General features: G+C 42.5%; 2 protein-coding genes across 2 annotated transcripts; one reads left to right on the top strand and one right to left on the bottom strand.

The window, feature by feature from the left end:
• Window positions 1–39,145: 39,145 nt before the first annotated feature.
• Window positions 39,146–52,184, top strand: APELA (apelin receptor early endogenous ligand). The gene is made up of 3 exons (XM_053402925.1): window positions 39,146–39,646; window positions 43,131–43,220; window positions 51,183–52,184. The coding sequence occupies exons 1-2, from the start codon at window positions 39,571–39,573 to the stop codon at window positions 43,217–43,219; spliced, it is 165 nt and encodes a 54-aa protein (XP_053258900.1). The 5' UTR covers window positions 39,146–39,570; the 3' UTR covers window position 43,220; window positions 51,183–52,184.
• A 2,381-nt stretch (window positions 52,185–54,565) lies between these two features.
• On the bottom strand, window positions 54,566–71,429 carry TMEM192 (transmembrane protein 192). Its single transcript, XM_053402924.1, has 6 exons — window positions 71,304–71,429; window positions 67,003–67,152; window positions 65,339–65,603; window positions 62,541–62,675; window positions 57,668–57,770; window positions 54,566–56,738 (listed from the first exon to the last, which is right to left on the bottom strand). Exons 1-6 carry the CDS (start codon window positions 71,358–71,360, stop codon window positions 56,615–56,617), a joined length of 834 nt encoding a protein of 277 aa, XP_053258899.1. The 5' UTR covers window positions 71,361–71,429; the 3' UTR covers window positions 54,566–56,614.
• Between the last annotated feature and the right edge of the window lie 660 nt (window positions 71,430–72,089).

Genomic DNA, 72,089 nt, shown 5'->3' with positions numbered 1-72,089 from the left:
TAGTGAAAGCAGTAGCTAAGCATCTTGAACCTGAAAAATATTTCAATATACTTGATGTTAAAATGGGATTGCCTTCTTTTTTTAAACTACAGAAAAATCAAAGTACAATATAGGACAACACAGGAATACCTGCAGTGAAAGACCCTGGAGAACTAGATGCTTAGCCTTCCTGAATATACTTTCAATGCCTTTGTAGGAACCATACGAGTGACCTAGTTTTATGCAAATGTTGCGGATCTGTGCTTCTCCCCCAGGAGGGCTAACTTCAAAATCTACATGAATAATATAGTGTGCTATACAAGACTAAAAAGCTACCGCAACATAATTCTGAAGTTATCACACTGCCTGTGCATCCAGTTTTATTAGGGTTATAATTCCAGTTTTACCTCCTAGGATGCTACAACACCCTGTGATAGATACTGCACAATATTACAAATAAATGTTGATTGATACTGTTGTTAACAATGCCTGGGCCTTTTAAAATGAATCACTGCTTCTAACATATCTAATGTAGACTTCCTAATGCCAACTGCTGCTTCAGCACCCAGGGTGCAATGCATTCTGTTCTCTTCCCTGCAAAACTTTCATTTATTGTATTGGGTCTTTAGTGGATGTGCTAGAATCCTCAGTGGTTCCCAATTAACCAAGTACTGTGGGCAATTTGTTTTTCAAAAGCCAAGCCATGGACCCCCCACTTTTGAAAATACTGGCATCTCTGTGGTAGTTTTTTTTAAAAAAACTGTGAATGGTGCCATGGACACCCTGGGTGGGCTATGCAGACCCCCTGGGATCCATGGACCACCAATTTGGAACTACCATGCTAGATGATACCCCAAGAGCACAGCTCACCAGACACTTTTGTAGCACAAACCTTAAAGAAATGAGGCTGAATGAGCCTCAATAGTTTTGAGATGCAGGCAACATTCACATCATACATTTAAAGCTCCCCACTCAAAGAATTCTGGGAGTTGTAGTTTGTTAAGGGTGATGAGAGTTGTGAGGACCTGTATTCCTCTCCCAGAGCTACAGTTCCCAGAGTGGTTTAACGGTCAGTCCCTCAGGGGGAACTCTGGAAAAAAAAGTCTGTTTAATTGTTTTTTAGAGCAGCAGAGCACTGTAATCCACTTTAAATGTTCAAAACTAAACTTTCAGTATATGAATTTTCCCCACAAAATACTGACATTCTGGATAAGGGACAACAACATAGTTTGACTTCCGGGTTAGCGCCATCGGCAATGGCGGAGTTCCTCTGACTGAGAGGAACCCGCTCCGCGAAAATCGGGTTTTGCCGCCGCGGCGAAGGCGGAGACCCCTCAAAAATCCCAGGCAGAGGAAGCCTGGGAACGTGGGATTCGGCTGACACCAGGAGCGCCTCCCCTACTCATAGGGAACTCCTTTTTTGGGAATCCGAAGCGACGTGGGGTGAGCGGCGCAGTGTTTTGAATCGACCGCTTCTTTTACGGAGTGAAGCCGCACAGCCGTTGCCGGAGAGCGCTGACTTTTTCCTGTGGACAATTGGACTCTAAACAAGTACCCGTGAGTAGAACGGAAAATTGGATTAAGAAACATTTTAATTTGGTATCGAAGCGGGAAGGTCTAAACAGGAAGTCCGCCTTCCGCTTTTGTAAATAGACTAAAGCAAAAATTGTGCAAGCTAAAGCCCGGAAAGTTGTATATAAAGGTCTAAATTTCCTTCAGTTTTAACCGCCAAAACCCCTCTTGGAAGCAGGAGAAAAGAGGAGGAATTTTGATTGTTCAAGCCTGCAGAGAGAGAGTAAAGAAAGATAAATTTCCACCGTCTCAAACCTGGGAACGGGGTGTCAGAGACAGAAATTTTTGGGGAAGTTCATTGACTGTGAACGGAACATCTTTTGACAGATAGCTAAAGAAGAGAAACAAATTGATTCCAATGTTGCCTTTTGCATTTAAAAGAAACAAAAAAGTTGAAAAATGAAAGTAATTTTCTTTTGTTGGACCTGCTTTCAAAAGATGGATACAAATAGAAATTGTCTCCTCTAGAGGGAGCTTGTTAAATTGTTGCTGGAGTCGATCTGGGGATTTCACAGCTGTGGAGATTAGGATCGTGGGACCAGACTCTGACCTTGAATAAAAATGTGTTTAGAAGAAGTTTTGGTGCTTGCTTTCTGCAAGACAAGTGCTTTGTTGGAGCAGATGCATGAGAAGATGGATTTGATGACTGTTGCAGTTAAAAACTTTGGACAAACAGTGAATACTTATATAGAAACCATTCAGGAACCAACCCAGGAACCTGTTTTGACAGGGCAAGTGCAAATGCAGAAGACAATGGAGGAGGTTGCTGCTGAACCTCAAGTAACACAAATGGAGAGACCCAAGGCCCTGCAGGAGCATAAGCCACTGTCCTTGAAGATTGAATCTGGAGCAGGCCAGGGGGGGTCTGGAGTCGTGGGGGCTCTTAATTTTGGAGGGACTTTGAAACATGCTTTTAAATACTTTCTGGACTACACTGCTGACTGTGGGGAATGGGACTGTGGGGAATGGGCTGATCTGCTATGGGGAGATGGAGATATCTTTGGGTTGGAGTTTCCCCAAGACCTACTCCTCAATGAGAAAGGAAAGAAACTAAGAGATCAACAAAAGACAAGGTAAACAAGAAGAAGATCTGCAGAAGGGACATGGAAAAGACTTAAGAGCCTCGGACATAAGATTACCAGGTTGATGGACTAGATGGAATGGACAGTAAGGACTGACACAACCCGAGACCAGGAAGAAGAGACGTTGGAGGAAGATTGGAAGAAAGATTTTTAAAAATTTATTTTGGGAATTAGTGTAAAATTAACGAGTATTAGGAAAAATGTTGGAATGAAACTATTTGGCTTTAGTAGAAATGATATAAGGAGTTATGTATAAATAAGTACTAAATTTTAAGCTTTAAGGTATTTTATGGTAAGATAAGGTTAAAATAAATTAAGGTAAACTGAACGACAGAATATAGTGAAAGATGGAAAGGATTTGCTGAGTTAATTAATAAGTTAGACTGCTAAGATAAATTACCCAATAAAAATTGAGAAAGATGGAAAGAATTTGCTGAAACAAATAACTAAACTAGAATACAAAAAGGGAGGTGTGAGGAGCTCAATGAAACAAGTAAATGAAAGATAAAGATATGGAATATTGGATATGTGTTTTTTATTGTTATTGTTGTATTTTTATTTTTCTTTATGTATTTTTTTATGTATTGTAATGTATGTTTTGTTAATTTTTTTGTTGTTTTCTCCTCTTCTTTTCTCTGTAATCTTTAAACTTCTAATAAATATCATTTTTAAAAAAAGGGACAACAACATAGTTATACTTGTTTAACACAATATATTATTCTTTTGGGAAATATAAGGGGGTTAAGAACTTAATTCATTCTGGAGGTCCGTTCTTAACCTGAAATTGTTCTTAACCTGAGACACCACTTTAGCTAATGGGGCCTCCCACTGCCGCTGTGCCGCCACTGCGCGATTTCTGTTCTCATCCTGAAGCAAAGTTCTTAACCTGAGTTACTACTTCCGGGTTAGCGGAGTCTGTAACCTGAAGCGTCTGTAACCCGAGGTACCACTGTACAGTTCAAACCTAACATTAATGTCCACCACTCATGCCAGTCAAGTACTAAAGTGTTTAGCATCAACAATGTGCCATTGATTGCCCTTCAATCCTCTTGATGTGAAGAGTACCTTTAGGCAGGAACTCTGTACGCATTTCCATAGGAAGGACATTTCTTCAGGCTTATATAAGTTTATGGCAACCTGGATGAAAGGATGGTCCTACATAATCTGAGATGTATAGTTATAATTCATCAGGCCTCCTAACAATGTATATTGAAATGTAATATCAAAGAAAAGTTGATGGCACTCTGGATAGCCATATGCTTTACTGGCGGGCCGCTCTGGACAGTGGAGGATCTGGACTCCAGTCATTGTTGGGGCTCCTCTAGAGTGTTAGAGCAGCAACAGCAGCTACAGCCACTGGGAAACAAAGTGGAAGGCTGTGCTCCAACAATGAAGAAAGGAAGCATGATGTGCTCCTTGGCAGTAGATTCTATGTTCCACTGATCCCACGTGGTGGGGCACAGGATTGGGCCATAGCTCAGTGGCAGAGCACAAGTTTCTAATGCAGAAGGCCCTGGCTTCCATCCTCATCATCTCCTGTTTAAAAGGATCAGGTAGCCATTGAAGGGAGAGGCCTTTGCCTGAGACCCTAGTGAGCTGGCCCCCAATCGGAGTAGCCACTGATCTACATGAACAGACAGTCTGGTGATATAAAGCAGCTCCCAGTGTTTTGCAAAGAAACATCCACTAACTGGTCTTTTTTAAATGTCTGGGTGACCTTGTGTTTTCTCGAGCTTTCATAAGCACTCCTGTGCTGTATCAGCAAGTCTTAGATCATATGTGTCATGTATAATTTAGTCATATCTTAAATTTAAGCTTAGCTATTAACCGGCACCTTAATAGAATATACATTGCGTCCTCCTGGGAGAATTTCTGAGATTTTTCTGTTCTTAAAATGGTTGCTTTGGGGGCAGCCCTGTTGATTGGTACGCCGACGATCTGTTCTTAATTTTCTGGTTTTTATTGTGGGATAATTTAATCACACATATGGGAATTTATGAAAAGGTTTTGAGGAAACGCTACATAAGAGCTGGAGAAGGCAACCATATGGCACATCAAGGCTTGTCCTTATAAACTCAACAAATGCCATTAAACCTATATTTTTCTATCTTCATCCCATAAATGTGTCCAGCTTCTCCTTGATTTGATTTACGCTCCACATTTCTGGAGCTGACTTCAGCACTTCATTCCATCTTCTAACCACCCATCGTGCTAATCTGATTAATGTTTTAGCAGCACAGCATTTTTTAAGTCTTTCTTTTCTTTTGAAGTTAGGGAGGAGGATGTGTTTATCAACAGGAAATATGCTCCATCGTATATTAAGCATGAAAATATGAATCCAATTGAATGCAGAGCAGATTTTTGCAACACAAGCAGTAAGTCATCATATGTCAGGGTTGCTCTTTCAATGACAACCCAACACTGCATTCATATCAGAACATGTCTGCAACATTGGGGGAGAATAAGCACTTTTATGGCAGTTCCACAGTAAAAGTCAAAAAGAAGCTCTGGCTTTGATTCATCAAGGGGAATTATTTCAGGTTATTAAATATGATAACTGGGTCATCCAATGCCCATGTTGTTGATGTTGTTACTTGTTACTTCTACTTTGCTGCCAACAGGAACATCAGCAAAGACTTGTTTAACTCATTTTTGTATAGAACGCCAAAAATTAGCACAAGAGACTGTTGGTCATGAGCAAAATGATTTCAGTGCTAAACTAAGACTGTAATCCCATCCCCACTTACCTGGCAGTAAACCCCGTGAAATTCAATAGGACCTACTTCTGCTTAGGCATTGTTAGATTTGCAGTGCAAAACAGGAAATTAAACACTACATTGAATTAATCACATTGGCTCTGATCCATGCAACAATATATTTGTGGGTCTCATTGAAAGAGACTAGCTGCAACTCCCCTCTAATATTGAACTTAGGTGGTTGAGTGCTTATCAGTGAAATGGTGCCACCCAAAACTAAGGAGGCAATTTTTGTACAGGGCGCCAAATCACCACAAGGGTATGTTGGTCATGGGCTCCCTAGTTGTCTACAAATATTTAAGCTTGTAAATTAAAAGCCATTTTTGGCAGGCGCACACACACACACGACTTGAGAAGACCCTGGTATGTTCTAGGACTTACAGGCAGTTAACATCCTATTGGAAAGGACCTTATTTTTACATTTCTGGAAAGTTTAAATGACAATATGTTTCCCTTGAATTTATGCATGGTATTATATTTTGTTCTCCCCTCTTCTTATATCTTTTCTTTTCCCCCTCTTTCTTACTTCACTTGCTTCTCATGCAAAAAAGAAAGAAACAAGGATGCTCGATGTAGAATGGTTTTTGCTATGTAGAGTCACAACATAAGAAAATATAAGCATACTCAGAAAGAAGGTCTGGCCCTGCTTCATATTGTAAATAAATATCTGCCTTTTCCCCCCAGACAAGAAGTCCTATCCACAGGAAGAGAAGAGAAAGAAGAGAAAGTCCAACAAGACCAAGACAAAGGTTTCTACAGATTCCAGTGTTGTTGAAACGGTTTAACATATGAGGAACCCCTTGGCCTAGTTGTTGAGAATCCCTCTCCAAGGGGGATCCACAAAGGAACTGGTTCCCTGGAGACAGTGCAAGACAAAGGACCTGCATGAGAAAGGAAGAAGCTCTTCAGTGATCAAAAGGAAACCAGACACACGATGCCACCGCTTAATGGACTGTGTTATGCGAAGCCGTTTTAGACCCTTTTTTACAACATCTCCTCTATTATTTTTTAACTGGTAACTTTTATGGGGGTCCCCAGAAAGAGTTGACTGATCCAGTAACCATTCCCGCCCCCCCAGAAGATCATCTGCCTATTGTGTGGTTTTTCTCTGCAATTCTATGATACAAATAAGATTATTACACTGGAACTAAATTCCTGTTGAAAGTGAAGACAGGAGATAAAATCTTATCCAAATACCGGTAAATGCAACTATCTTCCCATACCTGTTGATAGAGGATAGATCTCATGGTGAGGTCTGTTAACTGCTTAACATAAGAAAAGCTGGTACCATGTTAAGATGAATCGTTCTATTACTACTTTAATATTAACAACAAACTATTCTGGCTTGTTAACACCTGCATCTGCTCCAGTTGTTAAAAGGACCAAATATATTAAGTAGAGCAGCTTTATTTCGCTCTTTACCTGTTTAATTTATGCTGCCATTACCCCATGTCTACCTCTGAGTTCATAAGAAAAGCCTGCTGGATCAGGCCAATGCCCCATGTAGTCTAGCATCCTGTTCTCACAGTGGCCAACCAGAGGCCTGTGGGAAACGCACTAGAGACGTGGAGAAGGACTGAAGATGCTCGCTCTGTGATGGCTACATTACAGTAGTAAAGAGCTCTCAGATGTTACAGCCATGGGTGGTGCTGATGTCACTATCCCCATCAAAATGCCACATGTGCTCTAGGATTTGCACAGAGAACTAGTCATGCATTTGCTCTGAAATCATCCCTCCTAGCCATTTTCAGTTGCCCAGGAACTGACAAAAAGCACTGTCTATAAGCTGTGTGCCTGGCATGGCACCGTACACAGAAATTTATTCAGATAATTTTCTTGTTGCTGCTGCTGCCTTCAGGATTAAAGTAATAATTCCTTCTAACAATGAAGTTGGGTAGTACATTTAGGACAGGTATGTCCAAAGTCCACTTTTTTAAAAAAAAGTTCATTAACTTTGGGGTAAACTTCAATCCCAAAAAAAGCTCAACAACTGTGGTCGGCCTTCAAGCATGTTCACTTCATCAAATCTGGCCCTCTTTGAAAAAAGTTTGGGCACCCCTGCTTAGGGGAAGGAACTATAGCTCAGCAGTAGAGCTTCTGCTGTACCTACAGAAGGTCCCAGATTCAGCCCCTGGTACCTCCAGGTAGGGATGGGAGAGAACGTTGCTTGAAACCCTAGTAAGCCATTTGCCGTCAGTGGAGGCTGGCATTATCCAGCCCTGGACCACAGGTTAGACACAAAAAGGTGGTATCAGCATGCTCACGTGAACCCTGAGACATGTAGAAGTACAAAACATTCCCCACCTCCAGCCCAATGAGGAATGAGCATGAGGAGCCACATGAGGTTGAGTCTTGGTTGAAAAGAAAAACAGAAAATTGGCTGGAGGAGAAGGTGAAGAGGAACTGGGCCCAGGGACCCAGAGCTACAGCAATAGCATTACGGCTGCTTAACAGGAGGGGAAGAGGCAACGCAGGGGGCACGGTGATGGGGCTGCACAGGTGCACTAGCAGGAGTCTTTCATTAAACAATTTCTTATTTGAAGCATTGTATCCTACACAATGGGACACGGGTGGCGCTGTGGGTTAACCACCTAGGACTTGCCGATCAGAAGGTCGGTGGTTCGAATCCCCGCGACAGGGTGAGCTCCCGTTGCTCGGTCCGTGCTCCTGCCAACCTAGCAGTTTGAAAGCACGTCAAAGTGCAAGTAGATAAATAGGTACTGCTCCGGCTGGAAGGTAAACGGCGTTTCCGTGCGCTGCTCTGGTTCGCCAGGAGTGGCTTAGTCATGCTGGCCACATGACCCAGAAGCTGTACGCTGGCTCCCTTGGCCAATAAAGCGAGATGAGCGTCGCAACCCCAGAGTCGGTCACAACTGGACCTAATGGTCAGGGGTCCCTTTACCTTATCCTACACAATAATGGAAAATTATTGTACAGTTGTTAAATAAAAGCATAATACATGCAATAAAGCAATTGGTTATTTCTCAGTATTTCCAATCCTATTTTATTAAATGTGGAATTGGTGGATTTGATGGCTTCTGCTGACTTCATGTTCTTTTTTTTTTTAAGTCCCAACATTACTCTTGGAAATCAGGCAGCAATGGTCCTTTTGATGCTTGAATGGTCTGACCTTATGGGCTCTTGTGCTCCTACAGGAGCTTATCTGATGGGGGGGGTGAGATCCAGGTGCCAGAACAGGGGAGGGAGGCACAACCTGCCCTCAAATAGCTGTAAATTTATATAGCTTCCGACCAATAACAACTTGAGTAGGAAGAATAGCTTTTACTTTGATTAGGTGACAACAGTTACTATACTGCACCTGTCTCAGGTAATAGACCATTTCACCACTTGGCAAACTGATAGTGCCAATGTTGCTTTGATCAAAACGTACTACTTAACATGTGTTGCAAGTCATTTAATTATTTGTACTCTTGAATGAAGTTCTTTGATGTCACAAACCTCAGGAGAAGATAAGCACTGGTATACACTACAGAGAATTGGTTCATTCTGCAAGGTGTGCATACAGTAGGAATTCTACAAAATAACACAGAGCTCATACTAAGAATATTCAAAATCATATACCTACATGAAGACACAGTGATTTCATATGGTTGCTTTATTTTTTCTTGAAATCAGTAGAACTGATTATTCAGCACAAAGCTAAAACAGGCTTCTGATACTTGATCACTGTTCAGTTTAATGCAATCCATATGGATGGAGCAAACAGATGTTGGAGATGTTTTTAACATATTGCTGATTTTCCACAAACACCCACCCACATGTTGAGCTAATGCTTCTTAAAAAATTTAAAAATACTATATTGTTTATATACCATAAACAGACTTATTTACAGCGCTGTTCAACCTGCTTAACTAGTGAAACAAGGCAGTGCAAACTGAACATTGTACTGGAATGACTGTTTGGAGGCTGTTGACTGTTGTCGCTGAAATTTTGAAGGCAAGCCAATTGGAGAGATCATATATACCAGTCAGCGAACTGTCCACAAAATAAAGTGAAGAATTGCCAAAATAGCAAAGTGGACTATGTTCAGTTGAGAGATGAGGGAGAAATGGCCTGACCCTTCAGAAAATTAAGCTTCTGTTTATGAATGAATACCAAACAGAAACTGAAATTAAAGCATATTTGTTCAGGTTGTTTGCTATGATATGTTTATGCAGTCTGCTTCTAATTACCGGTATATTTGTCACATTTCCTTAAAGCATTTACAATTATTTATTTTTGAAGTGGCCTTTGCAATGCATGACAGCATGCAAGAGAGTAACAGAGAACTTTGCAAATACGTAACTCTTTTCCAACATTCTTATAGAAGCTCATATTAGAAAAGTGTTCATTTATTATTATTTTATATTGCTTCTTTTTTTAGCCAACTCAAAGAAACAAAGAAAAGTAAGATTATTTCAGGAACGAACAACACAATACATGTTGAGTATAACTTAAAGTGCACATTCAGGTGTGGAACAGTGACAGGGATTACTTAACCCCTTACGCTGCAACCTCTTTCTCCATTCTAAACTTACAGCCAGCTGCTCCCACCACCCTGAAGTGCAAACACACATTTAGAGTCTTGCAGGGGGGAAGTGGCTCAGAGTGATTTGAAACAGAGAAGGAACAAGCACCCTCTTTCTTTGCCTCCTCTCTGTTTCGGTTCAGCCTCTTCTCCTGCCAAAGTGGCTTATCCTGGGATGGGGTGGGGAGTGTCTGGGTTTAATTCCAAAATATTTGAGTGCAATGATTAATTAGGGCTTCAGTCATAAAAGAACACATGTCCCAATTCTAACTCTTGCTCTTTAATTTCCACCAAATTAAAAAGTATACATCACCTTGCCCAAAGCAGTTTATGAAATGAAACAAAATGAAACATTTTGGAGTGCTGAAACAAATGCACTGCCTTCCCTTAAGTCTATCCAACCCTGATGCAAACCTTCCCTTTGCTTCAATGGAATGAAAGGCAGCTGAATTCTCAGCGCTGCTCCCCAGAAGTCTGCACATCAATGTTACACTTCATTTGTAGTGTTACAAACCATGACTTTGTCAACCTATTCCTAAGCACAATGGGGAAGACCCTATTAGATGCTGCCTTTGCACCAGCAGAAGGTGCTTCTGTTTGTGCAGGGCAAGGTGGGGTACCAAAATTTTGCCAGTCCCTTGTAATCCTCTGACAGAACCCATACTGTTCACAAGGTCCCTACTTTTGGGGGTCTGGCTGATGTATAGGAGACTTTCCTATTTAGACAGGCCATAAAGTCAGGCCTGCAAGTACATTTTAACTCACTTTTATTGATGTTTGCCCTGGCTTGTTTATATGATTTTAACTTTTCTTTTTTTAATTGCTGCTTGATTGTATTTTCTTACATTTGCATTTATTGTTGACTTGAGCACTATTTGGAGGAGGAACCTGGAAGACAAATTTGACAAATAAAATGGGCAGAATCAGTGAAAATTGGACACCTTGCCTTTTGCAAGCAGAAGGGCTTTCCATATGCATGAAGCCATCATTGGATACATGGCCTCTGAGTCTGGTCCACAGGATACACAGAAACCACCCAGTACTTGTGAGCATTTGGAGTTAAGATGCTGAGAGAATCCATGCTGGAGGAGCACACCTGATTCCAGACAAAATCACACTGACACTGGAAAATAAGACCTTGATAGGAGTAAGAGCTGGTGAACCACACCAGGTACATTATATATTAGCTGTAAGTCAAGCATACATTTTATCTCCCCAATACAGTAATTAACAGACGAAGCCAGTGGCCTGTGTTATTCAAGAGTCAAAGTAAATCATTGTAATTATCCTGTCTGGCCTTCAAGTCTATGAATGCTTACATACATCAGTGGTTTGGGAGACTTAATTAATTACAGAATATTGGGATATATGAGCCAAATTATATTTATGACTAGCAATTATATGTCTTATTTCCATTGTTATTCCAGGTTCTTGATCATTGGTCTTTAATAGATCTGTTTTCCAGAAAACCCAAAGCACTGAAACTTTCCCAGTTTATATCTTGATAGATTTAGACATCTTTCAGCAAGCAATTTCTAGTTTTTCCCAAAAGGCAATCTGCGTGCCAAGTGCTCTGAAAATTTTATCTGCTCAGCAACACAAAATCTCTCTTCAGCCTTCTGGATTCATTTTAATGAAACAAAAAATAATGAAGCTGGCATAATGGTAGGAAAAAAGCACCCAGTTAGGTTGGTTAAATTGTTTCTTTTTCTGTCAGTTATGGAGTTAGCTTGTGGGTTTTCTAAAAATTCTCTCTTTTCTTTTTTTCCCTTTTTTTGCCAGAATGTTCTGATTTCATGAACTCAGAGGACTGTTCTATGTAAGACTCCAAGCTTGATATCCATGTATATGTTTATCACTTGTTCCATTTTGAAATATACAGGATTCAGCTTCCTTGTATTCCATTTGTATTTAGGCATTATCATAAGATTTATAGACTGCATACTGATATACTGAAATAGTATACACACCAAAAAAAAAAATCAGAAGTCTAAAACTAGAGTTCCTAATGTGGTGTATGTGACCACCCAGGGTCTCTGCCACTCCCATTTAAAAATAAATAAATAAGGGAATGGCTTTAGATGTTGGGTAGCTATGGGGCAGTGGGGGGTCCAGCTTTTTTTTGTCTGCATTTTGTTTGGGGCATAAAAGTGTTTTGCTTGTTGTTTTAACAGGTTCTGAGCATCCTCAGTTTTTCTTCTGTGAAATGGGTGTTTTGTGGTGCCCACAATAGTTTCTTAGATTTTTTTAAACATACCTACGGGGCCAAAAATGTTGGGGATCCCTACTCTAAGACACACGTTAAAACAGAATATATCCACAAATAGTGAAAATGTCAAATTACTGAGCAGTATGTTCAGAAGACTTTTCTGTTTTGTTTTTAACTTTCATATAGAAGTCAATAGGTTTGCATCTGCACTGTAAGATGCTCCCATATAGCGCAGTTTCAACATGCATTATGCCTTCCCATGCTCCATTTTCTACTTCAGAATTCTTCCTTATATTTTTGACAGTTGCAAAATATTGAGATATGCAAGACACAGCTGTGCAACATGGGTGCAGCCAGGGGGGGCAGCTGCACCCCCTAGAGCAAGTAAAACAATAGAAATACTTAAGTAACTGACCAGTCACATGAGTTCTGGCCACCCACAAAGTCCTGCCCCCCCCACAAAAATCCTGGCTACGCTCATGTTCTGGAGTTCAGAATTAATCTGGAAGTGGTTGTGCTAAAACACCCAAAGTTCAGCTTATCATACCATCAGACCATTTCTGCAGACTGAGGACCAGATATTGCCCAGTCTTCTACAAGGAACTTGTTGCATTGCATGAGTTTCACAGCAAAACGTGCCATGATAGACCTGGAATCAAATTTTTTATGTCACATGTATCAAACAGAAAAGTGAAATGCATATTTCACTGCCTGTGGCACAAGTCAAAATGGAAATTGTGCTAGTCTTTGGAATTTGATGCAATCAGAAGCAATTTTTTTGGAGGGGGGGATGACAATCCAGTAGTTTAACCCGGGGGACAATATTATACAGATCAATGTGTTTTCGCATTCACTTTAGCAGCAGAAATAGTGTTGCCCATTATCCTACTTTGAGGAGGACTTTCAGCTGAAGGCCCCTTCATTCCAACTCCAGGTTAAAGACCCACAAGAAGGGAGGGCAGGATCATTTCTTGCAAGGGTATTATAAACTTGGACCTTTATTATAGATAAGGACTGACCCTGGGAACACTCTGATAGTTGCTCTTCCTTGCCCAAGATTACAGAATGTAGCCACAGACAAAACAGTAACAACGTTGTCCAGTGATTTAGAATAGACTTTAAATGCTTATGAAATTGGTCGGAAAACTTTTGACATGATTAAGCCCTTGATCAACTGGCTGGTTTAAGAGAGGCAGACACGAAGAATTCTGCAAATGTTTGATGTTAACATTTGGCTTCTCCAGCCTGGGCTGAAATGGAGGAGTTTCCTGCGCTGTAAGAAGTTATGATGAAGCCTTAGCTATTCTCCTCTTTAAAAAATCTCCAATTATAAAAAGTAGAGCCTAAGTGCCAAAGCAGGCAAGGGGAGCTGGCTCAGAGAGATGAAAGTTCAATATTCCAAAGGCATTACACTAGAGCGATAGGAATTCAAGGAGTGTAGGTGTGGTCATTGAGATAAGTGCTTTTAAGCTGCCGGCCTAAGGTACCTCCACTCTGCAGTACCCTGGAGTACTTTTAAACCTTTATGAGAAATCAGGTTGGTCAGAAGGACATTAAGTTGTTAATGGCCAACTTAATGAGAGTGGCATCCTTGAAACCTGGCATGGAAGGTTTGTAGGACACACCAGTCAGGAAGCAACATGCTAACTTTGTTGTGCTCATGTTAGACAGAGAATACAGCAACAAGAGACACCGGACTCCCCTCAGATACAGCTAAGTCCACTGCCACCTAGGAACTAGTCTATATAATGACACTATCCACACAAAAGCCTTTTCAGGACTCTAGATACAGAAATATTTCAATGGATAACGGTAGGATACAAGTGTACAGAGGCCATCCTTTTGGGGGAAGAAATTCATTGGCTCTAGCCATCGTATGAGACCTTATGGGAGTTCCCTCAGTCTTGCAAGGCCAGACTAAGCCACTTAGAAAGAGGTGACTCAGTTGTGAAACTTGGCCTTCTTCACAGGATCCCTCCTTCCCTTGGTGTAAGACTTGTTGCAGAAGACTTTTTTGTCTGAACTCCCAAGGGTGTCCCTGTCCCATATGTCATACCACATATTTGCTATAATAAGTAGCTTTGTTGCCCAATTTTATCCCACACACTGGCTTAGTCAGGGTCATTCCTCTGCTTCCTGGGTCATGTCCCTTACGCATGCTGCACACTTGAGTTGCTCTGGTGTTACTTGGTCATGCCTATGAAGGAATGGCCTCCTTATACTTCTTCACAGTCCTAAGAATCCAATAATTCTGTTTTTTCAATCTGATACGTATTGACAATCACAAAGAAGAGTTCTGAGTCTCAAGCCAATGCAAATGATTTGACTCACCAGATACAACAGCCTTTGAATTGCATCCACTGGGGATTCCATTGTCATTTGTTGCTGCCCCTGTTTACAACCATTTTGTTATTTGACTCTTACATAAAGCAAAATAAAAAGGCATTATTGTATGAATAGCCTCTTTTTGACCATTTTCTCTTATAAACTTATGCGGGGGAGGAAATATTCTGTCCTCACAGTACAGGAATGCATTTAATGTAAGTACCAGTCAGCTAACTCAGAAACAAGGACTGAGAAGCTACAGTGCAAGAAAAACCCATTCCTGATATTCAGGTTTACTTAGGGCCAGAGAAAGGGCAGCAGAACTGAACAATTAGCCATAGATATTCTAGAATCACCTAGGAAGTAGGAAATGGGGTCTAGGTTCTAGAGCACAAAGGGTGAGGATAAGGAATCCTTCCTGCCAGCACAGATTATCTATTTGCAGCCCTCTCTCACAAGTGCCTTGCTATCTCAGTTGGGCTCACTTCTTATAGTAGAGCCCTGGCTGGGATGAAAGGACAGGCAGGTAAGGTGAGGGGAAAGTTCTGCAGCCCTCACCCAAATGACCTGTTTGTTCCTTAGGTTGGAGCGCTCATCTTCTCCACAATTGTGTTAGATCCAGCTCCAAGCATGTGGATCTGCTGCCATCACATCTAGTTAGGCCCCAAATCTTCACAGAGTGAAGATTCATAGGCTACTTTAGCACACTAATGGATTCCAGGGACCAGGTTTCCAACCCAATTGCAGCATCAGACTCTCCTGCTGATTGAGTAAACTTGAGCAAGTCTCCCTCTTACAGGCTATTGTGATTATAACAATGGTATAGCTCCTCCATGATAATTTACAGTGGCCAGTTCCCCTTAAGTTCTTTGCAGGAGATGAAACAACATTGACTATTTATTGAGCATTCAATATATCATTTATTTGAGGGGGGATCACTCCACACTTGTTACTGAACACTTTAAAGAGATGGAGACTCATAGCGTCTCCTGCTCCCTTACAAAGGGGGTTTCTTCAAAGAACAGGAGAAAGGAGGGAATTCAGCATTGTGGTAAAACAGAGTGGCTGAGGAATCCCAGCCAGATGGGGATGGTATAAATAATAAAATTATTATAATTATTATAACAAGCATTCTGTCAGTGCAAGCATTTCTGCTTGCCTGAAGGAACAACCTCCCCTCTCCTGCCCCACACACTGTTCTGGGGTTTCCCCCAACCCCCTAGAACTGATTTTGGGGTGTGTGGGGAGAGGAGAAAGGGACGCCCCTGTTGCACTAGCAGGAGCCCATGCCCTGGCTCCCACTAGTGGAATTGCTTAGTTGAATCTGACCCACTGAAAGCTATCAGTAAATTAGACCATTGGGTCCAGCTAGCTTAGTATTGTCTCCACTGATTAACAGTAGGTTTTTCAGAGTTTCAGAGTCGGGACATTCCCAGCTCTACCCAGAGACGCCATGGATTGAACCTGGGACTTTGAATGCAAAATGCTCTGCTGCTGAGCTACAGCCCTTCCTCAAGTACAGCCACAGAACTGTTTGGGCTAAAGTGTTCACACACAACAGCAAGACAGACCCATAACATATAACTTTATGTCTCAGCTGAGCAGTAAGCAAGAAAGGAACAAGGACAGCTGACATGTGGGTGGAATCTACACACATTTAAAAAATGCTGTGAAAATGCTTTTTCAAAAAATGTTTTGAAAAACACATTGAATTTGGCATAGCTCACTGTTGCCGTCTAGTGTCACATTTGTATATTGCACTTTGCAACACATTTAAAACGTTTTGTTTGCAGCTGTATAGCTGAGTCCCCGCACAGGATTAATGCTGATGCATTTTTCAAAACAACGTTCTGAACTTACAAATATGACCAGATTGAGTGACAGGGCTTCCCTATGTTGTTCTGAAGCCCCTCACATTTCTCCTTTGACTGTAGCATCCTACCCATGTCATCTGTCTAAAGTACACTTCTGATTTCTTTCAAAGAGGAAACTTTTGTACTACAAATTAGCAAGTCTTCATGGCACTGCCACACGGAAAATTTAGATAGTTAAACGGTCGTTGCTTCCAGGTCTTCCTCTTCATCTTAGACTAGTAAAACTATAAATATTTCAAGTCAACCCCCACATGTTCTCAAAGTATAAGTGCTGCATGCTTCAGAGAAGACCAGTTAATCTCAGAATACACTGTATCAATTATACAGGCAAGTAAATTTGTTCCTGACCCTGAAAGGAATTGACCTATACTTTTAATCCGAAGAGTAATTAGATCACCCTTACAGATTTTCCTTGCATGCCTAAGTATGTCATAAATGGTAATAAAATTTTCCAATTCCATTTTAACTATTGCCATCTGCAGCTCCTTTATCTCTTAACCTGAGGATGCCACATACATTGTGTTTTGCAGGTTTCCATTCCTCCCATATCTTTTACCAATGGAAAGATTCAAAATCTCTTAATGCCTCAGCTATTTTGGAAGCCTGCTAGACCTTTCACAGGACATATCTGGAACTCCTGGTTTTCATTTTTGGATGCTGATAACGCGGAATAGGTGACAGAACAGGCTTATTTACACCAAACGTAAATGTTAATCAATGCGGGTTCAAGTTACAAAAAGAGAAAATTCAAGTTCTATTTTTAGAGTGACTTCGGATGTTGTGGAGAAACAGCTAACTCGGGATGCTTCCAGACAGCTGCTTTATATCACAAAGATCCTATTTATACTACAGATCCAGTTTCCCCCCCCCCCTGTGTATGCAATTGGTGCATTTATTTCCACAAGTTCTACTTTTCCAGACATTTGCTCTTCTGCTTTCAAACAGGGGTGGGGGGGCCTCATGCCCAGGGGCCAAATATGTCCCCAACAGCTTACTCTGCTGAAGCTCAGAACTTCCCCCAAGCAAATCCCTCATTGGTCCTGCATCAAGCTTCAAGTGTTTTGCCTGGCTGAAATGTGTTCTTGAATTCTGGTGATGTCTCCTGCTTGCCTGAGAGGAAGATATTGAGAGATGTGTGTTTGTGAAGAAACGAGGCTGTTTGTATATATATGCATACACACATATATATACATACACACACACACATACACACACACCGTATTTTTTGCTCTATAAGACGCACCAGACCACAAGACGCACCTAGTTTTTGGAGGAGGAAAACAAGAAAAAAAAATATTCTGAATCTCAGAAGCCAGAACAGCAAGAGGGATCGCTGTGCAGTGAAAGCAGCAATCCCTCTTGCTGTTCTGGCTTCTGGGATAGCTGCGCAGCCTGCATTCGCTCCATAAGACGCGCACACATTTCCCCTTACTTTTTAGGAGGGAAAAAGTGAGTCTTATAGAGCAAAAAATACGGTGTGTGTGTGTGTCATCATCTATTATGCATATAGCCCACCTTTTTCTCCATGGAACTCAATGTAGCATACATGGTTCATCCCCTCCTCATTTAACCCCACAACAACCCTGTGAGGTAGAATCATGTAATTGTAGAGTTAGAATGGACCACGAGGGCAGTGCCAGATTTATGTATGAGCTAAACAAACTATAGCTTAGGACCCTACTCTCTTGGGGGGGGGCAAAAACATTTAAAGGAAAAAAACTGGTTGTACATTTCCAAAATATAAGATAAAAAACAAATAAAATAAAACCTACATACAGTTAGAGCTTAATAATTATTTCACTATTAATATACTACTTCTTAATTGTATTTCAGTTCAACAATAACTTTGATAAAATACATATTTTGTTATGTGCAAATGACTTTAGATGCATGTGGAGAGATGATTTCCAGAGCCCATGGGTTAAAAATATACAACTGAAGATTACGGCAATGGGAATCTCCCCATCCAAATTACTAGAGCAGGATATAGTTCCAGCTAAAAGAACAGTAGCCTGTAAACTAGAGGAGATGGACTTGCAGCAGAAAATGGTCTTGGGCAATGGTACCTGCTCACCTCTAAACCTTGGTTTATTACCCCTCTTAAGGCTCCCAAACTATTTGAATTCCTTAACTTCTTCGGCTCATAGATATGCCTTTGTAAAGGCAAGATTCAACACCTTCCCATCGAACGTGCTGAGAAATAGATTCTCCAATGGACAGATATCGCTCTTATGTGATTGTAATTGTGGGGCACCGGAATCGTTGCATCACATAATTTTTGATTGTGCATTTCACTCATTGGCCAGGAGCAAGTTTCTTGCTCAATATCTAAAGGGAATTGCCAATGATACGAATGAAGCCAAACTGAGATACCTATTAAATGATGATGACCCCCTAAGATCACTCATGGTTGCCAGATTCTTGATCAGCGTTCTATCCCTAAAGAAGAGAAACGGACTCCTGTGCGGCTCGGATAATCCCTCTAAACTATGATCTATGTTTTAGGATGTAATTAGGTGATATCACCATTGATGTCTTCTACTAATTTATGAGTAGAGGGCGATGTTTATGTTACAAATTTATTGTAATGTATGATGCTGGTCTTTTGTTTTTTATTTGCTTTGGTTCTTGTCTGTTTTTTGTAAGTTTTGGCGGTTTTAAATTTGGAGGTTTAAGTACATTATGTTGGTACGGGAAACTGTCGTGTGATGGGCCAATGGCCGTAATAAAGTTCAATACAATACTTTAGATACCTATTAGGTCCATAAATTACCATATAGCATATATTCAACACACAAAACAGTGACAATTTGTTGTTGACAAAGGACAGCTGGAAATATAAAGGGCCCCATCACCTTCAGTAGCTTAGGGCCTCATCAAACCTAAATCCTGCCCTGGATGAGGGTCATCTCATCCAAACCCCTGCAACACAGAAATCTTTTGCCCAATGTGGGGCTCAAATCCACAACCCTGAGACTAAGTATCCTATGCTCCATGGACTGAGCTATCCATCAGCCCCATTAGGTTAGCCTGAGAATGAGTGACTATCCCAAGGTCACCCAGGGTTTTAACCCTGGTCCCCCAGATCCTAATCTAGCACTCGAACCACTACATCACACTGGTCCTGCACACACAGAAGCAGCCCATGTCTTCATAAGTGTACCTGGGTGAATTCTGAAACCTGAAGTTTCAGGTGCATGTCAAATGGCAGTTGTTACTGACTTCCACTTCAGTAGGCTGTTCTAGCCATCCCCGTCCATGAATATGCTGATAGACTCTGTGGGGTCAGCTGAAAGGAATTGCACTAGCAGGTGTCCACCTTTTCATTTGTCCAGGGTTTCATTGGTACTCCGTTTTTGCATTGACCTCACCTGTTCTGTTGCATTTAATCTATTTTTAATTGACTTGTTTGCGGGGGGAGGTTAATCGCATGAGCTGCTTTGGGAGCCTTTGGCATGAAAAGTGCATAATTAAATTTTCATAATAAAAGAAATAAACAGACCAACAGCGAAGCCATTGTTATTTTTTTAAAAAAACCCAGTATTAAGAAAGGGTGGCAGAACTTTTTTTTTAATTTCAAGTCTTTTTAATTTCCAAGCCCTTATGTCAAGTTGAGAGGGAGAGTAATTTTGCCTCTTGCTACAGAACATGAGCTTGACATCTCTAACTTGTGCTTTATCTCTCAATTTGACCTGCAAATAACTCATGTTTGCTGCATCCTTGGGTAAGGCCTCCCGACACACTCACTTGGCACATTCACAGAGATCTGGAACAACATTACCTTGAACTGAATTCTGGCTTGGCTTGGCCTGGCCTTGGCCTGAAATTTATTTATTTTTTAGTCAGTAAACCTACCTCGCAACAACCATACAGTTCAAAGCTGCTTCAGATCTGAGAATACTGACGCTTGAAAGCGTTGCTCTCAGAATACAGAGGATAGTCACATTTAAAGTACATGATATCATCAAAGAATCCTCACAGAACTATAATTCCTGGAACCCTTAAACTACAGCTCCCAGGATTCTTTGGGGGGAGCTATGTGCATTGAATGTGCTTTAGATGTACAGTATGAATGTGTGTTACACAGCTGATGCTGGCCCACTGTTAACTACCAGCTTGTAGACCTGTCAGATGACTTAAAGGTTGTAGCTCAGAGGGCAGAACATATACTCTGAATGCAGAAGTTTGAGAGTTCAGCCCAGAGCACCATCAGCTAAAATGATCAGGAAGTGCATGATTAGAAAGAGCTGTGCAAAACCTTGGGGAGCTGCTGCCGGCCAGAGTGGGCAGAACTGGTTTAGGTGGACCAGCAGCCCGTCCTTGTAAAAAGGCAGCTTCCTGTGTCAAACCAAGAATTGCTTCGTACGTCTTCCAGATCATTGTGCAGTCTTCCTTTTTTTTTTTTTGCCTACAAATCCCATAAAACATACCCAATTTAAAAAAAATATCAAGCATAAAAGCCTATTTAAAAACAAATTCAATTCCAATACAGACTGGGATTTTAAAAAGTAAATAAATCTCCACTTAAAAGCTTGTTAGAAAAGGTAAGTCATCAACAATGATGTAACTGGAGGGAGTTCTGAAGGTGACATGACACTACAGGTTTGATCGTACATCATATGGAATGGACTTCCTGATGAGACAATATCTGCCAAAGGAGGCAGAGATCATTTGGCTAAATAAGGGGTGTGGTCATTCTTGATGTGTCTTTGTCAGAAGCAGTATAGGGATTGGTACCCCAATACCAGCAACTTGAACCTAGCCCAGTAGCCAACTGGCAGTCAGTTCAATTTCTTTCTGCAGCAGCCTAACATGATGCCAATATCCTGCCCCTGTTAATAAAATGCGGTGCCATGGAAGAAAAGCCAATTAAGTACACCAAAGTTATTTTTTTAAAAAAAATGATTTATGCTTTATGGCACAGTGTGAAAACTTTGGCTGTGGCTCAGGAGACCTCACAAGTTTGGGGTTTCCATTGTTGGCTAAGGAATGGCACAAGTCTCATGAGCTCACAGGAAGCTTCTGTTTCCTATGAAGAACTTTGGAAAGCCATGCATGTGTGTGCATCTAAGATTTCTGGGAACTAGTCCAGCATCATTGCAAGCAGGGCCAGCTCGTGGTATGTTGCTGCCTGAAGCAAAGCACAAGACACTGACCACCTCCCATTTCATATTCAGCAACAGACTGGGCTGGCGGCTTAATCATTCTTTGACAATGTGACAACCATTGCTCCTGAGAGCAGCAGGCGAGCTTAGGAGAGTGCTCACAGCTCGCTCCTTCCTTCCTGTAGCTCCCCAAATTCCCCCTCCAGCATCCACAGCATCCAGCCTAAAGCAACATCCTCACTGAGGTGAGCAAGGAATAATGGCAGCTATAGCACTGGGAACCTTGAACCCAGGCAGTTCTCCTTATGACCAGGACTTTGCAGCTTGCAAATTAATCTCTGGGCAACAGCACTTAGGTAGCTGTGTACTTTTGCATGGATGTAAGGCCCGCTGAACACAATAGGATTTACTCCTGAGTAAATATCAGTCGCTCAGCCCGTTATGCAAGAATCTGGCCATCTATGGCATTCACATTGCAGTCACGTGAGAGTGGGGCCCCTCTCTCTCCATTATGGTTCTGTAGCCCCACTCCTGCTGTCTGTTATGCAAGGTTCCAAATCACACAGGGATCCTATGAAAAGACCGGTCCCCCAGTTGAGTTCTTCCCCATCATCACCATTATGGGTGGATGGCAGGGGCAGGGGCTATGGAGATGCGACAAGACACAAGAGGGGCAAGGCCAGCGAGCACATGTCACTCTTCCTCTCATAGTCATAATCATGGGTGAACTTGCAAATAGGGTACATATTTATAGCAAGTCTAGGTAAAGGCAAAGGTAAAGGGACCCCTGACAGTTAGGTCCAGTTGCGGACGACTCTGGGGTTGCGGCACTCATCTCGCTTTATTGGCCGAGGAAGCCGGCGTACAGCTTCCGGGTCATGTGGCCAGCATGACTAAGCCGTTCCTGGTGAATCAGAGCAGCGCACGGAAATGCCGTTTACCTTCCTGCCGGAGCGGTACCTATTTATCTACTTGCACTTTGATGTGCTTTCGAACTGCTAGGTTGGCAGGAGCAGGGACCATGCAACGGGAGCTCACCCCATCGCGGGGATTCGAACCGCCGACCTTCTGATCTGCAAGCCCTAGGCTCTGTCTACCCGTTATCAAATAGGTGGAATGGAACTACAGGAAATGGAGGTGATTTTCTATTTCCCCAAGGCATAAGCGGTTGTGTTTTCAGGCAGCCTGAGAAAAACTATATGGGAACTTGAAAGAGTTTTGAGTGTGAGGGATTAAGTAGGAAGGGTATTTCATTTCCCCTCAGAACAGCTACCTTTCCGGCTTTCTGGAAAACCAAGGCAATTCTGAATGGTTTTCTTTTACATGTTATAACAAAACTAACCATAAAATAAAGCTTTTTTAAAAAATCCAAATTATATAAAATTCAGCTAAAAGAGAATACACTGCTATAAATAAAAAATATATATAACAGCAAAGAGGGAAGGAAGGAAGCATCTCCCAGCTGGAACACACTTGGGGAGGGGAATATGGGCAAGACTGTTCCAGATGACAGGCAGCTCGGGAGAGAAAGTTTACCCTCCATTATTTATTAACTCTGTAAATCATTTTGTAGTACAGTAGGCAGATTATATGGAGACTAAAGAGAGCAAAGCGACTGAAGGAGACAGGGGGGAGGATCTGCATTTGCAACAGAGAAAAGCACCAGAAAACAGAAAGGAATCCTCCTCAACAGATCCATAGGCAATTTAGAACCAACTACAGTGGTACCTCGGATTACATACGCTTCAGGTTACAGACTCCGCTAACCCAGAAATGGAGTTTCAGGTTAAGAACTTTGCTTCAGGATGAGAACAGAAATCATGCTCCGACGGCGTGGAAGCAGCGGGAGGCCCCATTAGCTAAAGTGGTGCTTCAGGTTAAGAACAGTTTCAGGTTAAGAACGGACCTCCAGAACGAATTAAGTACTTAACCCGAGGTACCACTGTATAGTGGTACCTTGGTTTGCATACATTTTGGATTACAAACACGTCAAACCTGGAAGTGTCCCGATTTGCAACCTATTTTTGGATTACAACCCTTTTTTCTTTTTTTTGGATTATGAACAAAAAAAAATTGGAAGCCCCATTGACGAAAGCATGCCTTGGGTTACAACCTGTTTTGGTTTACAAACAGACCTCCAGAACGGATTATGGTTGTAAACCAAGGTACCACTGTAGTTCACCCCCCAACAGAGGCATGTAAGCTAGGACTTGAGCCAAGAGCCATTCTGCTGCAGATTTGGAACTGGAAATATTAACTGCATTTGTATTCACTGTTCACTCCAGGAACAGTTCTAACGTGTGTCTAACAAATCTGAACTTTGCCATGCTAGAAATCAGTTGCCTTGATTGCTAAGTTGTATCTGCCTAAAAACCAGAGGCAAAGTTTCTCCCTGGCTTTTCAAGCCAGGAGACATAATTGCAATTCTCGACATAAGGTTCTTCATTTCTTTTGACTTGCGCAGCATGATAGCAGCTTTCCCAGACATTCTGCAGGAACAGACTTGAATCGACACAGAATGTAACATTTGAACTAGGCTGAATCACACACAGGGAAGGAAGAATAGCACTATCAGGGTTCCTGAGAAATCACCTGCTTCTACAAAAGCCTGCCGCTGATATTGTTCCCTGCCAGACCTGTGTGCGATTATCAGGACTGCAGGATGCAAAATGATCCTTCCAACCCCTTTCTTATTTAACAAATGTACACCCTGTCTCGCTGCATGCTTTGAAACAGCTTACAATAAACATTCACGGTTATTTGAATATTCCAATCTCTAGAAGAGCCAGTTGGCCATCAACAAATATTAAGGCTGGAGGACTTGACCTTGAGTTTCTCACAATAAAATGGATAACGCTGCTGCACATCTACAGCACAAGCACAGCCGTATCTCAACCTAGCAATCACGAGTGGTTTCACACGGTACTGAATTCTAAAAGTAGGGTGGGAATGAGCTGGAATGCATTTTTACGTGACAAATGGAGAGAAAGTAAGCTTCAGATGTGGCAATAGCTTATGCATCACCCCTCCAAACAAGTTACTTTTTTGAATGCTAGAATGCACACACAAGATATTTCGTGTTTCCACTCCTACACGCAGCTAACTTGTGAGGCTCGCTGCTCTCTGTTTTGGGATGGGAACATGTGTTAGAAAAAACAACACAGTCTTGAATTCCCTAGTGAATCTGGGGGTGGAGTGTGTGGTCTACAGTCTAATAAGTCATACTTTTCACATAGCTGTTGGATTCCTCTTTATGAAAGTCTCTGCATATCAAAAGATTTGGAGGTGGGAAGCAAGATCTGTTAGGAGGAGGAGGAGTGGGTGTTTGCCGCAGGACCTCAGAAGGAAGACTGGCCTTTTCATTCACCCCCTTGGCCTGAAATAAAACATTCAAGAACTGAAGGACGAGTGATAAATGCTCTGCTTCTCAAGATAGAGAGTCAAGATCAGATTCTACTTGGTAGAGGAGAGGCAGTCCCAAAGATGAAATTCAAGCTCTTTCAAGATCAAAGTACCTCCTCCTCCTTAAGGAATAGTTTATGGATACCTAGTTGTGGTACAGTGCAGATAGGCCTTAGGCCTTCCAGCTGTCATTCAGCCATTTTCTACAGGATTAAAAAGAAGAAGCCCCTTTCCTTTCACAAAGCAGATTCTTCACAGGCCATTGTCCTCAGGAAGTGCCCTCACCAAGAGTAATAAGCCAAAGAAGTACATCTAGGGAAGTGGAAAGCCTCAATAATACACAGAGATTAAAATCACATTTGTCATCTCTTTAGCTGAAGGACTGACTTTCCCTGTTAGAATATTCAGCAAAACATGCCAGATAAATATTTAAATGAGTTGCATGTTGAATATCTTTTCCTATCTGAAGTACAATCTTTGGCAGCAAATTCAGAGTTCACAACATCAATGTCTATCACTCAGGCAAATTTTCACATCTTTAAGACACATGGCATATCCACCCACATCAATCTCTAAAAATCTCTACTATCACAGCAAAATTAGTCTTAAGTCTCCCACTATGAAGAAAGATGCAGGTTTTAAAAAAGCTCCTAAGGCATGTGTATTTAATTGTTTGTGGAAAAAATTAAATAATTGATTTTTTATGGTTTTTAGTGATTCTTGTTTTTATCTGTAAGCCACCTTGAGTTCTGCCAGTGAAAATTGCAGGGTTTGGATAATATTTCATGATTCTGTGCAAGCTTGAGTAATGAAGTAGAAATGGCAGGACCGCATATATTTGTTTTTAATCATACAATACATACAGATATATTTCCATATTCATTATATATGAGAGAGAAATAAATGAATTAGGAATTGATCTTTCAGGACATTTACACCACCTTTGGTTGCAGCAGAAACAGAGACTACTTGACTCCGTTATTGCTCCTGCAGGAATCACCTATGCATGAGGACAGTATAAGTTGTGAGCCAATCATTTGTGACATTCATCCACACCCACCACACAGACTTCAGTTTACATCTGAAAGCACCAGACACGAATTAAAGTGCTGGAGACAGAGATTAGTGAGAAACTATTTCACACACTCCCTTGCTCATACAGAGTGCCATAAGCGAAAGAAAAAATCTGCCCTTTTGTTTGAAAAGTCCTTTTCAGCTACTGACAGTTAATAATTAATAATAATAATAATAATAATAATAATAATAATAATAATAATAATAATATATACCTGGATGTCTCAGGACGGTTCACAGAACAAAACCACAATATATATATATATATAACCCTAATCAAAATAAAAGCAGCAACCCAATAATACCACCCCACCCCCCCAGTAACAGAGGGACCACATGTATTCAAGTCCAGGTGCAGAAAAAAACTCCACTGAATTTGGTACGGGATACTTGACAATGTATAGCTTTGTTTTGCAAAAGATCAAGTTTCTAGTCCTTATTACTATGACTATAACATTTCACAATGTAAAAGCCATAGAGTGGCTCAGGAGGATGTTCCGGTGGTTGCGAGGGGCTTCAGTGAACAACCTAGCAAACCAATACAGAATATATTCAAATTTACTTAACTTGCATAATTCATAGAGGATTCAGAATTTGATTTTGATGTGAAGGAAAGCTATCTTGACTACAAACTGAAAAGTTAATGAAGCAATGAAAGGTAAATAATGCAATTGCACTGCATGTGAAGTAATAGAAGGAAAAGAAACACATTTCCCCCCAGCAATGGGATTATTTATTTCATCTATTTAATTCAGATGCTAAATTGTATTAGACGCCATGAACAAACCTCACCTGTTTAGTGAGATATAACAAATTGCAGAATACTGCGTTTTATTTTGATGCTCAACCTAGGCCGTATGAGGTCTTATACTTTTGCTGCATTGACTTTAAAGCACGTAGAGGAGCAAGGTCACTCTGAAACTAACATAAAAACCTATGAGAGCGTGCATGGGAATGTCCTACTACATAGTAAAATCATGGATCCTACATCAGACAAAAACAGCAACACTCAACCAGCTATTGTCCATTGCCTTGGCAGCCTTCACATCAGCCTGGATCTAAAGTTTACCTGCCACCAGTGGAAGGAATTTCCTCCAATGGAAAGTGTCTTCCAAAAATCCTTCCATTGGAGGAAAAGGACTTTTGGATTCAACCCATGAAAAGTGGGCCATACGTTCTCTAAAAGACTAGGAGAAAGTGCCAGCAAAGGTGACTGACTTCCCTTGGTCAACTACTAATCAGTAATTTTAAATGTTTCAAAGATGGGTCCCTCCCTATAGATGCATACACCTGTGAAATTTCAGCACCTCCTCTTAACAACACTGTACTTCTGAACATTGAACTCAAAGAAGTATAGAATTGGGCTGCCATTCAAATCCCTCCAAAACTTCTTTTTTTATTATTTTGGAGATTTAGCAAACCCTAATAGAAAGTAATGCCATGAAAATAAAAGACACTCAAATTGGGAAGCCCAGTATTCCAAGACTTGTTTGTTGTTTATCAGACACACAAGTATTATTATTATTCTTACATTTATATTTTACCTTTACTCCAAGGAGCTCATGGGGCTGACATGGCTCCCTCCCTCCCCATTTTATCCTCATAACAACCCTGTGAGGTGAGTAGATTGTAAAACAGCAACTGTTCTAGGGTTACTCAGTGAGCTTCATGGCTGAATAGAGATTTGAACCCAGGTCTCCCTCGCTCTAACCACCTCACCACACCAGCTCTTGGGTCTTGGAGAAATATGTTTATTCCCAGTGTTATTGATTCAACTTTCTAGTCGCCAACAGCAGTCAGCAATGAGGTCTGTACACTGTCTCAGAATGTCCCATCACCATACCGCCATTTTCTTTCTTTTTTCACTTGCATAGTGCCTGGGTGGCCATATTCCGAGAAGTGAGTGTCAAGGTTTGATATCCCCCCCGCTTTCAATAGCCCCACTGCCCTCTGAAAACATTCCTGCGGGAGCAGCTGAAGACAGCTTTCCTGCTTCCCAGCCCACAAAATTAGACACTCCAAGGAGGCCATTTGAGTCAGAAGTTCTAATACCACATTGTTATTCCTTTCCTTCTTTATACAGACTACAATTCAACACACAAATTTACGAGCTACTGCAATGCGGTCGCATCTGCCAATCTAAATTACGTGAAAACAACCAGAGAAACTGTGATGAGAATGTAAAAAACCACGCATTTATAATTACTGAAAGCTCCAAGGACTTTCACCAAGCAAATGGTGTAACAAAAACGACTGTATGTGTGCTATAATCCCAGTTCCGTTATCATTATGCATCTTATGAGGTCCACAGATGACATTCAGACTGTAATTCTGCACACACTTATCTAGGAGTCAGCCACATGGAACACAATGGGATGAATTCTGGGCAAACATGCATAAGGTTGTAAGAAGAGCTCCTGGATCAAACCAACAGCCAATCTAGTCCAACATCCTGTTCTCATAGTGGCCACCCAGATACTTGTGGGAAATTCTCCAGCAGGATCTAAACACAAGAGTACTCTCCCCTCCATGAGGATTACTCTTCCCCGGAAGATGCTCTGGCGATCTCTGCCAGGGACATGCAGGGTGAAGCATCACTCTACCTCATGGAAGGTCCAGCCCTGCGCCCATATTGAAGAAGGGCCTTAACCAGGAGTCCCAGTTTCTCTGACATTCTAGATCAGGGGTAGGCAACCTAAGGCCCGGGGGCTGGATGCGGCCCAATCGTCTTCTCAATCCGGCCCACGGACAGTCCGGGAATCAGCGTGTTTTTACATTAGTAGAATGTGTCCTTTATTTAAAATGCATATCTGGGTTATTTGTAGGGCATAGGACTTCGTTCATTCCCCCCCCCCAATATATATATATATATATATATATATATATATATATATATATAGTCCGGCCCCAGTAAATCATAATTTGACCTACTGTGTTGTGAAAACCAGGCCAATGTGTCACATCAGAAGCTGCACTTCAAGTAGTTAATGGTTGTAAGTGAGTAGAGACTTAAAGTGAAGCACAGTTATTGTTTGCTTCTAGTAAGCCAGCACAGTGTCCTCAAAGAGGGTTTAACCACCTCTTAATGCTGAATAGGGAATTTTGCACAACTCTTATGTGCTGACGGCAAATTATGATGTCAGCACAATTTGGACTGGTTGCTGAATGCTTACATAGCCGTTATCACACTATTGATTAACGTGTAGCCAGATTCTTGTAGTCAGCTGTCAACAGCCTGGACAACTTTAGCCACAAAAATCAGCAAAATTTACAGTGCTTGGAATTTTTAAAAAGTAAGGTTTCCCTAATCTTTAATGATTTTTAAAGCAAAGTACTTGATAAAATAAAATGTAATTCATAATGCAAGCAGACGTTTTATCACAACGGGCCTTTAAACATTCTGGAGAAGGAACATTAACTGCATATATTTGCATGCATTAACACATGCTGTTATTTAGCAATAAAGCCAAGGACCATTTCAGTCAGTGGAGGTCATGTTGGCAATCCAAGGACATCCATTTTTTAATTGGAAGAAAAAGGCACCCACCTTGGCTGGCTGGCTCCATGATCAACACAGCATCGATTGAGGGGTAGAGCAGGAGCAGGGGTACCAACCTGAATATAATATTGGGGGGCAGGTAAGCTCTGCCCTGTATAATCAATCACATGATGTGGTGCACGCACACCATTTGAATGGCATTGCCCATCAACTGGGGGGGAGCTCCACCACAATTTTATTGGGGGAAGCTGAAGGGACCTTGACCCCTAGGAGTTGGCTTTTATGAGCAGGAGAGGGGCGATTGCACACATCATGCCATTGGACCCCATCCTCTTTTATAATGGCTCTAATTCCCACAAATAATAAATAAGAGAAATTTTACTTATATGCCAAAGTTGTGCCCAAAGCAGCTTACAGCCAACATTCAAAACATCCAAAAAGAGAGCATTGGATATACAAATATGCAACATACAGAACATGCCAGAACCAACTGCAAACAAAAAACCAGCTGCACTGTTACCCAGGCAGACAAAAGGTTGTCCCCCAACTTTATCATAACAAACCTGCCAAGATCAATGAAAATATTTGAGGCACTTCTGGTAGCTCCAATCAGTTTTTACAGCCTCCCCCAACCTGGTGCCCTCCAGATGTTTTGAACTACATCTGACCAGCATGACCAATGGATAGGGATGGTGGGGTTTGTGCTACGAAACATCTGGATGGCACCAGGTTGGGCAAGGCTGTACTAGAGAAATTAGATATAGGTGTGATTAATAAGGGAGTGAGGGGGCCAAACATAGTTTCTACAATTATCAATCACAGCACTGGGTAGGCAAGAAATATAGACAACACCTACCTGGGTAACTGTTTTTGTAGGGAGGGGCATGTTAACACTCTGTCTCCTGACCCATTCAAAATATGTGTTCATAGACTCAGTGGTGTGAGAAGTTTCTTGGCCTGAACCCTTGGCCTACCTGGCAGCAACCCAGTATGCGAAGTCCAACGTTCAATGTCTGTGGGTCAATCCACACAAGCAAAGTCCAGGAAACACAGTCCAGGGCCACTCCAAGTAAGCCAAGTTAGAAGTCAAGATTTAGTCCAGAGTCAAACCTGAAGCACAGTCCCATAGGGGTTCAGGCACATTGAAGCCAAAGTCCATCAACATGGGCAGATGAGCAGACACAGCAGCTCAGCTCTGCTGCCCTTTTCTGCCTTGCCTGCTGATTGTAGCAGCTGGGCTTGTTGAGGCAGGTGACCCAGCCATCACCTGTTCCAAGCCTACTCCAGCTGGAGGAATCATACAGCTCCTCCCAGAGCTAGCGAGCCACACCTGGCCAACTAGAGAGCTGGACAGTAGGCCCTTGCCTGTCCCCAGCCTCCTAGAGCACAACTCCCGCTGCTCTCTACATCTCAGAGCCTGCAGTGCTCATGAGGACAGGGCCCACTCTGAATCTGGTCATGAGTCCTACGGCTCTGGCTCTTGTGCACTGACCCCCACCCCCTCGCCATCCTGTGAGTACTTCCTACACCAACCATTCCTTCCCTAGCCCCTGCTTGCCCCAGTGTGTCCCAGTCCCAGCTAGATCTCCTGCCGGGATCCTCTTCCTCCTCCCCGTTGTCCTGCCAGTTCATGACAACCCCACAGGAACTGTTCCTCATGGAACAGACGCCAAAAGGAATCAAAGGTAGTGTGTCTCTTTTGTAGAAAATGTATACTTTTTGTATACATTGAGCTAGTCAGGAATCCTAATTTAGTCCCCAAACCAAGCTCACCTGCCTTACACCTTGCAGTGCAGGGCATTAACTGATCCATACCACTGGAAGCCTACTCTTCCCCTCCCCCAAGTTTGCATATGTATTGTAAAAAACCAGTTTCCCTCCTGGGATTGTTTGGGTTTCTACTCCCACAAAAGTCTTGCCATGGGAAACAACCTCTCCGCTCTGTGTGGTTTGTTTCCAAGTGGTTGTTTGCATGTAGAAGCTGGTCAATGAGAACAGAGGAAGGGCGAAGGCAGTTGTGCCTCTCCAAGTGAGGATCTGCCATCATCCCACTTGAAAACCACAAATTCCTTTGGTCATGTTGTGGTGGGGGAGAAACCTAATCAGATCTGGCGAGGTTTTGAAGCAAGACAGGAGCCTTTATAGTATTTTCTCAGCTCATATTTCACCAAGGTAATTGTCTTAGGTTGTACTACGGTGCCAGCTGGAAAGGCTCAAGGGCATAAGAGCTACTTCAGCTTTAAAAAAAACTGCCAAAATACATATTTCCATAATAGGCGATCACACAAAGGGCTTTTTGCAATTGGTTTTTAATTCCAGAAATCCCCTGTTGTTTCCACTTCACTCTTGACTCACCCCCAGCATAGTATGGTTTAAAAAGTGGATTGTACCCACTCTGGCAGACCAGCCCATCTTAGAAATCCTTTTGGTGTGAATTGTAAAAAAATAAAAATAATGGAACAAAATCACAAAGTCTTATACTGTACACTGATTTTCCCCCTCTCTCTTTTTCTTACTTTGCCATTTGTTTATCGCCTCTTTCCACAACTATTTAGCTACTTCTGCAATATGCTTTTTATTAAGGCTGGATTTCTCCCTCTTTTACAAACAGAGTGAGTATTGGAATCAGTACATAGTTAGCAGTCAAGTCCAAGAAGAGTGTGAAACCATATTGCAAACCCCATTGCTGACTGGAGTGCAATGTTGTTGGTCTTGGGTTCAACTCAACTTTTTAGCATTTTGTTTATTTCCTTGTTTGCAATGCAATGAACCTATTCAATATGGAGTGATGGGTTTTAATCTGAGAACACGCATTCAGAAAACAAATCTGCCATGAGCCAGTGGTGTAGAGTAGTTAGGGTGCTGGATGGAGACAGGGAAGCTCGTCTCTGCTCAACCAATACAAGGTTAATAATGCCAAGCCTGCTTGGGTTGTCTTCAGGATCAAAAGGAAAGTATTCATGTGCAATGCTTTGTATACAGTGCTATACTGTATTAATACTATCTAGTAATGTTAAACGGTATTTCCCTGAATATGTATTTATTGATTTATTTAAGAAGATTTATTAACCACTTAATCGAAGAGGTCTCTAAGTGGTGTGCATAAGAGAACTGTAGATAAAACATAGCTAAAATCCACAAAAACATTAAAAAAGAACATATATACTTAACATAATTATCTTTACAACACAGATAAAATCAGTAAAAGTGCTTACTTTAAAAAAAAAGTTTTCAGCAGGCTTCTAAAACAGTTTAACAAGACTGACTACCTAATTTCAATAGGCAGGGAGTTTTAGAGATTGGGAAAGGAGTAACTCAGATCTTCACAGTCACATCTAGTGAATAATCCACCTCAAAGTTTTCCACAAAGGTTTAGAAGCAATTGAAACGGTAATAACTCACTGCTGTTTTACTTTTTTCACCTGTGATGGCAATATTAGAAGGTCCTTCTGAGAAAGAGGAAGAAAAGTCTAGCAAAGAAACTCGGCAGTAGGTCTAAGGAAGCAGGAGCTGGAGACTTTTTCACAGAAGTCAAAGCTCAATTGAGCAAGCTATCGGGTACTTCGAATAAAACCTGGAGGGAAGATTCATATGCAAAATGTATTTGACACCTTAAGCCAAGAGTTGCAATTGTTTCTAGAATTCAGGAAAAAAAGTGGATGCTTAAGACTGACTTTTACAAATGTAGATATTTTGACCCTAATAGACACCCCTCATATTTGGCTCAATATGCAAACTTGATTTCTAGATAATAGTGTTGCTTTATAATAATTTGGAGCAATACACAACCATTTCAGTTGCATTTGCAAACCCCACTTGTCTTCCTCTTTAGACAGAAAACAAAGACTTGGAGTCATGAAGGACACTGGCATGCACAAGCACATCCTACAACATAGAGAGGGTTTTGTGTTTCAGGAGTGAAGGAGAGAGCAGGGCAATGTGCTCCTGTTCCTTATGAATTGCATCTGTAGTTAAACGGGTCTGGTTGTTGGTCTACTAAAATCAATGGCCCAAATTTTACAAGTTTGCCAAGAGTTTTATCTTCTTGGTCAGTTGCTAAAGGTAAAGGTAAAGGTACCCCTGCCCGTACGGGCCAGTCTTGACAGACTCTAGGGTTGTGCGCCCATCTCACTTAAGAGGCCGGGGGCCAGCGCTGTCCGAAGACACTTCCGGGTCACGTGGCCAGCGTGACAAAGCTGCATCTGGCGAGCCAGCGCAGCACACGGAAACGCCATTTACCTTCCCGCCAGTAAGCGGTCCCTATTTATCTACTTGCACCTGGGGGTGCTTTCGAACTGCTAGGTTGGCAGGCGCTGGGACCGAGCAACGGGAGCGCACCCCGCCGTGGGGATTCGAACCGCCGACCTTTCGATCGGCAAGCCCTAGGCGCTGAGGGTTTTACCCACAGCGCCACCCGCATCCCTTGGTCAGTTGCTAGAACTGGAGTTATAAAGCCAGGAAAGAAAGTGTGTGTTAATGTGCTTGTTGTGAGCACATGTAAAGGCATTTTGAACTAATGGGGGCAGGGACTAGGGGGAACACAATATATACTGCTTTGTAAAATTTGGAATAAAGTTTTGGTCGCCTCACTTCAAAAAGGAGTTGGACACAGTTCAGAAAAGCGCCACCAAAATTATCAAGGAGATGAAATGACTCATATGTGAAGAAAGATTGCTATGTACAGGACTTTTTAGTTTAGAGAAAAGGCATGTACAGTGGTACCTCAGGTTACATAGGCTTCAGGTTACAGACGCTTCAGGTTACGGACTCCGCTAACCCAGAAATAGTACAGTACCTCAGGTTAAGAACTTTGCTTCAGGATGAGAACAGAAATCGTGCTCCGGCGGCGCGGCGGCAGCAGGAGGCCCCATTAGCTAAAGTGGCGCTTCAGGTTAAGAACAGTTTCAGGTTCTAAGAACGGACCTCCGGAACAAATTAAGTACTTAACCCGAGGTACCACTGTAAGAGGTGACATGATAGAAATTTATAAAATAATGCATGGCATGATGAAAGTGAAGAGAGAAAAGCTATTCTCCCTTTCTAATAACACTAGAACTCATGGAGGTCCAATAAAGCTGAGTGTTAGAAGATTCATGATGGATAAAAGAAAGTAGTTCTTCATGCAATGCATAGCTAAACTGTGGAACTCACTGCCTGCTGTAACAGAATGGGAGACTAGCTGGAACACTAACCCCAATAAAAAGCAAAGCCCTTATAAGCCAGTTTCATGCTTTATTATAGAACAGCTGAGAGAGAGAGAGAGAGAGAGAGAGAGAGAGAGAGAGAGAGAGAGAGAGGTCTTGTACTTTTATGAAAAATGAGCAATAGATTTGAGGCAAGAGGTCCAACTCAAGCAATGGGACTGTGTATGGAGGTATATGTGGACTAAATGGGTGTCCATTGATCTTTTTTTAAAAAGCTTTTAAAATAGTCTCAGTAGTATCTAACTCCTTTGCAAATGAAGTCAGATTTATAACTTGGTGGACAACTCTTGGTGGCAAGGTGAAGGTGTCCATGCAGATTTCCTGCATATTTGGGGTAATGCAGTCTATTTGGACTAATGTTGTAAATTTGATTCATGAGATGACTGGCTAATACCACAAAATCCGAAAATAGTATAATTATTATATTGGTTAATGAAAGTGGCCTTGAAATTGCTGGCATCAAAATGTGCATAGCAGCTAGCTGGAAGAAAATAGTTGATCCATAGATTTCCAAATTGTATAGTAAAATATGGAATACTGTTGTTTTATCAAAACTGACCTACAGCAGAAAATCAACTTGATAATGGAGAGCCAATGAATAAATGTATTGAAATATTGACTTTGCAATGCTTGCAAGTGCAAGAATGCTATTTGACCAGACACTTTCTTTTCTCCCTTGTATTTCCCTACCCTTTTTGCATATGCTTGTAGTTGTTGGTTCTTTAGTTTGTGATTTTAAAAGTTTATATAACTGATTTTTTAAAAAAAACCAGCCCTTCAAACTATGGTGAATGGTCTTTGCTTTGTGTCACTGACTAAACCAGGGATCAGGCCCTGCAGATGTTTCTGGACTACAATTCCCTTCATCCTTGAACACTGGCCATATTGACCAAGCGTGAGGGGAGTCCAATGACATCTGGATATCCACAGTTGGTAGAGCCTGATACTCTTAATCTCAGGTTTGTGGGTTCAATTCCTGTGTTGGGCAAAGGTTTTCTGCATTCCAGGGGGTGCTCTAGATGACCCCCACAGTCCCTTCCAAGTCTACAGTTCTATGGTTCAGATCCTCTACTTCTAAACTAAACAACAATTTAGGTTAAACACAGTTACTGGTTCAAACATAGATAGCAAGTAACCACAGTTAGTTAAAAAGTGAAAGATTCTGATCTGACAGCTGTACCAGAAGAAGAAGGGACGCAGCTGGCACTGTGGTCTAAACCACTGAGCTTCTTGGGCTTGCCAATCAGAAGGTCAGCGGTTCGAATCCCCATGACAGGGTGAGCTCCCATTGCTCTGTCCCAGCTCCTGCCAACCTAGCAGTTCAAAAGCACACCAGTGCAAGTAGATAAATAGGTATTGCTGCGGTGGGAAGGTAAATGGCGTTTCCTTGCACTCTGGTTTCTGTCAGTGTGTTCCGTTGCACCAGAAGCGGTTTTAGTCATGCTAGCTACATGACCCGGAAAGCTGTCTGTGGACAAACACCAGCTCCCTCGACCTGAAAGCGAGATGAGCGCCGCAACCCCATAGTCTCCTTTGACTGGACTTAGTTGTCCAGGGTTCCTTTACCTTTACCTTTTTTTACCAGAAGAAGAGAAGGCAGGGGCGAGCACATGAGCCCCACATTCATGCATGTAACGCTGAATGATTATTTAGCGTTACATGCAAAGCAGGCTGTTCTTCCTCTCATGGTCAGCTGCCTCTCAGCTAAATTAATGCAGTGGCTGTGGAGTCATCAGAAAGATGGCTAAGGAACACAGGCAGTCCATATTCCATCAACCCGAAGGTATGCAAATGAAATCGCAAAGCTATAATGGTCCTTTTTCTAAGAGGGAAGCCAGACAAGGGTAATTGTATGACTGAGACAGAAGCCAGTTTCCACAACTAATGATGTGATGCACCTGTGCACAAGATTGCTCTCACTCTAAAATGCAGCCACCACCTCTTCTTGCCTTTCCTCTCTAATGGCCAATAATGTGACATGAAGCAAATGCAACAAGTGCACCTTGTCCCAGGTTGGCAATACTCCAGTTATTTCTTTTTACTATCCGGCTGCCATAAAGCTGTTAGAGGCATAGCACCTCTGAAAGGGAACATCTGCAGGTTATATTAGGTTATGCTGAAAGACTGCCTGCTTCAGCAAAACAGTTCTAAATAGATTGCAACACGTCTTTCAAAGAGAAACCTGAAATTTAATCTGGCAATCAGCCATTGTTTCTCCACTTGGCTCTCCTTGTGTTTTTGGTTTACAAATTTCTAGCAACAGTCAGCCAGTTTTTTAGCGGCTGCAAAGAGATCCTGAGACCATTGGCTCAGGATTGCCGTAGATCTCAAGCACGTACTTTCTCATCTAGGAACTCTCCACTGTTGTTGTTGTTTTTAAATTGTGGGTGTACAATGATAGTGATGAATTTATTCTGCTTTGTTAGTTGTTCTACGATGCTGCCCCAGTGCTATCACAATAAAAAATCACAATGATATTTAAGGTAGCCTGGTTCCAAACTGCATAGGGTACATGAGTACCAGCATTTTGAATTTAGCAAGTGCAATTCTACCAACAGCAGTCTGACATGATGGTGGTGATGGTCAGCCCCAGTGAATAGCTGAACAGGAGCATTTTGCACTAGCTGCAGCTTCCAGGCTAACATTAGGGGCAGCAGCCCACATGGAACATGTTATAGTTATGCAGTATGAAGGTTACCCATGCATGTATGACAGTTGTCAGGCTATCCTGGTCCAAAAATAGCTGTAGGTGTCTTAACCAACTGAAGCTGGTAAAAGGCAATTGTAGCCCCTGAGGTCATTTGAGTCTCTCCTGGTGGACATGAGCCTGCTCCCAACCCTGGTCCCACCCACTGATGCCCCCTTAGCTTTAATAAGCCAAGATGGGCTCGAGGGAAAAACATGGTTGGGTACAGTATACCTGAAGGAACGTCTCCACCCCCATCGTTCTGCCCGGGCGCTAAGGTCCAGCGCCGAGGGCCTTCTGGCGGTTCCCTCACTGTGAGAAGCAAAGCTACAGGGAATCAAGCAGAGGGCCTTCTCGGTAGTGTAGCCCACCCTGTAGAATGCCTTCCCATCAGATGTCAGAGAGATAAACAACTACCTGACATTTAGAAGACATCTGAAGGCAGCCCTGTTCAAGGAAGTTTTTAACATTTGACATTTTGATGTATTTTTAATCTTTGTTGGAAGCTGCCCAGAGTGGCTGGGGAAACCCAGCCCAGATGGGCAGGGTACAAATAAAATATTATTATTATTATTATTATTATTATTATTATTATTATTATTATTATTATTATTATTATTTATTACAGCGTTGCAAGCATGTTGTCAACATCTTCAAGAGGCATCAATTGAAACTGATCCCATGACATCACAGTAGATGTTGTCTTGGACACCTCTCTGGAAACTGCCACAAATGTGGCATCCAGCTGGTTATGGAGCCAAATAACTTTATCCAAGTGCCTTGCAAAGAAGTCAGAGAGTTAAAACGCTGCATACATTAAAAAACAGACATCTACATTGCAAGCATTAAAAGTGGTGGCATGATGCAGGTGGCACGTTTTGGTGATGGTACTCAGTCTGGGATCTGTACCGAAATGCAAACTATTACTTGGTAAGGAGTGGGAATAGGAGCGTCTGCTTGCTTTTAGTGGGATGTACTTTTCAGACGCGGGTGGCGCTGTGGGTTAAACCACAGGGGCTAGAACTTGCTGATCAGAAGGTCGGTGGTTCGAATCCCTGCAATGGGGTGAGCTCCTGTTCAGTCCCAGCTCCTGCCAACCTAGCAGTTTGAAAGTACATCAAAGTGCAAGTAGATAAATAGGTACCGCTCTGGTGGGAAGGTAAATGGCGTTTCCGTGCAGTGCTCTGGTTTGCCAGAAGCAGCTTAGTCATGCTGGCCACATAACCCGGAAGCCGGCTCCCTCGGCCAATAAAGCGAGATGAGCGCCACAACCCCAGCATCGGTCACAACTGGACCTAATGGTCAGGGGTCCCTTTACCTTTACCTTTACTTTTCAGACATATCTGAGGTTGTTGATATTTCTTCCGGCAATCTTAATTCCGGCTTGGGATTCATCCAGCCCAGCCTTTCGAATTCGGGAGGCAGTGGAAGACAGGAGTGCCTGGCGTGCTCTGGTCCATGGGGTCACAAAGAGTCTGACATGACTAAATGACTAAACAACAACAACAACAACTTTTCAGACAATCCTGCAGTCAGTACCCATTTAAACAGTCTTAAAGGCAAGCCCAGAAATCCCAGTTCCTGAATGAAAGAAAAATACTTGCCCCTACAGAAGAGGCACATTACATTTAACAGCTTACATTTTCACTTTGAATAGATGCTACTTTGCAGCTAGTTGATAAGGGATAAAGATTTGCGGTGGGGGGCGGGGGGGCTCCACAAGAGGGGTCCACAATGCTTTTTGGTCCTCTTGAGGATGCCTGTTCAGAGGTGGACAAAAGGAAAGACTTCCTGTCCCTTCCCCGGCTTTTCGCATGTGGGACCAACATGGGCAAACGCAGCAAAGCATAAACAGTTGCAAATGGGAGGAGGAAGGCTAGGGCTCGCTTTGCATATTTAGCCTTGCCTTGGAATGAATCGAAAGGGAAGTTGTTGGACCATTGTTCGTAGGGCTGCTTCTTTCACGGACGTTTACAGAAGCTGCAGTTTACAGGGGCTTTTCTTCCTGTTGTTTGCTTATGGAAAATAAGTGGGAGTGACAAAAAGAAAAAGAAAAAAAGAGGGAAACAGAGGGAGGCACTGACCACAGTGCAGAACCAGTAACCTTGCCTTGTGTATGATCATTAACCTTGCTGAAAAAGGCAGCTGGGAGCTCATTTCGAAAGCTTGCCATTAGAATGTGAGCTGTGCCACAGATACTGCAGACACATTTCCGGGAGGGTGTCTGCAAATTGGCTGCAAGTGTTACAAATACTATCGGATCCGGTCTGCCAAAATGAGATTCCAGCAGCTCCTTTTGACCTGGTTTTTGCTCCTGGCTGGGGTGCTCCTGATCGACGGACAGAGGCCAGGTAAGGAACCCTGTGATCTGACTCCGTTTCCCCGTCTCAGCTGTCTTTTTGTACATCTCTTATCTCCAGCGTGTGTATGGGGATTTCTGGGGCAGCTACGTTTGAAGCCAGGCTTTCTTTTCCTTTTTTTTTTAAAAAAAAGCTGTTCGCCTCCCATAGTATTATTTTTGCAGCCGTAACTCTGTTTAGAAAAGAGAGAATGGCTTCCTTAAGAGATGCTGCGCCTACGACATGCCACTTTGAGATTTCAGTGCAAAGCCATTTCTTTTCGTGCGAACGAGAAGATGGCAAATAAAGAATTCATGATCACATCAGCTCCTTCAGGGCTTGTGCAAGATGTTACATTTAAATGCTACATTTAACTAGCCTGGTAGGAAGATTTTACCACAATAAAGTCGCGAAAGAAGTGCAAACTGTAAATGTAGATGGGTTAATTCATCTCTATGTGCTGTAACCCTATGAGTAAACATCTGAAGAGGGCAGCTTGTGTTATGCAGCTTATGTCCCTGTGCAAATATTTGTGACTCTTCTCCTACGTGTGTGCAATTATTTCACCGTTTTCCATTCCCTATAATATCTGGCTAATATCTGCCCGGACTGCTGCTTTATTGATTCCTATGATGATTTATTAGTTATTTGACTACCTTTATCAGGCAAGGGGAGGGCAGACTTTGCTTCTTCTTTTTTATAACCTCCTGCCTCGTTTGACACCCTCCCAGATCCCTACAGCTTTCAACAATTTTTAACAGAGCATTGACAGAGAGATCGGTGAAATCACATCATCTCATATACTGATTCTCCAGAGGAGTAAGATATTTGCATAATTGCCCTCCCCGCCACTCCCCACTTTTCAGACGGCAGATTCACTTTTCTAAGTAAAGCTGACAGCTCCCAGACCATACACTCTGCGGTAGTCTCCTTTGCTTGACTGATACAACTCTCTGGAGCAATTAGCTTGGAGTAGACAGAAGCCTTAGGCAAAAAGAGCATTGCTTGAGTACTAGCTGGCGGGAATGTACATTCCCAGTCCTCTCTGGTGGAGAAAGCCAAAATGAAACAAGAATGGAACTGAGGGCATACAACAAGTAGCCAGAGTTGTGATCCACCTTTTGGTGCACAGATGATGAGGCAGACTTCATCTATGGTGAATTCAGAAAATATTCCCTAAGGGAGTGAGTTGCCCTGAAGTCACCTGAGTTTTCCATCCTGCAAAGCAGTTCTCTTAACTGAGCAGCAGGCAGAAAGGGATCTACAGTACTTAGTATGCTTTCCCAGATCATTTTGCATATACCTGGGTTTGCATAAACAGGTGGAGGCCTCCAGTAAGAATAAGGAAGATGTGCTCACAGTCAGAGCAGTTGTCTATCCACCTTACCATTCCAGAGGCTTTGAGAAGACTATTGCATTTGTTATTTTGACTTTAAGGAACACAGAAGAACATTTTAGCTTCCTGACTCTCTTGGAAGATAGTGGCTTGCTGAGGCTACCCACTGAGCATCAGAACTGAGCTTTGAGCATTTCCCACATCCAAAACTAGGCTTTTAGTCGCTACACTTGTCTGGGAACTTTATCCCCCCACCTTTCCAGCGCTGAAAGGCTCAAAGGCACATCAGTAGTGTTGCTTAGTACTTATACAGCACTTTCTCCCTAAGTGTTCTAACATGCTTTGCATGCCAACCCTGTAAGGTAGGCCACTATTACAGCCACAGGGGGAGAGGGTTGATTCAGCCAACACCTCTTCTTGCCTTTCCTCTCTGAGGACTTAACTTTTTATCTATCTCCATGATAAATGTATGTCTAAGGTGAGACTAGAACAAGCTCACAGCTCAGTATATAACCACAATACTACATCAGCTCTTTGGCTGATTAGGATGGTGCAACTCTGAATATCTCCCCCGCCACTGGTGTTTTATTGCGGTCATTTTCTGCAACATGTTCTCGACTCAATAATGAGTGGTGGGTTTATTCTGCTTGAGTTTGTTCTGCAGTGCTTCCACAGTGCTGCCACATTACTGCTGTCAACAAAAGTGGAATAAAAATAAACCAGGATGCTACAACAAGTTGTAGGAGTTCAGCAGGAAGTTATGGGATAGGTGCTGATTAGAAATGAAGTGGTATGAAGGTGGAATCACATATAACTGCCTCAGGAGCATTGTGAGCACAAATGGCCATGAATGTGCAATAAATGGGGTGTCTGGAGGGACCCTAAACATGGTCTACTTTGTAAACTGCTTTGAGGGTTTCTTTTTTTTACAATCAATCCATTTGTAAATTTTATGAAATAAAAAAAAAATTACATCTTCAGTAAAAGTGGCATGCCTTTTTCAGAGAACTCCATAAGTACTATTAGCCCCTGTTTTGTTCTGGGTGCAAAAGTGTTTTGTTTCTTATTTGGAAAAGGATATTTATCAGGTCTCCTCTGCCATTATTTATTCTATTTACCAAATCCCCATTTTCCATATAAAATGGCTCTCCAGGTGGCTTACAAATTTGAAAGAAAAAAAACCAATTAAACCCTGAATGGATATTAAGAGTTCTTGCACACAACACTTTTGTTCCATGCATTAAAATCAAACAGCACGACTCAGCCAAGTATAAACACTTCTTAAAATTCCATTAAATTCCAGGGAACATTCAGGACAATCCATGCTGACTCAGAAGCCAGCCCCACTGTGATCATTAGGCCTTACTCCCTAGAACGTTTTGCTTAGGATGGCAATTTAACGTAAGCCTTGCTGAACTACTCACAATTTCCTATTTTTGCCCAGGTGTAGATTTTATGATATTCAAAACATGAACAAATGTGCAGAATCCACATAGGTTTAGATGTGATTTTTTAGTTGAGATTTATGCTTTCCAGGGGGTGGACTGGATGACCCTTGGGTCCCTTCCAACCCTACAATTGTATGATTCGATGAACTCAGATGTGAATTACTTCTGAATAGACATGTATAGGACATGTGCCATAAGAGTACAGTGGTACCCTGGGTTAAGAACTTAATTCGTTCTGGAGGTCCTTTCTTAACCTGAAGCACCACTTTAGCTAATGGGGCCTCCTCCTGCTGCCGCCGCGCCACTGGAGCACGATTTCTGTTCTCATCCTGAAGCAAAGTTCTTAACCCGAGGTACTATTTCTGGGTTAGCGGAGTCTGTAACCTGAAGTGTCTGTAACCTGAAGTGTAGGTAACCCGAGGTTCTGGCTGAACCACAGACAGCTGAAGGTCCTGCAGTTTACAATGGACTGAGACTTCTGAAAAATTGGGAAAATTCTGGGATGGGATGGGATGGGAAGCCGAGTGCTTCTGGAAGAAGACAGACTTGCTACGTTGAAATTTTATACTTTGGGATCCCACAAGTGTAGGAAATAACATCCTGCAGAAAGCAGACACGCTTTATGCTGCTTCAGAACAGCAACCGTTATTGTTTACCTGGTGTTCATTTTGACATCTTGCTCTTTTCATGTTCTCTCTCTCCTGTCTTCCAGCTAATGTGGCCTCCAGGCGAAAACTCCACAGACATCACTGCTCCCACAGGAGATGCATGCCCCTTCATTCCAGAGTGCCCTTTCCCTGAGGTATCCAAAAAACTCTACGGTGCTTGGGCTAATTTTAGGCAAAGGGTCATTCATAAGGGTTTGGTAATAAAACCAGGCGCCAGTAGGATGCGACTGTCGAAGGCTGCCCCTCCAGCATTGTTTTGGGGACAGCGTAGGGGAATGCCAAATGTGTTCACCAGAAAATATGCCCGTTTGCAAACTTATGCATTCATTTCCAAATGGTTTCGGGGGCATTTTGCTAACCTCAGACCGCGAACAATTTCCTTTGGCCTCCGTTCTTTGTGATTTTATTTGCTCTGAAAATAGAGCAACAGGGAGGGAGTGGTGGGGGTGGGAATGAACTCAAGGAGGGGGGGGAGGAACAGCACAATAAAAGTTCTTGTTTTATGTGAACTCCGGGGCACGGTTCCAAATGAGTGAGTAGTACTGGGCTCTCTGTCAATTATTTCACTCTCTGAAGCTGCACAGAGAATGGGACCCATTTGATGCCCTTCTGTCTTTTTGCAGTTTTCCACCCCCTCCCCCCAATCTTGCACATGAAAGTGATAATAATTCATTATTATAAAACCTGAAAGATGGAATCCCTTGGGCAGAACCATCCAACAAGTCTATCTCGCTTAAGAATAAGGTGGACACAATCTATAAAAATTGGATCTACCTGGAGTATGTGGAATTCAGGGGGGTAGCATCAGTCATAGTGTAGACCCTGGGTAGGCAAACTAAGGCCCAGGGGCCGGATCCGGCCCAGTCACCTTCTAAATCTGGCCCATGGACGGTCTGGGAATCAGCATGTTTTTACATGAGTAGAATGTGTGCTTTTATTTAAAATGCATTTCTGAATACTTTGTGGGGCATAGGAATTTGTTCATCTCCCCCCCCAAAAAAAATATAGTCCAGCCCCCCGCAAGGACTGAGGGACAGTGGACCCGGCCCCCTGCTGAAAAAGTTTGCTGACCCCTGGTGTAGACCCACTGAAATCAGTGGATTTAAAGTGAGTTATAATTAACTTAAACCTATTGATTGCAGTGGGGCTATTCTGAGTATGACCTAGTCAAATACCACCCAGAGGTGTCTGGTGGTATTCAGTGTTATTACGAATAGATTCCTTCCACTCTCTCTGAGTCAACCTATGGCAGGATTCGTGTGAAATTGTGTCAAGGATCTGATCTTCATGTGGGAAGACTCTCACTAGATTTTGTCATGCCCTTCTTCTATTATTCTCACAGCAGCATGATACACAGCCATGTGGCAGGGAACGCTTTCCTGGCATTTATTTTATTTGTTGACTTTGTAAAGCTTCTATACTGTTTGATTGTAGAAAAAGCCTCAAAGCGGTCTACATAAATCATTAAAATTATCACTAAGAAATTTACATGGAGATGTACAGCACATTAACTTTGTGGATTTCTTCATGCCAGATTGTTCTTAAAGAAACAGGATATATATTTTTTAAAAACCCAAAGGCAGCCATTACCATTTAGCTCTGTAACAGCCAACTTTGCTGAATGGACCCTCTATAAACCAGGCATGGGGAATTTGTGGGCCTCCAGTTGTTGTTGAAAACCAGCTCCTATCAGCCCCAGCCAGTATGGCCAATGGTCAAGGATGATGGCAATTATAACCCGGAAACATCTTCAGGTTCCACACTTCTGAATGTACACACCGAACATTTAAAGCACATGACTTCCCCTAAAGAATTTCAGGAGCTGGTTTCTTAAGGGTGCTGGGAATTTTAGCTCACAGTGAGGTGGAAACTGCAGTTCCCAGGATTCCTGGGGAGGGGAATAATGTGCTTTAAATTACGGTGTGCATGCAGCTTTCAATTACATGTGGATTTCACCACTGGTAGAGCTATAACCACAGGCTTGTGTACTGTAGCTATCCCAGGGAAATATGTGTAGTGGCTAAGAGGGGGGGGGTTTAAGGGTTTTATCCAGCGTGATGGCAAATTTCAGTCCATTAATTGAATGAGGAGGACTAGTGTTGGGAACAGTCCACCATTTGGAACCGCTCCCTATTTAATTAAAAAGGTATCACCTAGATTGATCTTGTTAAGAGGGAAGAACTCAAAGGTCCTTTGATGTGAGGTCCCAAGGAGCAGCTGTGTTATTCTAGCACAGCAAAAAGACAAAGCACGAGGGGGCATCGACTAACAAGCCTGTCATAGCAGGGGCTCATGTGCCATCCAATTCAAGAGTCGAGAGCAGGCTGTTGCATTGTGAACCTGAGAGCTCTTTGATTTTAAGATTGCATTCCACGGTATAAAGCTGAAGTAGCACTTTTGAACCCAAGCAGGGCTTCTGCAGGTTAAAGAATAGGAGGTGCAAAGGATCAATGCTCTCTAGTCTAGAGGGCACCATATAAATGCAGATGCTTCCGCCGCTCCAGAAGCACACAGGTAGGACATGTAAATATGTCACAGCAAGGATCAAAAGGATGCCCAAGCTGCCTTTTAGAGAAGCACACTATTTGCAGATGAATAAAACATGCACTTGATAGCTTTGCATCTGGCAGCGCCTCTTGTTATATACATCAGGATAATGGCATAGCCTTAGGTAGTTTGGCTGTAATAAATAAAAAATGACACCGGCTATAAGCCCCAAAATCAATTCTCTCAAAATGTCAGCTTCTTGGAACTAGCAAGACTAATCTGGAGTGAGTGTTGTTAAGGGACAGCAACTGGCCCTTCAAGGACACTTTATATTTTGCTAAGCAGTTCAGCCGAAGTCAGAATTGTGTTTCTGACAGTGCCGTAAGTTTTGTGAAACCTACCTGCCTAGAAGCTGGGAAGAAAATGAAATCCATCCAAAACATTTTCGGCGCTATTCTTCTTTGCCTGTTTTATATATATATATTGCATCATCAGTGCTGCCCTGGACTTCTTTGGGAGGAACAATGGGATATAAAAATAAAAAATACATAATGCACATGCCATTTTACAGCATAGAAGAGTACAAGTCCCTGTCTCAAGGGCTAACAAGAAGTCTGTGGTGCAAAAGCCCTGATGAATTGGACCAAAAGCCTATCTTGTCTGGTGTGCTGTTCCCACAGTGACCCACCAGATGCTGATGGGAAGCTCAGAAGCAGATCATGAGCACAATAGCACAGTCCCAGCTCATGTTCCCCAGCAACTGGTATTCAGATGCTAGAGGTAATATATAGCCACCACGACTAGTAGCTATTGATAGCCTCATCCTCCATGAATTTGTCTAACTTCCTTTCAAAGCCATCCAGGTTAGCGACCATCACTGCATCTCTTGGTAGCGAATCCCAAGGTTTAACTGTGTACAGAGAAGCACTTGCTTTTGTTTGCCTTGAATCTACCATTCGCCATCAGAGAGCCAGGAGATGAAGGGTGAGAGGAGGAGAGGCAGGAGTAAACAGGGAAAGAATGTGGGTTATTTCAGTTATACACACTTAGGCTTAGTCACAAAGGAAGCCGGTGAAGGAATTAGATAAGTGATTCTAAAGCAATGGGCATTCATTCGGCCCCAAACAGCCTGCACTGAGATACAACCAAGAAACGCACCAGAAAACAGTTGATGTTTGCAAGTTTCAAGAAGCCTCAGTCAACAACAACAACAACAACAAAATAAGGTTTCTTCCTTGAAAGTAACACCTTGGTTTATATGTGGTGCTGGAAGTACCAAATGTATTTAAAAGCTTTTTCTCCGTCATGTTAAGTTTTTCCAAGATCTCGGCCAGCTACTTCACTAGTTTTTTAAGAAATGTGCCTTTTTATAATGATAAAAAGGGGGCAAGGTCCACCTGTGTGTCAATTACAGCAGGTGGCAGATTAAGCGAGAGCGGGGTGGAATCAGCTTAAGGATCTCAAGCCAAAGCAACCACATCCACTCACTCAGCACTTTGCAGTTTAGGGGCACTGTGGAAATCAGAATTAGGAGGCAGACTCCTCGAGTCACTAGCTTCAGAAGTGTTTCTGAGTATGGAATCAATTGTCTCCTTCCCCCACTTCCAGTGTTTCATGACTGTGTGCAGAGACAATCTCTAATGCGCCTTGAAGCATAATGCATGCAAGTTAATAGTACGGAGTCTGGGTGATAAACATGCACTTAGGTGGATTTCCCATCCCTCCTTACAGAATATCTGTTTGCAAGACTAAAAGCTATTTTGTAGCTAGTTCCGTTTGGGGAAACTGCTCTGCCCTAACAACAGAGCAGAAACAGATGCTCTTTAACAATGACCTGGTCTAGAGATATTCTGAACAACTGAAATGTGTGTTTTGGAGTGCCAGGGAAGGGGTGGGGACAGAGTTCAAGATTTCAAACCTGTCTGCAAAAGTTGCGTGACGCATCCCCTACAACTATGTGGGTCATGCTCTTTGTTGTGCATTTGTCTGCATGGAATCCATACATTTTCAAGCTGAACGCTCCCAGGAGTGCTAAGATTCTTACAAAATTAAGCACTGGTTGAGTCTAAGCTTTGCCTGTGGTTCTGAACTGGTCAACAAGTACTGATTAATCCACTAGAGCAGGGATGCTATTGACCCTCCAGATCAGGGTTGGCTATCAGGGGACTCCAACTCCCATTACCCCAGTCAGCATGGCCCAATGATAAGGAGGCTCTGAAGGGCTCCATGTTAGCTCTTCCTGCTCCAGATGTTGTTGGACTACTACTCCCATCATCCCTAAGCACTGCCCATGCTGGCTGGGGATGATGGGATATGGAGTCCAATGTCATCTAGTTCTCCATGTCAGCCGTATTCACAGTGAAGCTTATCTTTGTTGTTTCCCAGGCAGTAGCACCTTCAGATGAAGAAAAGCCTTCCCCTTTATACTTCCTACTGGCTAAGGGTTGTTTGCATGTATTCATCACACATTATATCCGTTCCAATGACAGCCCATGAGGCTCAGAGGCCATACTTTCACCTAACTTAATGGCAATAAGTGAAATGTCCATTCTTACAAAATTGCCAGTCTTGGCAAAAAGAGTTGTGTGTCAATGTAAGATTTACTGACATTTTGAATATTCCTTTTTTTTAAAAAAAAACCTAGCCCAATCTTAAAAAATGCGTCATGGGCACAAATGTTTTAACTGTTAATGGGGAGGAAAATAGTCAGCTCTCAAATGCATTCAGTCATTGCACTGGCCTGATTTTGGGATTAAGATTATAAAAAGAGAGTGTTCCTCCTGCTAGACTTTTTACTGCAGATTATGTATATATCGAACTTTTGAATTATTTAGATTTAGAGACTTTGGTTGCAATTTCTGATCATTTGTATTAGTCTATAAATAGTGTTTAGTGCCATTGTTATTGGCCATCGTGTTGTGTTGCTTTGTTCAGACTTTTTACTGCAGCAGCACATTCATAATGTGTTTTGAAATCCTGGCCTGCTCTCGGAGATTGAGGATAAATTCCCACAGACATACAGAGGCATAAAAGGTCATAGCCGTGCCATGGCACTCAGATGGAAGGAAGCTCCGTTGAATTTAACAGAGAACAGAAATGCTATTAATAATACTTACACTGTGTCAGCAGCAAGCATGGCATCTCACAGAGTTATAGACACAAGTCAAATCCCTGCTAGCAAGGAGTTTACCAAGTAGGAAGGCTGCTTAAGGATTGCCCCAAAACAGGAAAGTGTCACAAAAGGAGAGAAAGTGAGGATGAAAAAAACAACAGGTTTTCATAAAATGTGTGCATACTAACTTATTTGCATATAAATTTAGAAGCAATTATTGTCATTTAAATTGTAATACAATGCAGTTCACTGTAGTGGCCTATGTGCCTGCTCTGTTTTCTGGTGCTATTGATAGGTCATGTCCAGGCCCTTCCTGCTCTCCCTTCTTGAAGTCCTACCCTTTAAGCTAGACTTAGACCAGGCAGCCCATCACACAGAGGGCTGTCCTCTTTAAAACTGGATGTGTGCCCCAGTTCTGGGGGCAGCAGTATCATGGAAACTCCAGACTCCATAGAGATTGTACCTTTTCATATTTTTATACAAGGGCTCTCATTTGGGTCTAATGGACCCAAAATGGCTATGATCTAGAGTGGTGTTATGGTACAAGGACACTGGAAGGAACTACTTAAATTTCCAGAAATAGAAGTTTCACCCATGTTTTCTATCTCCCGTAAACCCTTAAGATTGCAGATTGGGATCCACTCTCACATATGTTAAGGAGGAATCATCACAATAGGCCTGCCATTTGGACCTGCCTTGAGAAAGAGCAAAAAGGCAGAAAATGATTTATTTGGGTAGCCAGATGAAATGGGGGGACAGCCCTTCTGCACCTTTAATGGGGAATTTCAGGAAATTCTCTGAAATTCTTCTACACAACTATTAAAGGTGTAGGACATGCACACTGAAAATTTCAAACTGGTTTCTATTTGTTTGGAGTTGGTTTTTAAAGTGGGTGCCGGGCCTTTTAGCATAGCCTCTTATTTGTAACGTGGACTATATGGGGGACTATTTAGCTGATCATATTAGAAAAAGTGGTATTTCCTAGGGATACAACATTGTCAATTACAGACACGAATTTCCACCTGTTTCACAAGCAAAGTCTTTTGGAAATGCAGCAATTGGTATGTTTGCTCAAGTATTACCCTTCCAAGGGTCTCAAGTGAGCACAGTCAGACTTTTAGGCTCCTCTAAGCACCTATGGGTAGCAACCACTATTTGAATAATGTACCTATTTAACTGGTTTTTAAACCGGTCAGGGGATGGGGCAAATGCATCCTGTTTACCTGAACTAAATCAACTTGTGCAAGCAAACCTACAACTATTGCACTTAAACCTCAAAATTTCCACTGAAAACAACTCTCATAATGGCTACAATTCTCTGTAGTTGCATAGATCTCTTCAAAGCAGCAAATGATACACAATGCAGGGCTATACGGAAGAGAGCAGCTTAAGAACAGAAAATGCCCTTTCCTTGGATAATTATATTTTAATGTTCATACCTTATAACTCTCTGCAATCACAGAACAGATGTAAAGTTTATTATGACTGGGGTACGAATTCCTTGGCACCAGAAAGTCAGCTGCTGCTGCTGCTGGCTTTGAGAGAAGTTCAACTGTTCTCAAAAATCTGTTCTTCCCCCTACCTCTTTTAAAAGTTGAGGACTATATGTGTACAAGTGGGGTTCAAACAGGAGTTGTCAAGGTGCCAACCAACCAGGAGTACCCAACTCCATTCAACCCCTACTCCGTCTCCTGTCAATTTCTTCACAACTGACTCTAAACCAGCGGTCAGCAAGGTTTATCTTGTCTGGCCCAGATCGGTCCCGTGGAGATCCCTCTGGGCTGGATCACCTGCGCGCACGATTTCTGGCACCTGAGCAGGCACAATTTTTGGTGCCGTGGAAGCGAGTCCCTGCGCTGCGACAGTTTAGCGCAGCACATGAGCGGACAGTTCGGTTCGGGGGCAGCTCGTGGGCCAGTCAAATGACCTCCGCGGGCTGCTTCCTGCCCATGGGCCTTAGGTTGCTGAACCCTGCTCTAAACATTCAAATGCCTTCTAAGCATCCCTGATCCTCATTGAGATGGGTTTTGGTGGGGTGGGGTGTTAGTGCCATATTTTTCTAATAAGAAGAATTGTACTTTGGCAATGCTTTTTTCCTGAGCCTGCCGATAGCTACCTCTTTTCTTGTGGCCCTGGTTGGCAATGTAGTCATCACCCCCTGATCACCTGAGTTTGCTATTAGCTTGTTTGGAGGTTCTAGCAAGGGAGTGCAGCTATTGATGGTCGTCCTCTTCCACCGAGTGTGCGGCTTTGTGGGGGGGAAACACAGGGAGTGGAAGGGGACACCCACCTAGCTAGCCAGATCAGTCAAATCAAACCTGGCGATCAATGGAATGACATGTAGCAACCAGATCACCCTTGCATCACATTTTTAAAAAGTTTTGCCAATAAAGGCTAAGGCTAGTAGAAACTATTAGGAGGACGGTTTACAAAATGTTGACCACCTTAATACAATTATTTTAAAATCTTGTCTGGTTTACTCTTCCCCCAAATGTAGCTTCCACCAACTGACTGGCGAAAGGAATGGAGATGTGCCAATGACAAAATTTGATAGCGGCACTGTTGTAATCTATATAGGTGTCCCATAAGCCATCACCTGGAAACATTCAAAAAAATCTTACCAGAGGCCTGCTGAAACAAGCTTCACGGGAGTTTTGGGTTTCTCTAAGCAGGAATAAAAGCAATGAAGAACTTAGGGATCCTCTTCTGGACTTTGGAGAATCATCAGTGCAATATGATCACCATTCTTCTCTACACATCAACACCGGTAACCAGAAAGCGAACTTCACAATATTAGAAGAGTTGTGTGTCATTAAAAAAAAACAACCCAAACTATTGGTATATTAATAGTGTTTATTCACGTGTCTGTATATCTTTTAACACCCAGCTAACAATATGCAAGAAAGAAGCCGTTGTTTCATAAACATCATGATTCGTTGGAATATTTATAAAAATGCATATTGGATGTTTGAAGCTAGTGTTATTCTATCACCTTTCCCAGTCTTTCAAGACTAGTATATCTGTTGACATTACTAGGTGAATACTTCTAGTGGAAAATTCCTTAAATAATGATCAGCCTTAACGGGAAAGTCTTACAAGCATGACTGAATCTTCCACTCACACCAGTGGAAAATATGCCAAAGCTATGCTGGATGCTAGCTTAGTAGAACCGGGGTCTTATCAAACAGATCAACCTAGTCTTCCTTAAAAGTATCACTGGTTGTATTTGTACTAATTTTAACCTGTTTACAACTTACTTTGGGATTCAATTATTTCCTTAAAGCATGTTTGTAACTGTTTATGTTGTAAAATGGTACTTCAAATAGCATTCTCATATTAATCTTTGTACAATTTTGTTAAAAATTTTGTATTCTGTACATGGAAATTGCCCATATCCAAAGACAAGTGAAATATTTGCCTAATTTGTAAATTTCATAAGGGATCAATGTAAACTTTAATAATTGATGTAGCTAAATAAAATATAGCTTAAATCATGCTATTAATTTTTCTTTCTTTTTTTGAAAGAAGCCATAACTATTGAAGAAAGAAGCCATTGATCAGATTTTGCAGCTTGTAATGCATTCATTCACTTTAAATAAGATATAGCTGTTGAGATTCTGGCTGGAGGCTTGCCACAGGCACCTATGGGAACAGAATACGGGACAATGCTGGCCTTGCTTTGATCCAAAAGCGAAGGTGTTTATATAATGCAATAAGGAAGCTCCACAGTGGATCCTATGCTAATGCCTGTGCAAGAAATCTGTTTTTAACATGCAACCCTATGCAGAGTTACCGAGGACTAAGTCTCATTTAGCTTAATGGACCTTCAGGGTAGATAAGGATAGGATTGTGCTGTCAGTCTCACTTTTCATGGACTAGGCAATCATAAGCTTTAAATATATATAAATAAGGTCAGAGAGTCATTCTCCTTCTGCAAACTTGCTGGCTGCATACCCTCAATCGTATCCCCTGCTGGCTCCACTTTCACACACTGGAGAGTCTGAAGGCTCCTGGCATAATTAGAACTCTGATCCCACAGGGATTCTTCTCATCTAGAAGCTTGGAGGGTGGCAATGCCACGAAGCACAAGTGATGGCAATTGCATGAAGGGCTTATTTACTTACTTACTGCATTTATATGCCACCTTTTTCTCCAAGGTCCTCAGTGGAGTATGAGGGGTTCTTCCCCATCTCAATTAACCCCAACCACCCTGCATGGTAGACTAGTCTGAGAGGCAGCGGCTGGCCCAAAGTCACCAGTTGAGCTTTATGGCCAAGTGGGGATTTGAAAACTGGTTTCCCAGGTCCTAGTCCAACACTCATAACCATTCCAGTCCACTGGCTGTGACTGCAAAGGCCTAAGCTGGCCTATTTGAATGGGAGTAATGTACAAGCATTCAAAACGCTGGGATCAAAGGGACTATTCCCACCAGGATATGGTTCCAATTGCAAGTGGTTGGCAGGCCTGGGAAAGACCTCCATTTTCCTCAAGCAAATGAGAGGTCAGCTGGTATCGGCTTCCATTTGCATGCTGATCAAGTGTTTTCCATGGTCTAATATTTACACACAGGAAGAGCAATCAATTCATAGGCAGTTTCGTCTCCAAACACATTGTAATGCACCAGAGGTACTGAACCAGTTCCCACAGTGACACTGATTTCATGTCTCTGGGGTTATCTCAGGATTAGGCTATTTGATAGCCTTCCCCAGGCAGATTGCTTTTCCCTTTAATTACCCTTCACTGGAAAAGTTTTGACCCTAGCTCCATGGACATGTCTTGAACAGACGGCACTCCCTTTTAAGGCCTTGAAACAATATGGCACAGATTTTTTTATATGAAAAAATCAATCCAGCCAGCAAGACCGGCACAGTTCACCAGGAGTGGGGAGACACAATGAAGGAAAATAGGTGCCATGGAGAAATGATGCTTTTCTTGACATTTACCCACTGTTTCTCAAGCTTTCAGCTCTTAAAGTTATCTTTTTTAAAAGGAGTTATAAACATTGATAAAAGAACTCAAATTATGTTGGGCAAACTTATTTTTAAAAATATCTACTTCTCATGACGCCTTTGGATGTTTCCATTTTCTCTCTCAAGATTAGAAAAAAAACTAAGGCAAACCATACATTTTTTATCATAAAATCCTTCCCCATGCAGGCAGCTATCCCAATTGCTAAATTTTATTTCTGCATGATACTAATTCGTCTATGGGACACAACAATAAGCAAAGTTGTACCAATGAGTCATTTAATGCAAGAATCCAGTTTTGCATTGTCCTTTAACCCCACCACAATGGGGTGGGTCAATATTCACTTCTGCCAATATTTAATTTATGCACAACTCACAATAGCTGCCTTGAGAGAATTCTTGCTTCAAATTAATATATCTAGCTGCTGTAGAGAAAACATTGTAAAAACCGCAGTAAATATATGAAAGCAAGTAGAACTCAATGTTGCTTTCCAACTTTTGGAATACAAAGTTTTCCCCATTATGCAAATACTATTCCAGGGGTCATCTTTCTAGCCAATAATTTCAGAATAAAGCATTTAGAGGACGCTACTTGGTAAATGGGTTCAATGCAATTTAACAGGCTAAAAGAGTAGACCTGGCTGATGTCAACAGAAGATGTGATTTAACAACTGGGTTCTACGTGATATGCAATTTTGCACAGGTGCCCTAGGTTCGATATTCTGACACTGACTCAAGCCTTCAATTTAGTGTGACTTTCTAATGATTCTAGGCACTTAGCTGTGACTTACCAGACTCAATGCCAAGAACAACACACCGGCAGGCGTTTACGAAGACCTCCAGTCTCAAGTGCTCTACCCCAATGCAAGAGCACAATAATCTTTACCTTTAGCTAGCAGCAGACTAAAGTGAGTAGGGTTTGTTGCGTTTATTATTTCACATTTAGTACAAAACAGAGAATGAGTCACATACAAATCAGATCAAAACCTGAGTGTCCTTTTAAAAAAGGAAAAGTATACATATTTCTTCCTCCACTTAATAAAATCCCAACTGTGTTTAAGGCACAGCTAACAAGGAAAGAACATGTCAAGTGTCAGAAGCAGCCAGTTGCAGTTTTTCTATACTGTCCCTTAAACAATACTATATACATCTCTCACTGAGCAGTGGATTAACAGTCTGTTTGCATGAAGTGTGACAGAATGGTATGCTTTTGTTCTCTCTAAACTAGATCGCAGCACATGTTCGGAAAATCCTCCTGTTTAAGTGTTTGTCTTTCTACAGAAATATTGACTAAGATATACAAAAAAAGAACAACAGAAAACAAAAACCACCCAGCCTTTGTTGGCAGCAAAGTGGCATAGCAGACAAATGACAGCTGTTTGTAGCTGGATGGGGAACTTAAAGTGGGAATGCGTCCCAACGATTAGTATCTACAGAGTTCAATCAAATGCATTCAAAGCCGAGTTGAACCTATAAACACTTCTGTGAGCCACTTGGCTTCAGGGAGGGAAATGCCGACATTTTCAAAGACAGCAGACACTGGATACTATCCTGTAAAGTGAAATATTTGAAGCAACGATCATGGCAGATTCAAACTGTATGTCAACATTGTAAGAAAAATGCTTTTGTTAGTTTACTTTGATCCATTTCTAAACTTCAGCGCCATGAAGCATGTGTGAATCACTGTGATGCAATTTTTGGGGGGTTTTCCTGTTTGTGTATATATCCCATATGAAGGATTAGATAAACAAGTAGTTTTCCATGAGAAGAATTTAAGGACTGTTTTTTAAGTAGGACACACCGTGGTGGCCAGGGAAGGGGGACATGTGATCTCCTGGATGTTGCTGGACTGAAGCTTCCATCATCCCTGATTGTTGACCATGATGGCTGGGGCTGAAGGAGCTGCTTTCCAACAACATCAGGAGGGCAAGAGGTACTCAATTCTCCCTGAAATACGTTTACACGTAGCTTGTTAACATGCAGGTTCTTACATTATGCCCATGCACTGTCCCCTTAATTATTCTCACTTATTTCCAGCTAGCAAGACAAGCAGAGAGGCATAAGCAGAAGGGATAACCGGTCTGCAAAAAGAAAAGGAAAAAGCTGGAGGCAGTGAACAACATATTTTCAGTATGCAACCATTTGCTGACAACAGGATACTGGCATTTATAACATGTGATAATGCAACACGTGAACAAGCCAGAAAAAGTGGCTTCTCAGACTGCCAGCCTCATCTTGCCATCCTTGTCTGGAGTGATGCTTGAAATGTCATCTATACAACTGCCTTGGGACTAGCTTCTGAATGCTTCGCTTCTCTTTCCCACTTGTCTAAGTGTCACCTCTATACCGCTTTGGATCAGTCCCTGAATTTACAGTGCTACTTGTCATCATGAGTGCACTTACTTTGGTGAAAGTCTCCCGGAGTCAGTTGTGACACCCAGCAGCCTTTCCTATGGGATCTTGCCACTGCGAGGTCATCCATCGCAGCTGCAGTATAGAAACTAACAATCCTTAATTGATGGCCTTACCAATTACCAAATAAATGCACAGTATATTAATATTTTGATACTTGATACTCAGGTGTTTGCTTCATACTGGTTTGAAAAAAAATGGCATTCAAAACGACTAAAATCTTTGGAAATCTGCATCACTTTCAAATCAGAGAGTTGAAAGAACCAAACAGACAACTGATTGAGGTGTTTTTCCCCTGGTTACTGCCAGTTCTCTGTACAGGAGGGATTTTTTTTTGGGGGGGGGGAATCTCAAAAATAAAAGTGTCCTTTAAAAACCAAGCAGCTTTAAGCACCAAGTCAGATGAGGTCCGACAGCTGCTCAGAACCAAGACTGGAAACCTGTCACTGCAAACTTGCATAAGATGTGTTTGCTGCTGTCAGAGGACGAGTCAATATTCAAGTTAGTCCGCCATTTTTAACACTGTTTGGCCACTGTTTTCTGGCCACGGCTAGCCCCTGCCCTGCTGGGACGTTAAAGCCAGCATCTTCTGGCTCAGTAGAGCATTGTGTCGTTTAAGGTATTCTATCACATCTCCTTGTTTTTCAACCACTTCTTCCAAGCTTGAGGCTTCCCTAAAAGACAAATTCAAACCATGTTACTTACAGAGCATTATCATCTTCCATCTCAACCATGTGAAACTTAAGAAGGCAACAGCAACTCTTCCCCCTACTGGACACCCTCCTATTCCCAAAATGCATTTACATTCTGATCTCAGATTTGTTTAGTTATACGATGCCTTTTGGGGAACAGACCACCCAAGGTGGAACACAGTTACCTTAACACAATGAATACAGAAATCTCAAATAATCAGAACAAAGGAGCAGCATTAACGCCTATTAAAAAGTCAAGTAAAACACTTACACTGACTCTTAGTAAAATAACCCTTATGCTTTATGATGGCTTTGGCCTAAAGACAAGTATGTATTAAAAAGTTCTATATTTGGTGGAATATAGAAATCTCAAGATATGTCCAGCAATATTACTTATAGTTTCAGCTCCGTGTTAAATAAAGGCAGGCAGTTACACTAGTTTGGTGGCTTACAGATTTGACTGGTTCAACAGGTTATGTGTGCATTTATTTCTTGAACCTTCAATAACCACAGCCACTGCCAGCTGTCATACATCTATTTGGCACCAAGTGTCTTCCACGCATATGAAAAAATCACTGTGTCTTCAGATATGCACCAAGGAAGGAACAAATGAACTAACAAAAGTAGTGGATAAACAACAGTTCCCAATTCTGAGGACGCAGCTAAGCCCAAAAGTGTTTATGTATATAAGCCACATACAGAGTTGTCAACTGTACTTCAATCAAGTCCAGCATGTCATTAAACATGACAGTACCAAGCTACACAAATACCAGTGATATCTATGGTTACACTCTCAGTAATGGTGCAGAACATTATGTTGGCATCTATCAAGAAGTCAGACTTCATCTTTCCAATAAATGCTATTTGTTACCTAGTGCACAGAAAGAATAATGAGTAACAGGAGATGTTACCTGAATCCAACTTCTGAGGTAGTGTGATTAGGATAAGCATACATCTGCTCTTCTTCTATGACATCAGGTCTTGGTTTTGCCCGGTTAAAGTTGCTTACCTTTACTATAATTAGAAAAGGGGAAAGCTACAGCGTGTGCAGTCTGACACCGGAACTATAAATTGACAGTTCAGAAGACTTTTAAATACAGAACCATTTTAATTTCTAGAACAATGAGAGGGAACCTGTGGCCCTCCACCTGTTGCTGCATTATATTTCCCATCATTCCTGACCCCTGGACCATTCTGGCTGGAGCTGATGGAAGTCCCAGCCACACCTGGAGGACCACAGGTTCTCCATTTCTGTTCTACCATTTGCTCCACCACAGAAGAAAAAGAAGATTGCTACAAGATGGGACTTTCCTTCTGGCTCCATTCCATACATGAACACAACACACTCCATGAGCCAGGTATAGCTAACCTGAGTTACAAACATGCAATATCCTACTTTTCCACATCTGGACCACAGCCAACGCATGTTGAGTGACCTGTGTTGTGTTCCTAGGTCTGCTTAGAGCACTGCTATTGTTGTTTTGATTTACATTCAATACAACAGGCCCCTGCCTAGGGAAGCTGACAATTGAGCAGAGGGGGAAAAGAGGAAAAGGAAGAGAAGCAGAAAATAGGAGAAAGCAGGGAACGTGCAGCTGAATATGTTACTTAGGCAGTTTTACTACCCATAGCAAACCCATAAACAATGCTTGAGAGCTGAAGCCCAAGAGGGAAAAACTGATCATCTTTGCAATGAGTGTGACAGTGTGAAATGGCATGTTTTATACCACTTTCAGCCAGTTACGAAAAAATAACCGGCGGCTTAATTTTACAGACCAGTTAATGTGGTTTGGCGAGTCCCCTTCAACCGTCCCTAATCGGAATGCTTAAATTCATCTGATCTCTTTGGCAAAAGATGGTGGAGGAAGTTCCTTTTTAAGAGAGTTCCACTGTCAACACAATGCTTCATTCTCATCTACTCAGTCAGCATCTCCTTTTGAATAGGAACTTTCTTCTTCTCTCCCCCCTCCTATCTCCCCCCATAGAATTACTATACTAGACCACCTGTTGTGTACAAGCAGGTTGCATGACTGATCAGAGGAATAACCAAGGCAGATGTGTCAGCAAGCTGTAAAGTAATCAGCTGAGTTTGGCTCTCAACAACATCAGAATTCAGCTATTCATGACCGGATCAGATTACCCCAGCACATGCATTCCAGGACATTTAAGGCAATTGTAACCCAACAGGTGTCCTGAAGGGTTCAGATATACAACTACTTCATTCTGGAAGGTTGGTGGTAAAAGAAAGATCAAGAAAAGATAAGAAAGTTGATGATTCTCTTAAAAAAATTGAATTTTCAGGCAAGGGTGTCATTGCTCATGTAGCTCAAGCAGGGGCATCAACACACAAGAGGTTCAGAGGATATCAAGGTTAACAGAAGAAAAATAAAGTCTTTAGAAAACACCTATAGGGGCAAGGCCCACAAAATAGTCAGATAAGGATCAAGGGCAACCAATGGCCACAGAATGCTCACTGAATGTGTGCAGTGGTGTGCGAATAAAAAAGACAGGAAGGGGAAATGAAGCGACACAAACCCTGAGCAAAAGGACTGCAACATTTTGTTGTAGGTTCCACTTGTGAACTCTAACACAGGTCCCACCACTCTAATTAGGTCCAACATGGGTCCCAATTTGGACATTTTCTCCAAACCATGCCCAGCTGCCCCATTCCTGACTTTATACATGATGTCAGGCAAGAAGCAAGTGTATGGACATGGCTACAAAGGAATTCCTGGGAGCTCGAAGTAAGTTCTTGACTGCTCCTTTGCAAGTGGAGCATGCCAACAGCCCAATGGGAAGGAGTCGAGGGAGCTCACTGTCAGCAAATCCCATCTCATCCATATGTAGGTGAATTTTGAATAGAGGTTCCCAGGGCCACTTTCACAATGGGCAAAGGCAAAAGACACATGGCAAAGAAGTAGCAGGATCGTTATGTGCCTTCAGAAAAACAACAACTTCATTTTCCCAGCTAGATCTACTTTCATGTGTGCATCTAATGCAGGCATCCCCAAACTCAGCCCTCCAGATGTTTTGGGACTACAGCTCCCATCATCCCTGACCACTCGTCCTATTAGCTAGGGATGATGGGAGTTGTACTCTCAAAACATCTGGAGGGCTGAATTTGAGGGTGCTTGATCTAATGGAACCTGGTTTACACAAATTAAATCCTCGTTTAATTAGCAGGATGTGTACATGCTCCATACATCTGCATGCAGTCCCCTAATCCACTCTTTGTGCAAACTGGACAGTATGCCAAGCCACTGCAGTTAGCTATAGCTTCTTGTCACGTGAGAACCAGGAACAACAAGCAAGGAAGCAAAAGCTAACTTTAATCCATGACTTAAACATGCTGGCTTGGCCACATAAGCCAGTGCCCACCACCACTCAAGCTACACCTCTGAAACACCCACCCGCATTGTATATTTTAATCTGCAAATGCAAGTACACTAAGTAAAGGTTATATGCTATTTAAACATTAAAAGAGAGTGTCTTGTGTAGTTTTTATAGGAGGCAAAAAAGAGAACTAATTAAAGGGTCAAACAACCCAGGGCTGTCTAATTCCCAGGGTTTCCTTGTGCATGCAGAAGAAAGCGCAGAGGATGTGTGCACAAAGTGTGGATGTGCGTTGTCTTATTAAGACAGGATTTAATCATCCAGATGTGGCCGCTATCTGCGGCCATCACATGTAAATTGTGGTTTTGGAAGCCCGTTAACTTTGTGCTTGTGCCTGGACTGTGACATCACACTGAGCCTGCATCTGTGTGGAGTCTCAGAGGGGCTCCAAAAGCAGCAAGGCCAGCACAGAACCATCATACGAATTCTCCTCTCTTTAAAAACATGAAGAGCTCACTCCTTTAATGTAGGAGCTGACAGATCAATTATTTACACCCAAGAGCTGCTCTGCTGGCACGGTCGAAAGCCAATGCAGTCTCCCTGGCCTCCCTCTTAAATCAGCAGCACTGCCACCGTTTCCTCTCTGCAATATTTTACAACGCATCACGATTCCCTCTTGCCTCACTGCTAACGCTGTGAAGTTTGACAGCTTTAACTTCTGTCTTCCTAAAGGAGGGAGGAGACTCAAGAACTGCATTGCCCTGCAGGTGACATCAGGCTGCAGTCCAGACCTTAAGTTCTGTCAATTGTGCTGGCACTTTTCAGAAGCAGGGTCTTGCCTCCTCCCACGGCTGCCATACGTACAAAAATGAAGAGCCTTGCACTACATGGGCAGAGACGCAGCTGCCTATCAGTGCCAGGCAAGAAACCCCTCAAAACAGCTGCTCCTCCACAAAGATGGCTCTCACTGCCAAGCGAGAGATTTCTAGATCAACAGCTGCATTTTGTGTGTCCTCTCTTCTACACTATTAACTGCCCAAAACCCTTGGGATAGGACCGTTTAGGAGCTTAAACAACGTCTTAGCGTCGGGCAAAGAACTCGTATCTCTCCATCTGGGCATTTTGGATCAATGCAATAGAATGAAGTTAGAAACGCTTGAATGCGTTTCAGCTTCTTTGCATTTATCGAACGTCAAGTAGCTATGCACGTTGTTAAAAATACACACTTTATCAACAGAATAAGGTTGTACAAACTTGAATCTGATAAGAGGTCAGTCGGTAGAGCCTGAGACTCTTAATCTCAGGGTCGTGGGTTCAAGCCCCACCATTGGGCAAAAGATTCATACATTACAAGGGGTTGGATTAGATGACCTTTGGGGGTCCCTTCCAACTCTCCAATTCTATTCTTCTAAGCCATATTGGGATGACCCTATCACGACTTTATAAAGCAACGTATGAACAAGCCTCATTCTTCCACATGGAGCCATTTTCCTTCTCCCCTTGCACAAGTGAGCTGGGAAGTCTCAGTTCACTACAGTTTCCTGTTATGTTTAAACCAGTAAACTGTGGTCAAAATCCGTATTAGGGCTGCCCTTTTATTACGCCAACCAAAATGTCACAAAAAAATTTTTTTAAAAAAAAATTGGATTTAATATCCCCTTTATCACTACCCAAAGGAGTCTCAAAGCGGCTAACATTCTCCTTTCCCTTCCTCCCTCACAACAAACACTCTGTGAGGTGAGTGGGGCTGAGAGACTTCAGAGAAGTGTGACTAGCCCAAGGTCACCCAGCAGCTGCATGTGGAGGAGCGGAGACGCGAACCCAGTTCACCAGATTATGAGCCTGCCGCTCTTAACCACTACACCACACTGGCTCTCACATAGTGCACAATGTTTCAGTTCCCCAGACCTCATCAGTGTAGATAGGCAATCAAAGCAAGGAGGAAATGGAAGAAAAAAATGTGGCTGGCAGGGAAGCCACTGAGTTGGCATTTGCCAAGAATTTCAAGATGAAATGTGGGAGGCAGTAACATACAAATGTATACCATGCAGGTTTTAGGCTGCTGGGGAGGAGAATCTGACAATGGCCAATTCTGCTTCCTTGGAAGTGTAAAATCCAGCTGTTCCCCAGGTCTTGGCCAAAACACAGATTTCTCGATAGGGCAAAAACAGAATAGAGAGAAACTAGGCAGATTAAGACTCCCCAGCTTGTTTGGTCACTAACATAAAGGCAGGATTGAAGCAGCTGCATATGAGTGCACAAGGCCCGTTCTTGTATAGCCTTATTAAGCCAAGATATAACCATCCAAGCCATCAGATTATTAACTCTTAGCAGGCCCCTTGGGTCAAGCTAATCTTAGCAATGAATCTGAAGAAAAATAAAGAGGTGATTCTGTGGCCTAGTGGCCAGTCTAAGTGGCTTATACATGCAAGGCAATGCTGCTGCTCTTACCTGTGTAGACAACCACACATATCAACGAACACAATAGTTCCACGCTCAAGATTCCCAGGATGAAGCAGAGATACATTTTATTGTGATCTGGGAAGGAATGTTGCGCTGACAAGATCAGCAGTAAAGCTATATTACCTATTAAAAGACACAGATGAGACATGTTAAGAAACTCAGCCGTCTAGATAGCTTCCAGAAGTGGCTCAAGATAACCCCCAAATACATAAACCAGCATTAACTCTGAACCAATAGTCATATCCAGCTGACTCTCTCGGTCATGAGTGAAAACAGGCACTGAGCACATTCTCAACCACGCACAGCCTCACTTAGATGGCCAGTGGCTTTACTATAGGATAAGAAAGAGGAACAGACCCTTGTGCTTATTTCAGCTGCACTTTTCAGTTCAGTTCAAGCTAAATGCCATGGAAGATGTTTCCAAGTTGTCACTAGCAAATGTATATTCAATTGCATGCAACAAGATGCAGAGTTTGAACTTAAGATAGAATGTTTTACAGTACGTATGGCTTAGGGTTACTAAGAACACATCTGAAGTACCAGTTACGTTTATCCATTGGACTAGATTTCGCCAACCTGATGCCTTCCAGTCAGGAATTGCAGCCGAGAACATATGACTGACAGTAAGATGCTGATGTCTGTATTAGACTGTTCCCTTCCTTTTCCCCTTCTCTTAACACACCTATGATCAGAGATCCTTACCCGCCTCACCACCCGTGCACCATGTTTGACAGGCCAAGTCTCGCACACATCAGGGGCCCCAGTTTCCTTTGGAATCAAATTGCATGGACAAAGGAACAGTTAATCAGCTGGTCTGCTGTATTAGCAAAGCTCCCATCAAAGGCCTTGCTGGAGCCTCTGATTATGGGGACCGCAAAACTCACTTTCAAGCAAGTCGTGTCTTTACCTACCCCCTATCAGGTGTGGGGCACATGCATGTGGCTTGGCTGAAATGGCCTCACAGGTCAAATGGCGAGGGCTTGGGAAGCCTGAGGGCCAGTGGTTCCACACTATTACACTGCTGAAGTCAGTAAGGATTACTGTTTCGACCTCACATTTTGCCCTCGCATTTTCACAAACATGTTCTAAACTTTTTCAGCTACACAGTGCTTCAAGCGCAAATCATTACTGCATACTGCAGGAAAAGCTATTGTCCTTACAACCAACACTATCTAGCCAAAAGCCACTTATACAGTGTGAGTTTTCATATTAAATCTCCAGAGCTCCACCTAGTGGCCACTTCTAAACACTGCAGCCTTACTGTGGCCAACTTGATAAGTAGAGCAAACTGCACAAAAAGAAAGCAGCTCTATTTAAGTATTAAAGCCCAGAGTTTTCAGTCAATATGCAGGCACTTGCGTCCCCACTCTGGTTGTTACAAAAACAATGGGTGTATGGAAAATTCATTAATCTGTTAACTGAACATTTCTTGCATCAGTAGACAGAGAATGAAAATAACAAGAGCCCAACATTTCAATTTGAGCAAAAGCAGGCTTTTGAGCAAGGACTGGTTTCTTCATGAGTTACTCATTATTCAGTTCCTATCTGAGCTTATAGAGGGCATGATAGCACTCTTCAAATATTTGCTTCTTAGAGGAAGAAAATGACTAAATTCTGGGGCACCAGGCATCTGATGGGTTTAAGTTAAAGGAAGGCAGATTTTGGGTGGAAACTTCTTGACTGCAAGAGCAGTTCAGCAATGCAGCAGATTATTTAAAGGCGTGATGGGGTCTTCCATGCTGGGGGTTTTCAAGTCAAGGCTGAACAGCCATCTGTTAAATGTCAACATGCAATGGGTTTATTACATACCGCAACATACTTCTATTGTACTTCTGCTTTCCGAGCATCAGGTTGAGGCTGTAACTCTGGGAGCGGCTGCCAAGACCGCATAACACCAGTCTTGAAAGACCTACATTGGCTCCCAGTACGTTTCCGAGCACAATTCAAAGCCAAGTTACAGGGAACCAGGCAGAGGTCCTTCTCGGTAGTGGTGCCCGCCCTGTGGAACGCCCTCCCACCAGATGTCAAAGAGAACAACAACTACCAGGCTTTTAGAGGACATCTGAAGGCAGCCCTGTTTAGGGAAGCTTTTAATGTTTGATGTATTATAGTATTTTAATATTTTGTTGGAAGCCACCCAGAGTGGCTGGGGAGGCCCGGCCAGATGGGCAGGGTATAAGTAATAAATTATTATAATAAATTATTATTATTATTATTATTATTATCCTACAGGGCTAGATTCCTACCACACCGCCATCTACTGTGATTAGGGTAGAAGCTAAAGTACCCACTCTTTCCTTGATCTATAGAGCCAGTGCCCCCCTTTGAGCTAACTGCAGTAAGGAATACCCTGGACATTATTAGGACAGTATGGCACATTTTGTCACAATGTACTAGTCAATTCCTGATAGCTATTGGAGCAAAACACCTCAAATGGCCATTTTTTGGCAGTTATGGTACCTGCAGTTGAGCTATTAGAGGAGAGATGTGGCATACATTAAGAAACAAAGTGGGCTGAATGCATTACGAAAATTACTGATAAATCTTGGCTTACCTTGAAGGCTTCATCTTGTCCAAGTCGGACCAAATACTAGAAAGATGCAGCGAAAGCTAGAACTGCACTGTTGTCATGACCATGTGAGATGCTTCATGCATGTAGAAGAATTCATATTTACAAACTAGAATCATAGAGTTGGAAGAGACCACAAGGGCCATCGAGTCCAACCCCCTGCCAAGCAGGAAACACCAAGAGATTGACAAGAGTGAGTCAATAGGTTCAGGCTCACCTGTAGACTGAATTAGGAGTGGAAATCTCTTAAGATGCCTTGTGGCTCTGTAGATCTGGAGGTAGCCTTTCCTTCTGACCTTGCTATGGTGGAAGTGAATATACCGTTCGAGAAACAGATACAGGATCCAGAGAATTACTTTGGCAGTAACTATAACAGTTTGCACTTTAAGTGGGTAAGTGTAATGCTGAGGACACATATCTCCACTTGCATCAGGGTAAGAGCAGAATATCCCTGCCAGAAAAGCCAAAACAACAAAAGCAACCTAAGAAAAAAGAAAGAAAGTTATTTCAAATGCTCATCATCAAAGTCAAACACATCAAAGCCTGGCAGGTTTGCTCTAACTTTATTTTACAGATTCATTACCATTTTCTATTGCTGATATGGCATCATTAGCCCATAGTATGTTCTTAAGCTTTCCCACTAGGAAGGAAAAATATAAGCCAACCTCCATCCTATTAGAATAATAGAACTGTAGAGGTGCAAGGGACCAGAAGGGTCATCTTGGCCAACCCCCTGCAACGCAGGAATCTTATGCCCAATGCGAGGCTCAAACCCACAATCCTGAGATTAAGAATCTCATGCTCTGCTGACTGAGCTATCCCAGTACTGACACGGTAATGATGGGAAGTGGCACATGCACATGCCAGTGAGCTCAGCCTTCTCCCCAAAGGAATCTCTGGGGCGGGCAAACAGTGGCCAGTGGAAGGCAATGACCCCCAACCTGAGCAGGACAGCACAGAAATGAAGCTGCCCATTTTGTTATCACCAACTCTGATTGCAAGTACTTTAATCTGAGTGGGAGCTACCTGGCCATTACAGCTGCTGCTGGTTGTGCATTATCCCAGTTCTCCACAGGAACAGTTCCTATCTCCTCTTGCTTTTGCCACCAAGACAGCTTTGACTGTTTCTAGGGGAGGACTTTTGATTGCATAGCCCTCTCCAGCAGGATTTTTTTTGGCGGGTGTTGGGAAAGTGGTTCTTAACAAAGCAGTATTATTGTGCTTATGAAGTCCCAGTAAACAGAAACACACACCTGCTTTGGGGCAGCTCCATTTCACTTTTCTACTGATCAGCATGATGCCACCAAGTTTGGTACTGGAAGGCAGGGCTATAAAAGCTTGATTATCACTGACCAGGGTCACCAAGGGCAGGGAGAAGGATGGCATCAGTATATGGAACAGGGACATAGACACAATTATTGTTGTCTGCTTGCCTCTCAAGCCAACAAAACTCTAGGGATGAAGGTTGGGCAGTAACAGCTTTCCCCAACTTACTGCCCGCAAGGTATTTTGAGATTTCATCCATGCCTTAGTGCTTTCTAATTTCCAGATGCATCGGTTTGGTTTGTCATCCCACTTGCTCTGCATGCTGCCACCCTCTGGCCTTAAAGAGTAGGGACAGACAGAACATGCGACCACAACAGCACACTTCTGGAAAAGGGCTCACAGGAAACTGACTGGGCTGACCCTTCCACCTTTTAAGTGGCCAAGGAGGAGAGCCATGTCACACTTGTCTGCTGGGGAAAGAGCTACTCTAGTGGCTGCGCAGGAGATGCCTGAGGAAGAGGCCAGCGCTGCTACTCGCTCGCTCAACTCAAGGCCCGGGGGCAAACTGCACCTCTGCATCATTGAATTTATCTAAATAACTCATCGGCAACTTACATGCATGAGCAGCAAAATATTGGCAATGCCGACTGTAGGTATGGCGTGGAACCGTGGCCACATCCTGGAATGCAATGCATGAGGTGGAAGGAGCGGGGCATCAAGCAAAGGGTCGTCATCCATGCTCTGCGTTATCTCTGAAACAGATCCCTGAAATAGATTTAGCAACATAGCGTTCAAAACAGAAAACCAAGTGAAGTTTAACAATTGTGAGACAGTTCGATCATCTACTTTTGCATACATGTTTTTTTAAAAAACTTACACAGGTAAGCTACATCAGCAAGCATGATTTTTAAATCTTTTCAGCACCATCCTATGCATGTTTAACTGGAAGAATACTCAATGGGAACTGGAACTCAATGGGATTTACTCTCATGTACAGGTCTGTTTTTGGAAGAGTGTGGTCTGTTTTTGTAAACCAGTTCTTAAAGAACTCTGGGGTTGACGAATGTGAAATAGTCGTAATAAATTGAAGGTAAGCAATATTACCTGAACTGGCAACAAATATTGCCCACACTAGTTTAGCACAAACACCAATGCAGTTTTTCCTACGTGAATATGAACTTGCTCAAACTAATTTATGGTTTTCAATGTGTTCATCTACATTTAAGGTTTTAAATAGGAACTTAAGGAGAACTAGTAAAGCTCAATAAGATAAAAGTAATGCCTATGAGATCATTTATCTAACATAAACCATTGAGGGGGGTTTTCTGTATAAATTTTAAGAAATAACATCACACATAATCACAGGATAATTGCCCAACTCATTTTTCCTGTCCTACACAAGCATTTTTGGAATTGTCCTGCCAGAATGGAAAACTACTTCAGTTTTAGTAAAAAGAAATCAGTTTTAGTAAAAAGGAATGAGAAAGGCATGTGATCTAGTTTAGTCCTTGAAAAATTCAAGCAAGTTTACTTTAGAAGGCATCACTTGAGCTCTTTTATTGTTCCCAAAGACAGCTCAATCTTATCTAAATTAGCACAGAAGTCAACATTTACCTTAATGGGTAACCAACCCCATGCAAGTTTGGCACCACATGTAAAATAGTCTCCTTGCACTTCAAACTTGTTTTAAAAATTGAAACTGCTCGTATTTGGAAGATAAAAATATTTCCTAATAATTCAGTTTAAATGCACTATACAATTTTGGAAAGCTGGCCAGAACTTAATTTAGCATTTTAAAAATATAATTCAACTCCTGTCCAGTCAATGCAGGTACCCCAATATTTATTTGGAGCTGTATATGCATTGCACGGACAGCTGCCATATTACACGAGGAACACTACCATGTAGCTTCAGTCCTGTGTGAAGTGTTGCAGAGTGGAGTGCTCCTGTCAGCCAGCCAATGCACAGCACACCCACCAACAGCCAGAAGTGCATAGCCACAGGGCACCCAGTGTTCTCAATGGGCTTCTCCCTTAGGGCTCCTGCTTTAGGAAGCCACAGGGCTCTGCCAGGCCAGACAATAACCTTCTTGGGCATGGATACCATGTGGGCTACATAAGCTGCAACATTCATACCTTAACATCAGAAATAGAGATCCCAATAGTAACTGTAGAAGGCTCAATAGTCACGTCTGCTTAACAGAACACCAAGAGTGATATTCAACTAAGTCTTACTTTGAGTAGACTCACTTAAATTAATGGATCTAACTTCCATCATGCTCATTAATTTCAGCGGGTCTACTCTGAGTAAAACTTAGTTGAATATCACTCAAACAAATTTACGTAACACACTTCTAATTTGCTCTTCAACAAATGGAGTAAATAAGTTTTGTATTGTCTGCTTTAAAAAAACAGCCCTCCCTTGATGCCCCAAAATGTAAGATAGTTTTATATTTCCTAATCAAACTTCATTTCAACATAATACTGCAGTTTTCCACCAAGTTCTTTTTAAGGGGACAGAGCATGGTTCCTCCAACAACCACCAGTTTTAAAATGATTGGTCTTCTTTAAGAGTCTCAGAATCCCACCTTTCACAAACTCAAGAGGCAGCCATTACAACAAACACAACTCTGCAATGCAAACACATTTTTAGCTTTGCTTTGAACATTTAAACACAAAATAATAGATATATTTGTAACATTGCTGAAAATTGATTCTAGCATTTTTACCATTAGCTGTAAATAAAACTTGCTCCCCCAAGGTCTACAGTTTAAATACAACAGTTAACAGGGTCACTTATATCTAAAAATTAATAATTCCAGTCCAACACAGGACCTTTATGTTAACCCAATTGAATGTTTTCCCCTCAGTTTTTGTCAAGGGCAGATATTTAAACATCCCCAGAAATGATAGACATTGCTTTGAATGTGCTGGACATTGTACAAAATATTCTTTTCTACAGTCCATTGTACAAACAGCTACGCAAATGTGTGCTATCCCCTTTTTGGGTAGTCTAACATCGCAGGACAATGAAAATATCAGATTCTATCTGTCTGACATTAACCTGGAAGTAACTGCAAAGGTGGCTGAGTTTGGCCAATAGTCTCTCAGAGTGGTGAATGGCACTATTTAGTGGGAAGAAGTCCCAATGAAAATCCTCATTGCATTATATATTTTACATGGCTGTTTATTGGTATATATTTCAAAATTTTATGTATGGATGCTTTATGATGGCCTATACTTGTAATGTCTAATACAGTGGTACCTCGGGTTAAGAACTTAATTTGTTCTGGAGGTCCGTTCTTAACCTGAAACTGTTCTTAAACTGAGGTACCACTTTAGCTAATGGGGCCTCCCACTGCCGCCTCGCAATTTCTGTTCCCATCCTGAAGTAAAGTTCTTAACCCAAGGTACTATTTCTGGGTTAGCGGAGTCTGTAACCTGAAGCGTCTGTAACCCGAGGTACCACTGTAAATGTTTGGCAAAGTATGAATGTCTGTCTACAATATTTTACAATAGAGCAAAATATTTGCAAAGACTTCCTCTTTTCCAATCCTACTACAAGTATTCTGGTGTCTGTTTCTAATTGTGGCCCAGTAACTGCATGACTGTCTTGAAGACTTTTATGCTGGCAGGCCTATACAGTTGTCTGATATGTCCCCAGATTGCTTTTAAATGTTTATATGTTTATACACCACTCTGATGTTTTGCAAAACAGCAAAATAAAAATACCTCTATTTTAAAAAAACCAAAATAACCACAGATACTTCTCAACTCAGGAGCCGATTCTACTGTTAGGATCAACATCCCTTTACTAGATTTCCCAATAGTTTACCTGTTGCAGAGTCCTTCCCTGACATAACATTCAGAGAACTGACAAGCTTAAACAAAGCTTAAGTACATTCTTCATTGCCAATAGAGCCCTAAATGTCTTAGGACCCAAATTCTTGAATACATGCGTCTCCCTATACAAAGGGTGGGCAATAAACTTTCTAATTAAAGCCCCCAAAGCAAGAAGTTCACAGAATAGAAGCACAGGACTGAAATAGCCATATTTTGGGGCTGCTGTGCTGGAATTCAATGAGGCCTTCAAGTAACTGGCAGACATTATGAAAAGATGCACTTCCAAATGGACAGTCAACAGACAGGACTCAATGGCTTTCAGGAGTTTTAACATGACTTTTTCCTAACCATCGTTTCTCTCACAATCAAAACAGTTTCCACACAGCTGGAAGCAGGAACTGAGGTTTTCAAGGCAAAAGCAAGCATGTGATAGAAATCTCTGCGGTGCAGTCTACAAACGTCCACGCCTTCTTTGCCCAGCAGCTGCGGTGTAGCAGCTTCAATGCTGGTCTAACACCTGGGAGACCAGGGTGCAAATCCCCACTCAGCCATGAAGCTCCCTGGGAGACCTTGGGCCACTGCTTCGCAGTCCAAACCTACCTCGCGGGGTTGTTGTGGGGGGATTAAACTGAGGAGCAGAACCACTAATATACCACCTTCCATCCGCTGGGGAGGGGGCGGCGGATATAAATGCAATAAAAGCACACTGTGGCGCAGTGGGTCAGTGCATCTGGCTACGAGGCAGAAGGTCGGCGGTTCGAGCCCACCCAGGGAAGGCTGTGAGCAGGATTCCTACACTGCACAGGACTGGGCTGGATAACCCTCGGGGTCTCTCTCCCAACGATGCAATTCGACGACTCTCCGTTCAAGGGAAGAACCGTGTGCCCTCAGAACTCTTGGAAGCTCTCCGTTTTCGGGGATACTGGAGCAGCCACGGGGCTCAAAGAGGCGCGCCGTGAGATTCAGACGCCCTCCCGAGTCACGCGTCCTCCCGACCCGCTCCACCCCAAAGCCGCCTCTCCCCTTCCCATGTGCAGCCCGCGGAGCAGGACCCCTAAGCGGCTGGCGACTCACGTTATCCAGCTGCCGTGACTGCTGCTGCCGCCCAGCCCCACTCGACACGCCAACCATCTTCTCCGCAGCTGCTTCCGGCCCCGGCGCGCTCCACGCCCGTCTCCCGCGCGGCGCTGTCAGGTGTAGCGGACGCCCCGCCCTCCCGCGTCCCGTGCCCTCACGCAGCGCTGCTTCCGCCCAGACCTCCGCCCGCGACGCTATTGGACGGATGTTTCCCTCGCCCCGCGGTCTCTTTTCCCTTCGAAGCTCCGCCTCCCTGTCTGGGTTGCCGGAGAAGCGAAGAGAGGCGTGGCATGAGGGGGGAGGTGTGGCCATGCGCCTGGCCAAAGTGAACGAGCGCAGAGCGCTGGCGGCTTGGCAGCGGCTCTGTAGGGACGCCAGTCCGACCTGCAGATTGGATTTCAAACTTTTATTTTTTTTTAATTTTTGCATGCGAAGTGCATGCCACGGGTGGTGCTAAAGAAGCAGTGGTTATTTAAATGAGGGTTCCTCCTGATTACTCAGCAGGGAGATGAGAACAGCCGCGTTCGCACGCCGCACGTTTAAAGCGCTATGGTACCGCATTGAACGCTCGCCGCTTCTCGCAAAGCGTTCTGGGAGTTGTAGTTTGTTAAGCGTGGTGAGTCCTGCCAACCTAGCAGTTCGAAAGCACGTCAAAGTGCAAGTACAGTGGTACCTCGGGTTACATACGCTTCAGGTTACACACTCCGCTAACCCAGAAATAGTTCCTCAGGTTAAGAACTTTGCTGCAGGATGAGAACAGAAATCGTGCCCTGGCGGCAGCAG

Source organism: Podarcis raffonei, chromosome 9 (assembly GCF_027172205.1).
Source record: "Podarcis raffonei isolate rPodRaf1 chromosome 9, rPodRaf1.pri, whole genome shotgun sequence".
Taxonomy (NCBI): domain Eukaryota; kingdom Metazoa; phylum Chordata; class Lepidosauria; order Squamata; family Lacertidae; genus Podarcis; species Podarcis raffonei.
Note: the sequence above shows the minus strand (reverse complement) of the source record. Positions and strands in the feature narration are given on the sequence as shown.

Bases quoted from the DNA above. Each gene is read 5' to 3' on its own strand.
- APELA (XM_053402925.1), top strand. From the start codon at position 39,571: ATGAGATTCCAGCAGCTCCTTTTGACCTGGTTTTTGCTCCTGGCTGGG. The intron at 39,647-43,130 runs GTAAGGAACCCT...CCTGTCTTCCAG, and splicing joins GATCGACGGACAGAGGCCAG to CTAATGTGGCCTCCAGGCGA.
- TMEM192 (XM_053402924.1), bottom strand. From the start codon at position 71,360: ATGGTTGGCGTGTCGAGTGGGGCTGGGCGGCAGCAGCAGTCACGGCAG. The intron at 67,153-71,303 runs GTGAGTCGCCAG...AATCTATTTCAG, and splicing joins AGTCACGGCAGCTGGATAAC to GGATCTGTTTCAGAGATAAC. The intron at 56,739-57,667 runs GTAACATCTCCT...TTTGTCTTTTAG, and splicing joins ACCTCAGAAGTTGGATTCAG to GGAAGCCTCAAGCTTGGAAG.